Source organism: Rutilus rutilus, assembly GCF_951802725.1.
Source record: "Rutilus rutilus genome assembly, chromosome: 25".
Classification (NCBI taxonomy): Eukaryota; Metazoa; Chordata; class Actinopteri; order Cypriniformes; family Leuciscidae; genus Rutilus; species Rutilus rutilus.
In genome coordinates this window covers 19,578,160-19,650,248 of record NC_140229.1, presented here as the reverse complement: position 1 = coordinate 19,650,248, position 72,089 = coordinate 19,578,160, and the positions used below count along the sequence as shown (strand labels likewise).

At 37.7% G+C, this 72,089-nt stretch overlaps 2 protein-coding genes and 1 long non-coding RNA gene across 6 annotated transcripts; all 3 read left to right on the top strand.

The window, feature by feature from the left end:
- Positions 1-12,693: 12,693 nt before the first annotated feature.
- Positions 12,694-51,301, top strand: phf24 (PHD finger protein 24). Of its 4 annotated transcripts, none has more exons than XR_014626309.1 (10): positions 12,694-12,785; positions 27,660-28,087; positions 35,079-35,264; positions 44,944-45,022; positions 45,207-45,409; positions 45,911-46,077; positions 47,284-47,319; positions 48,224-48,313; positions 50,392-50,550; positions 51,198-51,301. XR_014626309.1 is itself a non-coding variant. In XM_084400654.1 (10 exons), the coding sequence occupies exons 3-10, from the start codon at positions 27,662-27,664 to the stop codon at positions 50,486-50,488; spliced, it is 1,284 nt and encodes a 427-aa protein (XP_084256780.1). In that variant the 5' UTR covers positions 12,754-12,785; positions 23,530-23,605; positions 27,660-27,661; the 3' UTR covers positions 50,489-50,580. The 4 variants fall into 4 exon arrangements, 3 of the variants coding, with proteins under 3 accessions (XP_084256779.1, XP_084256781.1, XP_084256780.1); XM_084400654.1 differs by lacking the exon at positions 51,198-51,301 and adding an exon at positions 23,530-23,605 and having other exon boundaries at positions 12,754-12,785; positions 50,392-50,580; XM_084400653.1 differs by lacking the exon at positions 51,198-51,301 and having other exon boundaries at positions 50,392-50,580.
- Positions 51,302-57,704: 6,403 nt separating this feature from the next.
- Positions 57,705-58,631, top strand: LOC311285164. Its single transcript, XR_014626310.1, has 3 exons — positions 57,705-57,910; positions 58,329-58,441; positions 58,548-58,631. It is a non-coding gene; the product is annotated as an uncharacterized lncRNA (long non-coding RNA).
- A 128-nt stretch (positions 58,632-58,759) lies between these two features.
- Positions 58,760-63,671, top strand: prkab1a (protein kinase, AMP-activated, beta 1 non-catalytic subunit, a). The gene is made up of 8 exons (XM_084400661.1): positions 58,760-58,924; positions 60,097-60,302; positions 60,393-60,562; positions 60,906-60,999; positions 61,086-61,200; positions 61,313-61,446; positions 62,793-62,861; positions 62,952-63,671. The coding sequence occupies exons 2-8, from the start codon at positions 60,156-60,158 to the stop codon at positions 63,027-63,029; spliced, it is 807 nt and encodes a 268-aa protein (XP_084256787.1). The 5' UTR covers positions 58,760-58,924; positions 60,097-60,155; the 3' UTR covers positions 63,030-63,671.
- Positions 63,672-72,089: the final 8,418 nt, after the last annotated feature.

Below are 72,089 nucleotides of genomic sequence, written 5' to 3'. Positions count from 1 at the left end.
CATGAATCAAGGTGATTTACTTAGGTTTGCAGTAGTCAATATACTGGCATTTGTGCCATTATTTACCGCCCCAAAAAAGCATGTCTTAAACTCTTGCTCTTGATAGATTGCGTTGGTCATTATGGAAATGATCCGGCTGCGTCTGTGTTCTTTAATTTCAGAATCGGTGGTTTTGTGGAATTGTACCCTCACACTAATTTGTCCGGTATAGTAAATCTGGTCCGAAGGCCTCAGAAAAAGTGGACAAGCGCTATTGCACTCTCTTGTAAATTCATCAACACAGGATAAAACAGCACACAAAAGGGTTTTCACAGGGTCTTCAAGATTCCACCAAATGTACACCTCCATGTTTAGTTTAGCTACTTGAGCTTCTTCCCCTCAAAGTCATTCTCATTATATTATTCCCTAATTTTTTTACGTTTGTCGGGGGTGTAATTGGCTGCCATAATTGGCCAAACTCAATAGAAATGCACCCAAGTCTCATTTATGAACAAGACTAATGAATAATATATACAGTCATTCCAACTGAAGTGCACCACAGGTTTGCTGTCTCACTATTTATTATATGTGTTGTTTCAGCACGTCTCAAGCACTAAAGTGTGTCTGATTACCTCCATCACAACATATCTGCCTCCAGTGCTGTTATAATGTGCCGTTAAACCTCAATCCGTTCAGTGTTTTCCAGCTTCCCGTCAATTTGCCACAGTGAAGTATATGATGACTGCCGTAGCGTGGAGTCATCTCCGGGGACATCCGCTGTGGAGCCTAATTGTTGAGGATGTGCGGAGGTGGAAATCAGATCAGCTTAATTGTGTATTTTCCGCTCGTTCGGTCCAGTAGTGTAGCTGCAGTTTTCACCGACCGAGCACCTTCAGGTATTTTCCACTTTTATATGTAAAACAGAGGAAGTTTCTCAGTGACCTTTTGAAAAGCATGATTTATAATTGGATGGATATGTAATAACACATCTTTATTGTTACTATGATGTATGTAGGCGTATATGCAAAGTCATCAGTCATTGCGATGCTTATAAAGACTAAGCATAGTTGGGTAGTGCTGGTCTCTTGTTTTAAAGTATGGCTATGCTGTGTGTTAGGTAAGTAGTCTAATAGGGTTGAAAGGAAGCTCTTAATATGAGTATTACAGATTTGCTTTTAGTCGAAGTATGATAGGGATGTGTCTTACAGTAAACTGTATGAGGTATTGACGTCAGCTTATGATTGTTGATGTCTCTCCTCATTTCTCTTTCCCTTCTCCCTCCCTCCCCTCTTGCATTTCACTCCATTATGCACTTAAAGTTTTAAGAGCACCTCCTGTTATAAATCTGTAAACTTTGTGAAGTGCTGTCATGATAAATTAAAGATGTACTGTAGATGGCATCATTTTATGCAAAATACCTAAAAGGATGAGAAAGGCACCTTAGCATTATTGAGGGGTGTTTTACAATTCATATTTCCCTGAGATTAAAATGTTGATTGAGTTTTGATTTATGTACAAGCCTCATTTCCATTCAGGCACAGAAAAGGCTAGAGCCCTTCCTCAGGCCTCCATGAAGGAGAGTGGATTTGTCTTCGTTGTCAGTTCATTTCTAATTAATCAGCTCATGCACGTCTTCAGAGGCCCGGGCTGCACAAGTAGGTTATGACAGTGTCTGGTTTTCAGTCTCCTCGTCCTGTGCTGCTAAGAGACACCTTTCAGAGCATGCTGGTTGAAACCACCTTCAGCTCGCTTTAAAGTGCCCATATATTATGCTATTTTAAAGGTTCCTAATTTTGTTTTGTGGTCTACTATAAATACTGTAGGTTTACATTAATCCATTGTAAATCACCTCATTTCTCAAATAGTCTTAAAACAGTTTGTTCAAAGATTAGGTCTCTCTCGAAACTCCTTCTTTCTGAGAGCCTACTCTGTCTGTTGTGATTGGTCTATTCTGTTCTTATTGGTCAGAAGGTCAAGTCTGTTGTGATTGGTCTACTCTGCTCTTATTGGTCAGAAGGTCCAGTCTGTTGTGATTGGTCTACTCTGTTCTTATTGGTCAGAAGGTCCAGTCTGTTGTGATTTGTCTACTCTGCCCTTATTGGTCAGAAGGTCCAGTCTGTTGTGATTGGTCTACTCTGCTCTTATTGGTCAGAAGGTCCAGTCTGTTGTGATTTGTCTAATCTGCTCTGAATGGTCAGAAGGTCCAGTCTGTTGTGATTGGTCTACTCTGCTCTTATTGGTCAGAAGGTCCAGTCTGTTGTGATTGGTCTACTCTGCTCTTATTGGTCAGAAGGTCCAGCCTGTTGTGATTGGTCTACTCTGCCCTTATTGGTCAGAAGGTCCAGTCTGTTGTGATTGGTCTACTCTGCTCTTATTGGTCAGAAGGTCCAGTCTGTTGTGATTTGTCTACTCTGCTCTGATTGGTCAGAAGGTCCAGTCTGTTGTGATTGGTCTACTCTGCTCTTATTGGTCAGAAGGTCCAGCCTGTTGTGATTTGTCTACTCTGCTCTTATTGGTCAGAAGGTCCAGTCTGTTGTGATTGGTCTACTCTGCTCTGATTGGTCAGAGGGTCCAGTCTGTTGTGATTGGTCTACTCTGCTCTGATTGGTCAGAAGGTCCAGTCTGTTGTGATTGGTCTACTCTGCTCTGATTGGTCAGAGGGTCCAGTCTGTTGTGATTGGTCTACTCTGCTCTGATTGGTCAGAAGGTCCAGTCTGTTGTGATTGGTCTACTCTGCTCTGATTGGTCAGAGGGTCCAGCCTGTTGTGATTGGTCTACTCTGCTCTGATTGGTCAGAAGGTCCAGTCTGTTGTGATTGGTCAACTCTGCCCTGATTGGTTAGAAGGTCCAGTCTGTTGTGATTGGTCTACTGTGCTCTGATTGGTCAGATGGACTACCAATTACAACGCGTGTCAGAAATGCGTAAAATATTTCACGTTTATATAACAAAAGTATGAATTATTTCAAAGATTTAATATTTTAATTTAGTTCATGTGGTCTTTACAAATAAGATTTGGACTAATTAGCTATTTGAGCCAATGACACAGTTTACCCAAAGTCATCTGACTTGATTTATCCCATATGCTTTAATATTTCATGGCCAATCTTCAGCAATGTAATTCATGGTTTTATAGATAGCGAAAAAAAAAAGAAAAAAAAAATGGTGATGTGACAAAAATTATGCAGTTTGCAACATTAAGTGGGCCGACACAGCTGGCACGTCTTACCCACTGCCCACTCTCACATATCTGATTTCAGAGGCAGTGAGGGAAACCAAAAATACATTTAAAAGCCCATGGATTTAAATATGAGCCGAAAACCACATATCTGCCTCTAGGTATGGATTGTGAAAACATCCAGAGCATGACTATTTTTGAAGTAGTGTGAGCCCGAGGCATTAATCTAAAATCCTGCACAAATGCTTTGATACACCCCCCCAACACCACCAAGACCATCTTTTCCATCTGAAAATGTGGAGACATCCAAGACTTGTTTGGACCATTCATTATTTTTGTGTAATATATACCAATATATATCAAATCTGCATCATTAGATCCTTTTGAATCCATCTTAAATAAAAACATTCTGGCTGTTCTGCTTTCAAATTTGCTGTCTCTAATGATTAGAATCAATTTGCAGAGAACACCGACATTGAACAATTATATTTCCATATTCGCTTTTATTGATTCTGTCATAAATAGCCTTGCAAATGCTTTGGAGAGGCTTGGTAATGTTAACTGTGTCATGCAAACTGTATTTTGCTAGCTGTAAATTTGTCCATTATTTTTAACCCAGTTATATTATTTCTTTTGCTTTTATTGTATTTAAATCCTAATTTAACTCCTAGTTTAATATATATACTGTATGTATATCTTAATTATGAATATTTTTTCTATGTATCTGACTAATATAAATTTTTTTTTTTTTTTTTTTTAATACCTTGTATGGTTTTTGTGTCTTTTTGTTTTAAACTAAAATAAATATAATGCTTTGTGTTCTAGCACTGTGACTGTAAGGCCATCACATTTAATTAAAGAAGGGAACTGACTGGACTGCTGTCAGAGACTCAACCTGCCATCCTTTCTAACACCTCTAATGGATATCTGCGCTCCACACTGGCTGAATGTCAGGTCATCTTGCCAAACTGTCTTGCATTTAAGCTCTGCATAAAATTCTGTCAAGGTCATACATTCCCAAATCCAGCTTATGTCACCATTCCAATCAAATCACTGCAGACAGATCCATTGGGTTTGATCTATAGCGGACGGTCGGGGAGAGGCAGATGGAGGCAGTTGTGCCGGAGAGTTTATAAACAGCTTTCCACCTCCAGAGGTGCAAATAAAACACTTTGCCAGATTGAACTGAGGGGGAAACACACATGGAGTAGTCTAGCAGCTCAAGGAAATGGGTCAACGATGATATTTGTTGTCATTTTACACCGTTTTGAATGAATCAGTACCATGAAGTCTTATAATTATAAACCTTATGGGAAGGTCTTAATTAGAGACTGGACTCATAGCTGATATATAACCATCTGCCCCCAATTACTCTGAGGAAAATAAATGAGCCACACAATTCCTTGTAAACATGAACTCAACAGCATTTTTAAATAAATAAATAAATCTTAAAGGTTTTCTGGTTGTTATCTGTGCAATGAGTCACTGACAAACGCCCACTCACGGAACAACTTTGGTTTTTGATTCCCAAGACAGTCTTTGAATTATCTGTTGGAAAACTTCCTTGAGTAACATGATAGTATAATGTGTTGCCATGATATTAGAGACTAAAAAGGCTGGTGGCAAGTGACGGCAAGGTTTTCTCAGACAGTAGAGCATCTTATAATTGAAACACAATTTTTAATATTCGTTTTTGGCTTAGGAATTAATCACCATATTACTACATCATATTAATCGTCATTTGATTGTTTTGTTCATATTTAAATTCTTAATCATACTGATAAAGGGTTATTGTCACTTATCGGTCTCCTATATCTGTGGTTATTAAAACAAATGTTATCTTGCCCTGCCTAGTGGAAATATCTGCTGATAATAACAAGCGCATAATCATAATCTAATATTCATCTGATTAAGTCTTAATGTCTTTGGTGAAAACAGTGTACCTCTGAATTATGTGGCCTCAAAGCCTCTCCTCACAAGAGGTTTTTGCACTACTGGACTGCTGTTGCAGGAATCAGGATGAAGAGGAAAAGGAGGAAATATTGCCATTGACTATATCAAATTTCAGCATTGCTGCAGTAATATAATTACGAAGCCATTCGATTAGGCCAAGCAGGAAGGCATATCCAGCTTCTGAAAATGCTGGGAAACTACACTGCCCATTACATCTTTAAAACACATTATATTATTGTTATATTTTGAGTTTTACTTACTCCCAAAAGTTGAGATAACTTTTTTTTTTTTTTCTATTTTGTCAGTTCAAATATTCATTTGGATAAACACAGCAAATTAAGTTTAGTTTACTCCAAAACATATGGCATTTTGAGCGTTTTAATTGGACTTGTTTTGGTAGAAGCCACACACTGAGGATGCGGTGAGTTGAATATTAAAGGAACACTTTAACTAAGACGAGTTGATACATATCTCTCGTCTCAGTGCGTGCAAATCAATCGCTCTGGCGCGCGGCAACACTTTGATTAGCCCAGTTCATTCATTAGGGACCAAAGAGAGATGAAGTTAGAAGCGACCAAACACCTCCACGTTTTCCCTATTTAAATACAGTTACACGAGTAGTTACACGACCAAGTATGGTGACAAAATAAAACGTGGCGCTTTTCTAAGCGGGTAAAAAGGATAACTATAATGTATGGCGGAATAGCACTTGGGAGCACTTCGACTCGGCGCAGTAAAAAGTCACGTTGGTTCTAATGACAGAAGTGAGAGGGAGAGGATTTTTCAGCCGTGACTTTTTACTGCGCCGAGTCGAAGTGCTCCCAAGTGCTATTGAGGATCCAAATGCAATTTTATTAGGGCAATCCAGAATCATAATCCATAAAACAGGCATAGCCCAAAACACAGGGCAGATAATCCAAAAAGGCAACACAGAAAAAGACAGGCAGGGAAATCCAGGAAACCAGGCAGAAAGTCATTACACAGAAAACCAGAGAGCGAGCACTTAGAAATGCAGTAACACTTACAAGACTTCGCAATGAATGAGTGAATACAAATATAGGCCAGACAACAACTGTAATGAGAAACAGCTGAAAGTTATCAAGAATAATGAGTCCTGGAAATATGGGAAATGCAGTCCATGGTGAGATAAAGGCGGAAGTAGTGCCCTCTGTTGGCTATAACAGGCACTCCGGCTGGCAGACGTGACAACGACAACTGTTTTTTGGGGGACTGAAAACGAAAACATTTGAAAACGGATTTCAAAGTGCAAGTTTTTGCAAACAATACTGTTATCATCTCTGTGTAATCTACAAAAATGTGAATTTGGCATCAATGGAATGCATATTACGTGTTCAGTCTGCAGGTAGTAGTTTCTTTACAAAGTGACATCGCCAACTACTGGCCTGGCATTAATAATACAGCGTTTTTAGTCATTAGATCTGTGTGAACGGGGGTCGTTTCGGACAATGTTGTCATCTGTATGCGAATAACGCAAGAAAACGTTCCCGTTTTTAGCACATCATTGACGTATAAGTATTACCTAGATGGGAATTTCTAGGTAAAACTGTTTGATTCTATTTTATTTTCACAAATGGGACAGAATTAAACTGAGAGAGAGAGAGAGAGAGAGAGAGAGAGAGAGAGAGAGCGAGAGCGAGAGAGAGAGTTGCTAGGCAACAAACTTGGCATCAAAATCATGCTCTTTTTTCAGCAGTGCCTCACAGTGTGCCAGATCTGAATTCATTCATTTTTCGTTACAGTTTGCCCTGCTTCGCTTGTGGCGGTAGACTAAAACCATTACAGCAGGAGATAAATTAATGCAAGGGAAATTTGGGGGCAAAAATAGGCAAAAATAGGATACATAAAGGCAAATGATAAAAATATTTAAATGAACATAGAGGTGGTGAATTTTTCAGATGCTAAACGCATATTGTATTTTGTTTTGGTTGTTTCTCAAAACTGTGCTGTTGTCTGTTACTTTAACTCTGCCAAAGCTTTGTGTTAGTCACAATTCACCATAATCACAGACAGCATCCATGACGACACTTCTTGAAATCAATAAATGCATGGAGCGGTGAACTGAAATAGCCTTAACCCATTCATTCTCTTGGTGTTAGGTGTTCAGAAAGAGGTTTTGGCCTGTACTTTCAGTATTTAAAACTGAAAACAAATTCCCTTATGTAGTAATTCTAGAATTTCAGGATGGATCACCTGTAGTCTATTAGTAGAGCCCGAAGGTCTAGAAGTGATAACTGCACAAATATACTATACAAGATTATGAATGCATAATGTGGTATTTTGTCTGAAAATATTGATGTTTCGTGGTATTGTGTAGGGCAGAATTAAACATCAGTATCTTAATTTTGCATACAGTGAAAACTGAAATTGAATTCAAATGAGGAAAATGGTAAAACTTCACTTTCCTTCATATTGTGCTGCAGATGGCACACATACATAAAAAGAATCACAGTCTTCAGTGTCACATGATCCTTCAGAAATAATTCTAATACAAATGTCTTTACTGACAATTTTGATCAATTTAATGCATCCATGCTAAATAGAAGTATTTATTTAAAAATTTTAAGTATAGATCATGAAGTCACATCATGAATTTGACACGAAATTTTGATCAAAAATGACATTTAAATTTAGGGTTTATGTCATACTGGTTGTTTTTAAAGTTGATAGAACATGATGGAGATTTATTCTGCATTAAAGAGAGAGAGAGAGAGAGAGAGAGAGAGAAAAAAGCTTTTACAGACATATATTTTCATAGTGATGCAAATGAATGTTTATAACAGTGGCTAGAACACCGCAGTGTGTCACATTTATCTTTTGGGTCAGAACCATGGCATATACAGTCCACAACAAATGGCAACAAAAGAGAAGTCTCCATTACTAGTATCTGTTGGCGCTGCATTCTCATTCATCTGGTTGTTAGCAGAGAGCCTGATGGCGAGCTCCTCCCCAGAGTCCCGCCAAATGAACACTAATGGCCGAGAGATCACGCTGTGGATGGGCTGCTAATGGTGATGGAGGTAGTGCAAATGCTGTCTTCCCTGAGATTTGTTGTGAAAGCACCGCGTCTGGCTCCACTGTGCCTGTGTTTTTGTCAGGAACATTTGTCTATATTAAAGGGCCCATGAAGCACTTGTTGAAAGACTGAAGTTTGGCTGCCCTTGCAGCATTTATGACATGTTTTCACCTTATATGAACTTGACAAAGATGTAGCATTTTGCCACCTGACAAAACAAAAACATAACCTGAACTATAACCAGCTGTTGATCGTGTGTCATGTTTTAAAATGAAGCAAATACAAAGACAAAATGATCACATGATACACTTTCCATGACAAAAAACAACAACTTTCGACTAAAATATACAAGCTGTGTGCTATCATAGATGCTGATGAATATTTTAATGCAACATTCTGGGTTCAGTGCAAGTTTTAAGACCAATCAATAACACTTTTGTCATAATGTTGATGACAGCAAAAATTAATTCCCACTTTTCCTTCCTTTTCTTTAAAAAAAGCTCAAATCTGGGTTACAGTGAGGCACTCATAATGGAAATAAATGGGGTAAATTTGTAAAATGTGTGTTAAGATCAGTGTTGGAGAATGTTACGTTATACTGCGTTTCTCCATAAAAAAGATTATTTGGTAAATCAGTCAATGTTTCGGCGCAGGCTTTGCAAACAGACTTTTACGATATGAACTTGACAGTAATGCGACAACATATAAGTAACTGTGCTAATTCTAATGCCTGATCCGTGACCAGTGATTTCTGATATGTAATGATCCATAAAATGTTCTTTGTCTCAAAATCGTGTAGCCCAGTTGTTCTCAAACCTGTCCTGGAGTACCACCAGCCCTGCGCATTTTGTATGTCTCCCTATATCTGACACCCATTTCAGGTCGTGCAGTCTCTACTAATAAGCTCATGAGCTGAATCAGGTGTGATAGATGAGGGAGACATACAAAATGTGCAGGTCTGGTGGTACTCCAGGATTGGCTTGAGAACCACTGGACTGTAGCCTAGTGCTGTTTATGCAGTAAATCAAATCAGTGACTTAACAGTCAACTCAAATTCACATTGTTTCTCTTAGTAGGATGAAAATAATCTGTTATTTAAACTGTGATTAAATTATATAGAAAGCAATCAAGAATGCTCCCTTTACAATCGCTGGAGCTGTCAATCAAACAGCGCAAGTTTATAAGTGACTGAGTTCTGGACTCTCGCCAAAACTCCCGTTTTAATCAACAAATCTCCTATTTACATAGTGTTTGCACTGTTAGTTACGATGAAAGCATTCATGAGAGTGCAGAAATCGAGTTGAAATGATGAGATTACTGCATTCACGCGCTCAACATGTCTGTGATCGGCTACAATGCACCGCAACCTTGCATATATCTAAAACATAATGCTATAGATCTAAATATAAAGCCATAATCAACACGATTAGTTAACCTTGAGAGCTGTTACTGTATAGTAAAAAGTAAAACGTGTTAAAAGTTTTCGAGAAAGTTCCACATGTAATACTAGCTGTTTCATATCCAAAGCTGTCAGCCAATCACAGCAGTGGGCGTTTACACTGAAGTCTCTCAGCAGACACGCCCCTTCAAACAGAGCATTCAAATCAGAGGGATAAAATCAGGGTATAGGAAAAATGTAGACTGGGTAAACCCAGCCCGATCTGATTTCGTCCTGCAGCTCAGGCTGGAAACCTTTACATTTTTCTATCCTGCTTCCGTTACAAATCTGCGTGGACCAATCACAAACTGGCTTATCCACCTGGCACACTATTGGTGGGTTTAACACGATGACGATAGAGAAGCGTCTCTCGCACGACCGTCAATCCAATTCCTTTTAACCTCTCGACGATGCTCTATGGCTTCTTTAGTTTAGCAAACAAATTGGTGATAGCCAGACCAAATTCCTTTTTATGTCTAAATTATGACAATTTCTGATGTAAAAATCAAGAGCACCCCATGAAACATTATAAAACAATAAAACAATGCAGTTCATGACCCTTTTCATAACAAAAGTTATGTTTTTGGCAAATGTAAATGCCCTTTCAAACCAAAAGTGAGATGAGTAAATGCCTGCTCACATTTAGTCTGGAACTACATTAACCATCATGTTTACACAGCACACACAACACCTCTGCACGTACTCCCAATCTCTCTCAACATGGGGACAAGAGAGGAGTCAATCAATAAATGTGAAAACAAAGTCACTTGCATTACTTCTTTGAAAAAGTAACTCAGATGTTGTAAATTTAAAAGCATTACTTTACTAGTTAATTGAAAAAGTTACTTAATGCGTCACCCCCAACACTAATTAAGATTATTTTAGTTTAAAAAATATTTTCAGTGTAAAGTTTTATCCAATTGTACAATTCCATTGCCATGACAATGTACCTCGTAAAACCCTTAAACAACCGTAAAAATGACGAGAACAACTTTATATCTCGAATAATGCACATTTTATGAGAACATTTAATGTAAGTGCTTAAAATTATTATAAATTTCACATTTCGGCTTTTAAAAGCTTTAAAAATGGGCCCCATTCACTTCCATTCTAAGTGACCTCAGTTTTTACTTTAAAAAATGAGTGATGAGCTCAACTTACAACATTATGCCACACATGCTGCTGATTGAGCTTAACTTGTTTTGAACCCAGAATAATCCTTCAATTAAAACCACCCAGCAACTGACCTCAGATGCCATGTAATTTTCGTCTGAAATGCCCCCACACAAAGCATCATTAGCATCATTAGCCTCAACATATCAATAAAGTAATATTCATTTGAACAGGAGTTTGGGCTTGTTACAGGGACTAATTTATGAGCTCACAATCTTCTCTTTGATTTCCTTTTTGACAGTAAGGTATAGTGTTCCCTAGGGCATCCATTGCTCAATGTGCATTTACCTCAGCATTAATTATGTATGTGTCTTCATTTGAACCAGCATGCACTGGGACCACATACTGGGAAGTGTTGGATATAACTGCCTACGCAGGATTAAAATGAGATGCCCATTGGTATTTGAGATCTGCATGAAGGTGCATGCAAACATTTATCGATTCAAAAGTAACCCACAAACATTTGGTGGTCATAATTATTACTTGTACAAACAAGAACAAAATGTGACAAATTAGAGGTGTTAGGGTAATTTACTATTCAAATCATGTGTGATAACCCCTCAACCTGATTTTGTTCAAGATAATTATATAAAGATTGTATGACCTCATATTATTAACAAAGACATGTATTACTTATCAAAATTAAACTGTCATATTGAAAGACTATTAAACTGCAAAACTATAAAAAGGCAATTCAAATGAAAATGTAACCAGTTACAGCTCATGAATTACACCCTTGCCTTATACGTACATTTGTATATAAAATCTTGATTATTTTTTTTATTATCATCATAACATTAACTGTGCCCCACTGGCCCATAAACAAAAGTTTAAACATCAGACAATTCATTTTGTAAATGTTTTGTAAAATAAACATTACATTTAATACAATCTTATGAATTTTGAGCTCTCTGGAATTCTGTACCGTTCTGGTGGTTGTTGAAAGCAGAAACAACCACATCAAACATCAACGAGAACCGACAAGGGTCTGAACAGAACAGGGAGAATAAATACACAGGATGAAATGAGAGAACTAACTAGACACAGGTCTCTAGATGAAGATGAACTAATCAGGGACTTATGAGAACAGGTGCAGACCAGACAGAACATAACAGTGACAACTGGATTCTGATTGGTCAGTCGAGGAATTCTGAGAACTTTGGTGCATTAAAATCTGCATTAATAGATGATATAAAAATAAAAATATGCCACACCTTTATTTGTTATATAATTTAATTTAATTCATATTTTACAATGTCTGTTTACCAAAACAATGTTTTGATGTTTTTGTATGCCTACTTTCACCCTTTTATTTTAGCCCTGAATTTTGTTTTACATAATTGTTATACTAGCTGAATAACCTATATTTAAGACAAATTGATGGGCACTATTGGGTGTGTTAAATTAACCGACCATGGTTATTAAATTAATTGGCTTGTACTCCCTGTTATCTAGGTATTTGGTATTGACTATTTTTAATATAGCTAGTAATGTAATGATTACAACCACAAAATCAACAAGGTAATATATGCTAATCTCTAATTAAAGCAGTTTTTGCATCCATATTCCGTGCATTGGCCCCTCTCATCTCCCAGTGCCAACGTCATTTGAACAGACCAATGAAACGTCTCCTTTCGTAGGCTGAAAACAAGTTCCATAAGAGGCTCGAAGAACATTGGACCGTGGTAAATCCGGTTCGTCAGCTGAAGCAGAAGACAACTTTTAGCAGGACTGTGTTTATTTACAAGAGCTGTAGGTTTTCCAGAGCAAAGTTGCTCTCCAGAATTCAGCACTGGAGCTGTCCAGCTTCCGCGCCTTCAGCTCGCGCTTCACAAACAAAGCGGTTTCCTCGGCTGCGGGATATTTGTTTGACTGGGTCACACACACACAACAGTAGGCTGTGGTACAGTGCCCGTCGCGATTACACACGCATAGCCTTCACTGACGAAAGCAACGCTTGAAATGAGCGCGTGAGGAGAGGAGCAGAAGAAATCCAGTCCCAAGTACCGGAGCACCATCCAATTTCCTCCAGGTTAGTCTTAGTTCCTTTCTAACTATAGGTAGGCTACTAAGTAGATCTAGACTCATATGATTTTCACAGTCCCACATTTAACGCCAAACAGTAAATCTTGCAGAACGTGCATTGTATGCAACAGAATATTACCATGCATTCAAACTGTTGGTTATGAACGCACGCAACTTATTGTGCCATAGATGTAGCTAAATATCACGAGACGGATCATTCATGCATCAGTTTTGTGTGGGTGTAGAAAAATACCCAGTGTATACCACTCGATCTAGGTCAGTGCTGTTAGACGGGTGTGGATGAGAGAGCCATGCATTATATTTTATGATTTTCCACTGTGAAATGTAAGATGAGGATGTTTATATCGCCAGACTTTACGCAATAACTTTTGCTGCACTGACACGTTACGTATTTGCTGCACTGTGATGGATGCAGTGACATTTTCCTAAGATTTCACTACACATGATAAGTTGTGCGTGAATGAAGTATGCTCCTTTGAGCAGCACTGCAGAGGTAAGTTTTGCTGGATCATTTGCAGTCTCTTTGTAAGACCTTGTGCATCACCTCTGACGTCACAGTCCGGAGTGATCAGGGTGTTATGTAGTCATTGAGGCGATGGACTGAGGAGCTCAGATTTAGGGAAGAATCGGAAGAGCATGTAGATCTTACAGAATTTCAAGGTCAAACATTCATTCATTCATTCATTCATTCATTCATTCATTCATTCATTCATTCATTTTTAATGCTGTTTATTTGTTTTAGATAACAATATTTTGAACCATTATAGTATTAATAATTAGTATAAGCAATATTAGTATTACATGGAAAATATATGTTTATATTTAACTTTTACAAGAATGTAAAGGTTTTTTTCCCAATTACAAAACACCAACGGTAATGGTTATTATCGTCGATAACAATATATTCTCGATAACGATAACAATAGAATCTCATATGAACATAAAGTTGATTTAAACAGAACTTGATGATGATGGAAATAAAATAAAATAACAATAATAATGATGATGATTTTTATTTATTTTTGTTCATATAAGAAATTATATTATTGAAAGTAATATTAATGCTTTTATTAAAAACAGAGAACATTAAAAAAAGTAAGTTGATCTAAACCAAATGAAAGGGTTAACAGGAGTGTTCTGAATTTGAACTCTTGTGTACATTTTTAATAATCATTTAATATAATTTAATACATATTGTAAGCAGTATTATTTCAGAATTAAGGAGCAATTTTATAGCACTTGCATAATAATAATAATAATAATAATAATAATCATCATAATAATAATTGGTATTTTTATTACTCCTACTTCTACTATCAATTAATATAACAACAACAAACAACAACAACACCACAACCATAATGATTATTATCATCAATATAATAATAGATTATTATCTGAACATAAAGTTGATTTGAACAGAACTTGATGATGCTGAAAATAATAATAATAAAAATTATATATATATATATATTCTATTCTATTATTTTAGAATATATATATATATACTATTTTTTATTATATTATTACTTTTTGTTTATAAGAAACTATATATTTGAGAATAATATAATGTTATTATTATTAACAACAGAGAACATAAAAAAATAAAGTTGATCTAAACCAAATGAAGGGTTAATAGGAGTGTTCTGAATTTGAACTCTTGTGTACATTTTTAATAATCATTTAATATAATTTAATACATATTGTAAGCAGTATTATTTCAGAATTAAAGAGCAATTTTATAGTACTTGCATAATAATAATAATAACAATAATAATCATAATCATAATAATAATTGATATTTTTATTACTCCTACTTCAACTATCAATAAATATAACAACAACAATTAACAACAACACCACAACCATAATGATTATTATAATCAATATAATAATAGATTATTATATGAACATAAAGTTGATTTAAACTTGATGATGATGAAAATAATGGGTAATGAAAGGGTTAATTGGAGTGTACTGAATTTGAACTCTTGTGTATATTTTACCTTGTTAACATTTTCCAAATCAGATTGATTTTTGATAACCCCTGAACACATGTGCATGTTTGTGACTAAATGTTAGCTAACATTTGATATATTCCATTATTTCCGTCCTTTCTAGTTATGTGTTTACTATTAGTAATGGTTCAGCTTTAGCAGTGGTTCAGCTGATCTGACACAAACACCCTCTATTAGCTCTTCAGGACTGTCCTCCACCTTTTGGTATACTCGGTTCTCTCCTTTCTGCCCTTCTACCCACAATGCACCACGAGTGTCAGCTTTGGAACCCTGCAGACACTCTAGGTTCCCTCGTCTCTCTCACAGCGCTCATTGTCAACTCCTCTCAGAAGATTGCCTGGCACAGACTCTGTGCCTGACAGCAACTGAATGCCAACGTGGGGGCTCCTCTCTCTAGAGGCATTTACATTCAAATTCCTCCACATTGCGCCGCCTCCGTGCCCATAGGCCAGCGTGCGTGTGGAATTTCAACTCCCAGCACTCTTAGTTTGGCCAGCGTACTTTGCTTTTGGGCTACTGAGTGTCCAAGGTCAGGCATTATGAGCGTATATGCGCTCATCCATTTTCACAAGCCCACATTGCATAGAAAGACGTGATTAAGTGTTTTATCACTTTATTACTCATTAGCCTTTACAGAGAGCGTTGGCGATTTTATTTTTGAATTTTGGCTGCTATTTTTTTTTTTTTTTTTTGGTGGGTGTTTGTGATTCCAATCACTGGCAGAAGGTGGCCTTAGTGAACTCGTTAGTGTGATTAGTTCCAGGCCTTTGGGGATGGGATATTCACATCAATGGGAAGCATTCCCATGGAAAAAAAGAAAAGAAAGCTTTGTCGCCATCCTATTCACAGAACGGTTCCTCACAGGAGTAACACATGAAAGGCAGGGATTGTTGGGATTCAAGTCAGCGACAACTTGACAGTGCGAAGCCGATTTGTGAAACATGGTATTACAATAATATTAGAGGGGAAAACAAAGGCTGATGAACATGTAGGTGCAATGCATCTGAAGCAGGAATATTCACACAAACTCAGATGTTTTTCTGCAGAGAACAAGAGTAGCTTCAGCTCAACACACTAAAAGGTACTCATAATTTAAAGGGATAGTTCAACCAAAAACGTCTTCACTTAGTCACCCTTGTGTTGCCATTTGAATGTTATTCTGCAAAAAATAGATCTTTTCAAGAAATACTTACTGTTTTTATCCATGCAGGCTATTTTTCAATTGTTTGGAGACTAGCACTTCTGAATTCATTTATGGATCATGAGAGGATGCTGATCAGAGAACCGGATCATTTCGATTCATGAATGATTCATTCAGACAGACTGTCTTTCTGAACCGAACTGTTCAACACAAATCGGCATCTGTACTTCGCTCACTATCATTTTGAAAAAATATATAGTTTGCAAGCTACTAATAAAAGGCTAACTGTATTGAAGCTATTATTAAGGGTTCAAGCTTGTAGCGCTGAAACCCTATTGTAATTGGTAAAATTTCCAAGGATCAGCATTCTCCCATAAAAGTAATCGGGCAGACTAAACCATAAGTTGTAGAGACTTAAAACTTTGAGGGCTGGTAGTACTCACACCGCTTACAAAGTCACCAAGACTCGCCCGATTGGCCTGACGGGGGCGCTACAATGGTGGAAAGTACGAAATCGCTCATAACTCCTAAACAGTTAGACGTACACTGTTAGAAAAATCTGTAGAAATTACAGTATTACTGGCAGCTACTTGCCAGTAACTTACTGTAGATTTAAATTGATGTTATTTACTGGCAACAATTTGTTCAAAATTAAATGAACATTAAACATTAACAAGTCTTTATCTTTACAGAATAAAACTAAAATAACAGCCTCATGCAAAGCATTCTGGGAACCAAAATCTGAAGGAAAAAAACTGAAAAAGGTTGATGAAGATTTCTGGTTCCCAGAATGCTTTGCATTAGATTGTTATTTTATCATTTTATTCTGTAAAGACAAAGACTTGTTAATGTTTAATGTTCATTTAACTTTGAACAAACTGTTGCCAGTAAATAACATAAATCTAAATCTACAGTAAGTTACTGGCAAACAGCTGCATAACTACAGCAAATTTTTTACAGTGTAGACTCAAGTGTCGTATATCGTCGGAATCCTAGGCTCAAGACGGACATGCATCTGAGTTTTCTGGTATTTTGGATTTTTTTTTAAAACCTACTTTTGCAAACTAGTCCTAGGTTTTTGGCGTGATCGGAACCTGCAGTGCAGCAAGATTCTCTGGAGTCTGATTGTCGATAATTATTAAAAAAAAGCTGAAGTTTAGATTCATGGTCTCTAAGGGCCGACAAAACATTTAAAGAGGGAGGAGCCACTTTTACTAAAATGTCTTTAACTCGTGAACGGGAACTCTGTATGTAAGAGCTCATTCTGTGGTCACTTGAAAAAGTATGCGGCGACTGGCCACTTGGTGGTGCTATAACATGGAAAAAACGTAAACATTGCCACAACTACGCAATCCTAAGTCTGATTGACTTGAAAATTGGCATGTGGTGTCTTCGTCCAAGGTGCCAAGACTGCCTTTGAAGACATTCGCGGATCTCAAAAAAAGCAGCTATCAGACAAGTTTAACGGAGGCCGATAGGAATGAAGCTCGCTGGGCCTGTTTGAATCATGGCCCTAGAGGCCTGTGAGAAATTCAAAAGAAAACGGCCACCAGGGGGCATCTTCGTGTTTTTCACATATGTAAAGAATTGTATACCACGCGATTTTTGGCACACGCCCACGTCATTCATACCGCAAGGGAGAACTCCTCATTCTGAGCAAATTTGCCTCTAGGACCGCTTTCAATCGAATCGTTCTTTAAATATTGGAGATAATTTCAAAAAACAACTTTTGCGAACCAGTCCTAGGTTTTTGGCTCAACCTCGATAAACCATTGAGGTACAATTCTTGGGACTCTCTAGGTCAATAATTAGCAAAATAATGTTTTACTTTGGCCTTTAGATAGCTATAACTGTGTCATTTAGAAAACAGGTGTGGCCAAGTCCACCTAAAAACCTATCATTCCTAAACGAAAACTCAGAACTTCGCATCAATAGGTGACCACATGCGGCACATGATCTTAAAGAAGCATGCACATTTGCACAAACAAGCATGCACAAGCAAGGAGATCGGCCCATAGGTGGCGCTATAACTGTTAAATGCTAGATTATAATACCATTAAATGGCTGAAATTGGCCCTCTTCCTGCCTGATTTGCGTAGAACTTCACAAAATGGAGTGTGCACATGCAGCACATGATCCTAAAGAAGCATGGAAACTTTTATGGACATCGGGCAATAGGTGTCACTTTAACTGTTTTATGCTTAAAGGCCTTAAAGCGCTTGAACCCCTGATAATCACTGCTCTCAGCTATATTTCTTTCTTTTTTTTATTAATTTTTTTTTTCAATATACATAGGCCATTTGGTATATTTGAAAAAGATGTACAATGCCATGCAAATGTCTGTGCAGGCCAGGGAATCAGCTGATCATTTTTTGAGCTGCTTTATTTAAATTAACTGATTCAATAAAATGAATCAAGTTTAATACATGAGAGAGAGAGAGAGTGAATATTTTAGTTTTTTAGTTGATCATCTTTTATTATTGCCTCAGTTCACTTGGTTGTAAAGCCACACTTTACATAGATAATAGAGAGAGAGAGAGAGAGAGAGAGAGAGAATAAGTATACAGAAAAATATAATTTAATTGTGAATTATGTGAATTAAATGTACTAACATAACCCCTTTTCTGCTGAACATCTGTGGAGACAGATGCCTCAAACAGAATAATAATTAGACGCCAAGGTGTCCCCGGTGCCCTCACATAAATTGGCTATAAACTCCAATTCACAGCCTCACTTTATGAGATATGATTTCACACAATACATGTATGTCAACATGAGACTGAAAGCAAGCGTTGATAGTAACCAATCCTTCTCAAGATGAATGTGATTTAATTATTCTATCTATCTATCTATCTATCTATCTATCTATCTATCTATCTATCTATCTATCTATCTATCTATCTATCTATCTATCTATCTATCTATCTATCTATCTATCTATCTATCTATCTATCTATCTATGTTAGTCTGTCTGTCTGTAAAAACAACAACAGCACTACTCCTTTTAAAATTCGTATATAACAGTTTTTCTCAATCACTTTGGCACATTTGTTTGAGTCCGTCGGTCATTCTCTAAACTGTTAGCTCAGTTGTCACAGCTGTTTGCTGGAACATCAGAACTCTATTGCATGTCTGCAAAATATAGTAACTCGCCCCAAAACATTGAATGCATGCTTCAAAACCCCAAGTACTGCATCAGTAAATTGGCCAATGCCACTAAAAAAAAAAAAAAAAAAAAATTGTCATCATGTCAGCCACACTGGTCAAACTGTTTTTCCACCATGGAAATATTTGTTATACTGTATACAAATGTCATGTTTGTTCAACATTTTTGTTGACACTGTCTGTTTTCTATACTTTGCAAGACTTTTTATGTACAGTAGGCAAACATTTACTGGGGAAATGACCTTATCAGTCAGTCACGTTCTAGGTTAATCGTCAGTGACCGACAATTTGGGATCCCTATGGCAGAAGCCACAACTACTGACTCCTTCCAGACAATTTAGACAATTGTACTTACTCTTTTGCACAACATGCAATTTGTTAAAATCAACAAGAAATTTTAATCTGATGTGAACAGGAAACTGTTCAGAGATCTGAACTTATTGTTTTGAGGAAGAAAAATCTAATTTGAGAATTGTGCCAAAGTGATTGAGAAAAACTGTAATATATAGAAATACTCAACCAATTAAGTCAGTCCTGAAGTGTCACAAATCGCAGATTAAGGTCAGGGCCTTATGTGTGCTGCAGTCTGTGTCAAATGTTGAGTAAAGAGAGACAGATATAGCAGAGCCGTGTACATATGGCTTTGCCTTTATGAATTTTCATATATGTCTCCCTACCGCCACCAACTTCATTTCTTTTTCAGTAGAGTCATATACATTTTTCAGGGAAGTCTATAGCTGGCTGTTAGTGAGCTGTGTTGGTGAGACAGCTGCCTTTGAGTTTATGGGAAAGTTATTGCTCTCTTTTTTCTCTCTATTTCTGTGAGATTGCTGACTTGGAGATTGACATCCTTTAGTGCAAAACTGCATCTCCAAATCTAAACATTCTCAGGGACCACCATTTTTTCAATTTTAGCAACAAAAATATTCTGTCTGGTGTATGAATTTTTGCTTGAGCAGGGATTTTATTAAAGAATCATTTATTCATTTATATAAGACCTTTTAAAACATATTAATGTGATATTTTAAACCATTAAGTGCTTTTTTTATTTATTTCTGACCTGCATCAGCTATAGTAATGCATCATTTATTATTAGTAAAACATCTTAATGGCAGACACATTTAAAATCTTTAGTATTGGATATTGGGCAACATTTAGGTCTATTTTGTAAAACCAATTTGCCGAATCACAAACGGAAGCCCATCTGTTACTGAAAAAGCACTTTCTCTGGTGTCAATCACCATAGACATTGAAGGGAAAAAACTCCATATTCAAATGAAAGTTCAAACAAGGTTTTTTGTTGTTGTTTTTTTTAAATAATTGATTCTCTAATTTTTACATTTCATCCTCCTCATTCCTGAATAAGTGATTACAGTGTCAACTCACCACAAAATGGAACATTAGCAAATCTTTCATAAGTGTGGCTCAGAATACAAATGGTGTCTTTTCCTTTTCATGTCCAGAGGCAAAATCCAGGCTGAGATTAAAGAATCTGATTGTTTACTGTCACAATATGCTGGTCAGTAAACAAGACGATGGAGAGTTCAATATAATATTCTTTAATAAACTGAGACTCGGGAGAATACAGGAACAGGAATGATAACCACTGACCAAACATGCAACGTTAACGCAAGAAAAAATACTGAGATCAGCTGAACAGAAACAGGTGCGTGAAACTAATTAACAACCATGGAAACTAATAAGCAAAGTGAACAATGAACACAGGCAAACCAGAACAGGAAACAGTGAAAAGTAACCGGCAGCTGTGGTTGCCAGAAATTTCCTGTAAAAAATACGGTAGCAACATTTTAGATTTTACAGACTTTACTTAAATTTACAGTAATAAACCGTATTTAATTATCTGACATAATGTTAATTTACTGACCTATTGAAGTATTTATATCTGTTTTGTACCATAGTAATACACTGACAACCACCAGCAGTGGAGATGAAAATCACATGATGAATTAAAGCTCGTCACAAGCAGCTCTTTCACAAGAAAGTTAATACTAATAGAAGCTGCACAGTGTCATTCACACAAACATTAAACACCATCATGGTAACACACGTGAAATTTTAAAAATGCAATAAACATTAATTTAACAACATTAAATGTAACATAAAACCCTAATGTCATAACTGATTAGAAAAAACTAAGAAAACTATGAAGAAACAGTTATTTCAACAAAAATACATCAAATGTGAAGTGTCACGCAGGGAATTGTGGGAATGTCAATTTACGTTTTTTCAATGTAAATTATACAATGACTTGTTCTTGTTCACTTCCAAAAACTGTACATTTAACGGTATTTTACAGTAAAATTACATTAAATGTACCGTTAGAGCTATCACAGTTGTTTACCATATATACCGTATATAATTCACTGTAGCGTTTTTACAGTCTTTGACCGTTAAAATCACGATATTTTTTTACAGTGTGGCCATTTAAACCTGATTTTGAGTGAAACGGTATATTTAATGAGTTAAAGGGCACCTATTATGCCCCTTTTCACAAGATGTAAAATAAGTCTCTGATGTCCCCAGAGTGTGTATGTTAAGTTTTAGCTCAAAATACCCAACCGATAATTTTTTACAGCATGTTTCAATTGTCATTTTTTAGGGCTCAGAAAAACGCCCCGTTTTAGTGTGTATCCCTTTAAATGCAAATTGACTGCTGCTGCCGGCCCAGGGGGCGGAGCCTCACGAGCTTGCGCTAAGAGCCAGGACAATCTCATCTGATAATATCAAAACAGAAACTCTCAGTAGTGGTGTTCATTTCGACTCGGAGTCGGACAATAATGCCCACATAGCCAGAGAATATATGCTGTATGGAGATAGAACAGGTATAGTTTAGTTTAATTACGGTTGTTTGTCATCTGCTTTTATCCACTATTAATACAAGCCTGCTGTAGTGGACCCCGTCCGAATGATGACCAAAATATACTGATGAGTTCAATTAAGTTTATTGTACCTCACACAAAAGATGAAGCCTTAGTTTTACTCCAGAAAATGACTGTAAGAGCCGAATAAACACAGTATATAAGTGCGCATTAAAGTCTTATCCATAAACTCTCTCTCCCTTTCATTATCATGGAACATACGCAGCGAAATACACAAAACATTCGTTAGAACTAACAGTAAACAAATATATACACACCTTTTCAGTGGGTGCTTAATCAACTGGTAAACTGTATATCCACGACTGGATGAGCTGTCATAAAGTGCGCGCTCTCACTTTAATTTCTGCCGTGGTCAGTAACGTTAGGCCTGTCGCTCCGGATACCGTAAGCTGAATCACGAACAGTACAGATCCATCCTCAAGTAACAACGAGAGTAAATGAAGACTAAGTTCATTCTTACATCCAACAACAAAACACCTCAATCGCTTAGGAGACATTCTTGTCTACAGCTGCTCAAGCGTTGAAACAATGGTAGACTCTGTGTCCAGCTCACTCAGGGCGGGTCTATGCTCAAACTGCAGTGTCAATCAACAGTCGTGGGAGGGGCCTGTGCAAAGTGACGTCACATTGCCCCGAATCTGAGAACAGCTCGTTCTGAGACAGTGCTTATGATTTATGGGGATTATAAAAAAAGCACTGGGTGGATTTGTATCATTATAGGGTGGTTGTGTACACACACTGCCAACACACATTTATGTTCAAACACCATGTAAAAGTGAATTTTGCATAATAGGTACCCTTTAAAATGTAGGGTCAGACTTAATTTTATCCATTGGGAATTGGATCTTTCCAAAAAGGAAAGATGTCTCAAATGTGGAGCAAATTATTACCTTTCTAAAGATTCTGAAGAATCGTTTTTTCTTTTAAATAACATGCACTTATGAAACGTGCATAATATTACCAGTAACTTATTAAAGAGGTATATATTAACATTATTTTGATTCTAATAAAAAGGTATATTAGCTTGGTATAGCTTTATTTGGATTTCTTGTCTGTTGAGTGTGACGTATACGTTTATGCTCATGATCATTTATTTAACCTAATATAGCACTTTTAATAGACAATGCTAAATTAAAGTTCTTTACATTAGATTTATAAAGAGAGAGAGAAAAATAAAAACATGTAAAATCCATTTTTAAATAATTTATGTATAAAAAAAAGAAATTAAAAAGACGAAAAAAAATAAAAAAGGAAAAATTTGCCATTTGTAAATATAGCTAAAATCCTGTCTGGTCAATTATCTTCCTTCAGTAATTTCAGCAGTAATTGCTTCTCCTGCATCTGAAAGCACCAGTCATCGCTGAAATGAACATTTTAATCTGTGCTGAGAGTTCGGATGCAGTGGGAATTCTTGCCAGAAGTCATTTTCATAAGGGTTTCACAAAGGGATTGACGTTATAACAGAGGCTCTGTAGCCTGAGAGATTCTCATCTTTTATTCTCCTAGAGGCGGCCAGCAGTGACCCGTTTCTTCCTCTGCCTCCTGTCTCTGAGGACTTTTCATCTGTCACTGCAGTCATAGAGTAAGTCTAGCCTCAGACCATTCATGCACTTCTGCATGTCTGATGCATACTGCCGGCTGAAATCATCAGGTCCATGAACTGATTGTCTTGCTTCTATGCAACATCCGCCCGTCGGGCTGTGCAGGTCTGCTGGGAAACAACATTTTGTTGCATTTACACTTTCCCAGACTGATGCAATGAGTGCTTCTGAAAAAGATTTTCAGATGCATGCACCTAAGCGTCACTAAAAATAAGCTGACATTGGTTTTGTTACATAAGAAGCCAAAGAGGACTAGGCTTCATGCAGAGGTGTTGGGGAAAGTTACTTTTAAATGTAATGCATTACAATATTGCGTTACTCCCTAAAAAAGTAACTAATTGTGTTATTTTTCATGGAAAGTAATGAGACAACTCGTAATTTTTTCACTATTTTTTTGTAACATCAAACATTGCAATTTTGGTAACATTATTTGAATGCACAGACTTTCTAAAACGCCCACATATAAAGTTTTGTGAAGTCTGATTCTAAATGAACCATTTAACAAACATTACTAAACAAATACTGTTAGGGGGTAACAGTCAAAGATCCAGAACCAGATATGATGAATGAAGACCCAGAGTCAGAATTATAATAAATTGAAGAAAAGTTTTACTGAAGATAGTTTGCAGTTTCATCAGCAGAAGTCGGCTTCAAGACTCACAAGGAGTTTGTAGGACGCCCCGCTTCAGCAGTTATACCCTTCACCAAGGTCTAAGCTACGTCCTTGCTTCAGGTTGCAGTCTCTGATTGGCTAAGAAATAGATAAACATAGTAATTTTCCACACAGATACAGATAGACAGACGCATATCTCCATCGATTATGCAGCTGACGCTCTGACCCTGAAGTTAGGCACGTCGTGACCTTCCAGGTCGCAGAGCGCCAGCATGTCCAGAACAACAACTCAGTCAATCTCCAATAATGCCAGTGGTTCTTTAACCTGTAACCAAGAAGACTAACACGCACACCGACACATAGCTTTTCCAAGGCTGGATTTGGCCAGGCTCTAACTATAAACAGGAGAGGAGAGTCCTCTCAAAACATCAAGATAATGCGTTCTTTCTTTCAAGGAGAGCTACACTTTAGTCTAACTGGAAAGTAAGGCTTTAACAAAGAAATGGTCCCTTAAACTATTGGCTTCACACTGAAGACCTTCCGAAGCCCAACATTGAAGCCGGGCTGAATGAGCAAGCACTGTTACTGCATTCAGATATCAAATACAGACATTAAAGAATACATGAAAAGAACATTTCAGTAATCACACTGGTAACTTCTATAACAAAGTAAAATCTCCAGAGAAGTTATTCAACTCATTTGATATTTAGAAGGAAAAATATTGATTAATACCTTGATTATAATCACTCATTACATATACATTGAAGCAGGAATGGATTCCAATCCACCCCCTTCAATACAAACATTTGACACACTCATTCATTAGCCTACATTTTCTTTATTGTAGCAGTGTACCAAATATTTATTCATCAAGATATTTAATCATCAATTCTGTTTTTTAAATAAGTTAAATGCCAACTAAATGACCGTGTTTGTTTTATTGGTGGTTTTTCATGTAAATAATCAGTTTAATTCTGTCACCCTAATTAGAATCTTGATTGTTTTCTGAAAGAAAAACTGTAATTTACCCACTGAAAAATAATAGTTTGTTTGGTAATATACCGTTTTAAAGTAGCTTCCTCCACATGGGTAGACAGAGTGCAATTTGTTATCGACTTAAGAGAAAAATAATGTTATTCTTAGACAGTAATATATGCTGCTTGTTGGCAGCTTTGAAAGTGTGCCTAAAAGATACACATAAATTAATTCAGTGACAAACCATTAAACCACATCTCCCTCAGCCAGCTAATGTGGCATCTATCAACCGGAGTGCAAGAACACACTGAGCTTTAACAGGGTAAAATACATCATACTGCCACGGGTAATTTCTGGAAAAAACTCTCTGTCACTCCCAAGCCTTCGATGAGATGAGGCTCAGGAATGCCTCCTTGATTTCACTCATAATTAAAGTTCATTCTCGGAACGGTGCAGAGGGACAACAGCGATATTACAGTGTGTTTTTTTAGGTGGGTATTGAGAGAGAAGAACGCGATGGGTCAAAGCTTGGGTTGATAGTTAAGAATAACGAGAGAAGGAAATATCTATTGAAATTCACAAGCATGCTGTGCTTTGCGTTTAGAAGGCGAGAGAATGCCAACTGAAGCAGTTTCACACCATTACCCTGATTAAAGGCTGAATAGATGGAGCTAGCGTTCAAGATTATGTGATGTCTGCCTCGGACAAGCTAAATCAGCTCAATCGGCTCCGTACACAAGGATGGAACAGACCAAAGCAAAACACAAGATTTGGCTCGCTTGCAATTAACGTGTGTGAATTTGAGTTGAAATAGACACAGGAAGTTGAATTGGATTTTGGAAGAAAAGTCTTTTACATTGTATGCAAAAAAAAATCAATTTCAAATAAATGCTGTTCTTTTGCACTTTCTGCTCATCAAAGAATTCTGAAAAAAAGTATCACGATTTCCACAAAAATATTAAGCAGCACAACTGTTTACAACATTTATCATAATGATAAATGTTTCTTGATCAGCATATTAAAGAATGATTACTGAAGGATCATGTGACACTGAAGACTGGAGTAAAGATGCTGAAAATTCAGCTTTGATCACAGGAATAAAATACATTTTAAAATATATTCAAATAGATTTTTTTTTATTTTTTGTTGTAATAATATCTTACAATATTACAATGTTTCCTGTAATTTTGCTCACAAACATGCAGCCTTGGTGAGCATAAGAGACTTATTTTTTGACAGTGAATAATATAATTGTATTTATATATTATAATTATTATATTAAATGTGTGTGTGTGTGTATATATATATATATATATATGACCATGGACCACTACTAGTCACATGGGTAAATTTTTTTGCAATTGAGATTTATACATCATCTGAAAGCTGAATAAATATACTTTCCATTGGTGTATGGATTGTTAGGATATGACAATATTTGGCCGAGATACAACTATTTGAAAATCTGGAATCTGAGGGTGCAAAAAAATCGAAACATTGAGAAAATTGTCCATTTATGTTCGCGATTGTGCTGCATTCACTCACAAACATTTACGGTAGGAAATTTCCAAAATATCTTCATGGAACATGATCTTTACTTAATATCCTAATGATTTTTGGCATAAAATAAAAATCTATCATTTTGACCCATACAATGTATTGTTGGCCATTGCCACAAACATACCTGTGCGACCGGTTTTGTGATCCAGGGTCACATATACAATGATTAATAATATAATATAATCATGTAATCTGTTCTAATATAGGCCATATGTTCTTTATAACAACCTATTTATTGTTCATTCATTTTAAAATGATTTTTCGTTTTATTTTTTAAAAACTACCATTATAGTTATTATAATATATATTTTTTAAATTCATTCCATTTTAATTCTGCTTTCTTAAAATCAAATTAATATTCTGTATTCTTCAGGAATTCATTGTAATATTCTTCCTGTCTGAATAACTACTTCAATTATTATTTAAAGGCTTTCTCAGCTCCTGATTCTGAATCAGAAAACCTTGCGAATGAACAACTCTGCTTTGGTCAGGTCCCTGTTCACACTGCAATCGCCAAATTAGTGAAGATGATGAACTGTGATGGCAGCACGCCAATACAAAGAAAATCTTTCCAGTGTCAATTATATGAGAGATCTGTGTGAGGAAAGCGTTTGCAACACATTCGCCGTGGATCACAAAAATCTGCTTGATCCAGCATGTGGGCGTAAATTGCCACAGCAATGGTTTAGAGACAAAGTCGATAGAACATTGTCTTGTTTTCAACCTTAATATTTGTTATGCAACAGGGTGCTAACACCGACGCAGCAAGCATGAGGACAGTCTCTCTTTACTATATTAATATAATGAAGGATTTGAAGCTGAAAAGATCAGCATAGGTGATTGCATGGCCTGATATGCTATAATAATGTTGTGTCACTATATTGCAGCCATGGGTGTGCTGATGTCCAAGAAGCAGCAGGTGGAGAAGGTGCAGAAGTGCAGTGTGGTGGTGTCGGCGTTTAAAGAGGGTCTGAAGGATCGGGCGGCCCCAGCAGATGCGGCCCAGACTGAAGAGGTCATAGTGGAGAACGGGGATGAATCTGCTGAAGGATCCCACCACGCTAACAAAGACCACACTGAGCAGAAAGACAAGGACAGTAAACCAGGGTCATTACCAAATCAGCAGGCGTCAGCTTCATCCAGAGAGGAACACAGGGCCAATCAGGAGGCTTGGGGGCGTCTCCGTGATGGGAAGGGGGTGGAGCCTGAGGATCTAAAGAAGGCACATCAGCTCACTCCTCCGACGTTTGTGCGGCCGAAGAGAGAGGTCAACGACGACCAACCGCTAGATGTCTCGCTTGGGCAAACCGAGCAGGTAAAATGGCTCCACATTTGTAAATAATGATGATATAATAATTACAAAAAAATTATCATTTTGTTTCTTTTTGGTGCTGCCCGCTTTTCGCAAGTTTCAAGTTTGTTTTTATTTATATAGCACATTTAAAAACAGCAAACATGGCTGACCAAAGTGCTGAACAAAACACAAGATAAAGAGACGAGGGCAAACCACACATTCATGACAGAAGCTCACAATGAGTTAGTGATGGGGACGAAACCGACCTATGCCGAGTCCGAGTCAAGACCGAGTCTTTGAAGGGTCAAGTCCGAGTCGAGACCAAGTCCGTTGGTTTTCAAATACAGTCGAGTCCGAGTCAAGACCGAGTCTTTGAAGGGTCGAGTCCGAGTCGAGACCGAGTCTTTGAGGAAGCAAGTCCGAGTCGAGACCGAGTCTTTAGGAGTCGAGACCAAGACCATAAAAACATGTCAGTTTTCATATTCATGATTTAATATCACCCCAGTTAATAATCAACAGTTAGGCCTACAGACTAAGCTAGATTGGGAATTGTTTAGAGGAGCAGTCTTAACGTCTTAATATGGACTATGCTTTTACTATCATTAAAAAAATCCCTACCACATGCATCATCTTCTGCCTATTTTTCTAAACTGCTTCAACAGTGCTGCTCTGTCATCATCAACATGTTAAAGGGATAGTTCACCCAAAAATGAAAATTCTATCATTGTTTACTCACCCTCAAGTTGTTCCAAACCTGTATGAGTTTCTTTGTTCTGCTGAACACAAAGGAAGATATTTGGAAGAATGTTTGTAACCAAACAGATCTCGGTCCCCATTGCCTACCATAGTATATTTTTTTCCTACTATGGAAGTCAATGGGGACCGAGATCTGTTTGATTAAAACGTTCTTCCAAATATCTTCCTTTGTGTTCAGCAGAACAAAGAAACTCATACAGGTTTGGAACAACTTGAGGGTGAGTAAATGATGCCAGAATTTTCATTTTTGGGTGAACTATCCCTTTAAGCCCACACTGACTTTTTTAATCATAGTAAGGAAAATGCAGATCAAATAAAAAATTTCTAGTGGTATGTATTCTAGTGGACTAGTGATGGGGACGAGACCGCCTATGGCGAGTCCGAGTCAAGACCGAGTCTTTGAAGGGTCGAGTCCGAGTCAAGACCGAGTCTTTGAAGGAACAAGTCCGAGTCGAGTCCGAGAAAGCAGAAATCGGTCTCGAGACCGGACTCGAGTACTACATCACTAGTTAAAGCTAAAGAAAAAAAGTAGGTTTTAAGAGAAGATTTAAAACCAGTTAAAGACTGTTCTGATGTAAACCCGAAGGCTGTTCCACAGCCTAGGGCCGGCAATGGCAAAGGCTCTATCTCCTCTATGCTTTAATCGTGATCTGGGGACAGACAAAAGTCACTTATCACCAGACCTCGGATTTCGTGTGGGATTGGACGGAGAAGCTCAGACAAATAGCTCGGTGCCAGATTATTTAAGGATTTAAAACCAAAGAGAAGAATTCTAAACTCAATTCTAAGATGCACAGGTAGCCAATGCAGCGATTTCAAAATTGGAGAAACGTGATCAAATTGAAAGTTTTTGAGGAACTTTGCAGCGGCATTTTGTACTAATTGGAGACGAGCAATAGAGTATTTGGACATGCCGTAGTAAAGAGAGTTGCAATAATCCAAACGAGATGTAATGAGCGCATGGATTGCAATCTCTAAGGTTTTCTCAGAGAGAGAGGATTTAATCTTAGAGAGAAGACGTAGCTTTTCTCTTTATCTGTCATTAGAAGTGTGTTCACTGTAAAAGTTTTTATCTTTTGTTAAAATACAATACATTTGTTACAGTATTTATTCATCTTTGTTAATGTTAGGTGATAAAATACACCTGTTCTTTGTTAGTTCACGTGAGCTCCATTAAATAATGTTAACAGATGCAACTTTTGATTTTAATAATGAACTAAGAAATGTTGAAATGAACATGCCATGTTGGCGCTTCTTCTCCTCAGTTCAGCCCACTCATCTTCTATAGGGTTCAGGTCAGGGACTGGGATGGCCATTGCAGATGCTTGGTTTTGTGCTCATGTGACTCATTTTTGTTTTGATTTTGATGTTTGTTTTTGGATCACTGTCCTGTTGGAAGATCCAAACATGGCCCGTTATAAGATTTCTAGCAGAGGTTGTCAGGTTTCGATTTGGTATTTGATCTGAACAAGATGTCCAGGACCTCTGGCAGAAAATTAGGCCCACAGCATTAAAGATACAGCAGAGCATTTCATTTTACACAAGTGTTTGCTGCCAAAAAAGCAATTTTTTTTGTTTCATCTGACCATAGAACCTGTCCCGTTTGAAGTTCCAGTAGTGTCTTTGTTACTTTTCAAAGCTTTTCAGAGCTTTTTGGCAGCAAACAATTAATATGGGTTTGGTTCATGACTCAACATTCATAGTGGAGGGGTGTTGGTGGAGGTTATCCTTTCATTCGGAGCTGAAAGCTGCTCTGTGACGCACATACGTGAGGAAATGTCAAGATTGTTAGTTAGGTAAGCTGATCCCAGCTCGGCCTAAATGGCAGCCCAGTTTTTGTTGACAGTACGTGGGCAGTGGGTAACGGCTGTGCTGGAAAAACCTGGCTGTGTGAGCTGCAGTGGCGTCTGAGATCAGTCCGAAATTAATTGGGGTCACCGAAGCTTGTGGTGATGGGGCCAGGCCTCACAGCGAGCCAGAGAAGAGCCACTCCACACAACTCCACTCAACAGAATGCTTTTGATTACCTCCGGTCTCTCTCTCAGCAGATATAAAAGACATAAGAGCAGGCAGAATGAGATGCAATTGGGCTTGTCTTTGTGAGTTATGTCTAGATGCATTTGCTGATGTTCAAATTTGGTTCAGGAAAATGAATAAAAAACAGACAGAACTGCCATGAAAGAAAAACAGAACAGCTGGTGAATGTAATTGTGATAAAGGGAAAAAAAATCACTTTCACTTCGGCAAAGGGGAATAAACTTTATCCTAGATCACCTTAGGATAAATAAAAATAGACACATACAATAACTTTTCTTTGTCACATAGTACAGAACTACAATAGCATCAGATTATTTGAATTTGGAAAAATTTGATGAGACATGTTTGAGTCCATAGTGAAATCATCTCTAATGTTTGATTGCAGATTTGGTATCTTGGCAAATCTGAGCACAGTTTCAGACAATGCTGAGATCTCTGCGGTGATACTTGTGAGATTATGAGGGTCTTTTTTTATCAGAAGAGAAATCTGAGAAGCAGGAGGATGTTAGGCAGTTGCTAAGAGTTTTGAATTGGTTGCTAGGGTGTCACTAACTGGTCACTAATGGCCTCAGAGTGGTTAACTATGTGTTCTGGGAGATAGATAGGGTGTTCTGAGTGGTTGTTCGGGTGTTACTAGGCATTTGGTAAGAGTTCTGGAGTGGTTGCTGGAGTGTTGCTAGCTGACATTTAAGGGCTTCAGAGTGGTTGTTCTGAATGGTTGCTATGGTGTTGCTAGGGTGTTCTTGTGATTGCTATGGCATCGATAGGTTGTTACAAGAACAGAGCAAACTTATGTGTGTTTATATTTAAATAGTTTGATGGTTGGAGTGTGAATTTCTGAACATTTCATGACGCTCATTCACAAGTCAATTTTTGAATAATTTATCTATTCAACTCTATAATCTATATATAAATAATAATAATAATAATAAAAAATGTTTTTTAATACATTTAAATTTTTAATTTTATCGTTTTAAAAAAAAATGTTATGCTACGTCATTTGGTGGTTATATTTCCAGTCTCAATGTTTTAATGTGGGATATTTTATTGTTAGCTACACCAAGCAGTGTTTTAAATTTTTTTGTTTATTTATTAGTAATTTTTTCGTTTGTATTAGTTTTTGTTATTTTTTTAAATATTACTATTTCGGTCATTTTTATTTATTTATTCAGTTTTAGTTTTAGTTTTTATTTATTTCTAGTTAGTTATTTAATTAAAACTTTTTTCAGTAAGTTGCCTTATTTCAGTAGAAATGCAACATGTCTAATTTTCATTTGGTTAAAGTTTTCATCTAATAAACAGTATATATTATTTTATTTCAGTTTTATTTCAATTAACATGTTTTTAAACAGTTTTAGTTTTAGTTAACGATGATACCACTGCCTATAAATAACCAGGGCGATAATGATAACCCTACAAAATGCCCAGATTTAATCATTCATGGAGTACACCACCTTTCCAATATTAAACACCATTCAGATGCTCAGAGTACTGATGCAGCGCTGGAGTCAGATTCAGAGGCACACTGCCAAGGTGACGTCCTTTGGCTCTTCTGATCTAAATACAGCACCTCTCCCCAGCGCTCATATCACAGTCCTCACTCTCCTCTGAGACACATGTCACAATCTGAAGAGCGAGAGTGTCTGGTGCCTACACACGAAGGCACCAGTAAATTTTGCATCTGGAATGTCTGACAATTTGATTCCTGGTTTCCCAGAGCCACAATATACTTAAAAAGTGTGTAATGCTCCAATTTAATAAGCAAAGGAATTAATTACTTAAGCCGATTAGTTAGCCATGGTTCTGGAGGAGTGGTTCTAGAAAAGCTAACTTTGCGTGTGCTGTTTTAAGGCTTGGTTTGGTTATGAACAAGAGATTAGTTCCCCTCCTTCCAGGTCTCTTTTCACTTTGTAATATTTAGCTCTGATTTTACATTTGCATCATACCAACTCGGAGCGCCGGCAGAAATTTTGGGCCCTATGAAAGATTATGAGGTTGGGTATTTCCGCACCCATTAATAAAATCGATCTCTGGGGGCCCCAAAAGTGCGTGGGCCCTTAGAATCATCCAAACTCCCCAACCCCCCCTCAGTGGAGCCCCAACTCCATATCTAGCGGTAGTGCTGTAACCGGGTAGTGACTCATCATAAAAACAGCTCTCAAACCAACTAAACTCCTCTGGAGACACTTGGGTCTGCATCAAAAGTCCTTAAAAAGGTTTGTCTCCACACGTTTCCAAGGCTTTAAAATGTCTGACCCTGAGTTGCATTAATGTGACAGGTTGTCAATAATGTCCAGTCTCCACAGTCTGTCTCTAGATGGGCGACACTATACAGCAAAGACGAGCAGCACGAAATAAGACGATGCAAGATGCAGTTCATGAGACGTACAGTAGATTCCATCAGTGATTGACCACCTTTAACGTCAAACACTCATAATTAAGATTAAGCCTTTTCTATCCTGGAAAGATCTGGAAAAGGTTATTCATGCATTTATCTTCTAGAGATTAGACTCTTGCAACTCACTCTATTATGGTGTTCAAACTAAAATCTTGGACAGATTACAGATGGTCAAGAATGCGTCCGCAAGACTGTTGACAAGCACTCGCAAATTTGATCATATTACCCCCGTATTAAGATCGCTGCATCGGTTAACAGTTTCTTTTAGGATTCATTTTAAGATTTTATTTGTTTTTAAATCTTTACATGGTACAGCCCCTCCGTATATTGTGGACCTGATTCAGTCACAGAATCTTTTAGTTGTTTCAAGGACGAATCTGAACACAAGAGGAGCGTGCCTTTGCAGCTGCCGCCCCAAGGTTATGGAACAATTTACCACAATTTATTGGATTATCATCAACTCTTAGTGACTTTAAAAATTTTTTTTTTTCATGTTAGCTTTTGATAGCTTTTAGGTACTGTTGTCACAGGAATCAGTTTTTTAAGTCTGAAGATGTTTTAGGTGTATTTAAGACTCTTAAGAGTCTGTGGGTATGATAATCTGAGAGTAGATATTTTGCATATTCTTTATTTATAGTAATTTGTGTTTCTTATATTTTAATGTTTTATTGTTTGTGCAGCACTATGGTCAGCATTGTTGTATTATTATATGCTTTATAAATAAATTGGAAATATAATTGGAATTATATACCTGTTGGAAAGTAACTAACAATGCTAGTTACTAACAACTAACAAGTAACAATGCTACTTACTTTTATTACATTTTTAGAAGTGCTGCTTTGCTATATTAAACATTGCTAAGCTATGTTCTTAAACTGCCATCTTGCCCGCTATTATTGTATTTATTAATCAATTAATTATTATTAATTAATAGCTGTTATTTTTTCATTTTGATTTTTAGTTAATGTTTTGTGATTTTTTTTCTTCCATTTTGTCCTTATTTCTTTTTTTAGCTTTAATTTGATTTAAATTTATTTATGTTTTCGTAAATTTAGAACTTTAACTTTAACCTATTTTTTTTTCAGTTAATTGCCAAGACCATTTCAAATTTTTGTTTAGCTTATTTAATTTTAATTTTTCAAAATTTTATTTAAGATTTATAAACAAAGATATTTAATAGTTTTAGTTTTTAGTTTTAGTTTTTAATAACAACACTGGTTTGAGCAAGCTGCAGTTTCAATACTGCGGTAGTTAAAGCAGTAAAGATAAAGGGCCAACCGTTTTAAAAGTGCAAAATTCTTCTATTCTATTCTATTCTATTCTATTCTATTCTATTCTATTCTATTCTATTCTATTCTATTCTATTCTATTCTATTCTATTCTATTCTATTCTATTCTATATCACAGTTTAGTATTCATAACACTTTAAAAAAATTAAATTCCTGGGATCAGTAAAACGTTATCTTGTGCTGCATTCATCTAACCAGCATGACGTCCTCATATCACGAGATGAAAGCAAACCACATGCAGATTCAGATGCTGTAGCCCAGTGCACCACAGGAGACTTTAAATGAGCAGTGAATGTCAAGTAAGATTATTTCTATATTTGGTGACCTTTAATGGAAAGCAACTAATGCAGGGAGGTATAGAAGTTTGATCACAGAAGTGTTCGCATTTTGATGAGTCACTACACATCCTTTCATGTGCAATTATGCATTTTTCAATGCGCTCTTGGGCCTTTTTCTCAGTGGATCAATAACAGTCTCATTGCTAAGTAAGGAATGATTTGATCTGTCTTGTCTCTCATTGTTTTGCGGTCAGCCCATCAATGATGAGATGTGCGAGGTGTGTGAGGTTTGGACGGCGGACGATCTGTTCCCCTGCGGGACGTGCACGCGGGTCTTCCACGACGGCTGTCTGCGGGAGATGGGTTACCTTAGCGCTGAAGCCCTGCAGGAAATGAGAGAGACGGCCCACACCACCACCGGCTGGAGCTGCTATTACTGCGTGAGTTCTCTCAACACTCTCTCATGAAAACATATGCACAGAATCACATACAAACATATTTACAAGCACATTTGACGTCACTGGCTGTTTGAAGTTGTTTCAGAGCTGTTACTGTAAAGTACATGTCATTCAGTGGCATATTCAGCCTATCATTTTCTTTGCGGCTGTCTTAAAGGAACAGTTTACTCAGAAATTACAACAACATGATTGTGACATATTCGTGGTCACTATGAACTGGCATTGTATGGGAAAGATTCATATAGATTCTTTAGAAACTTTTCAGTGACCCTGTAAAAAAACACAAAAAAACCATCGCTGAATAAAAGATGGCTGAATACATTTTGCCGTGAGTGACCTGTCCCTTTAAATAGCATTATGAAATAGCATTTACAAAGCATATCACTTCTGTAACATGACATATTTCCAATTGAAATATTCAGTGTGAGGTAATGAATATACTGTATCTTTTGGGATTTGATTGGATCGTGTCATTTACACGGACAGACAGACGGATGAAAAGATGATAGATAGATAGATAGATAGATAGATTAGATAGATAGATAGATAGATAGATAGATAGATAGAAAGATAGATTTTTTTATTGTAATATCACACGTACTGTTTTTAATTTCAAATGGGTCCTTGTACAAAAAAAAGCCCTTCCTTGGTGTGGAAAAGTTCTACAATATATTTGTCTATATATGTTTTTTCCTTCAGCCTTAAAGGTGCAATGTGTGATATTTCTGAGGATCTATTGACAGAAATGCAATATAAGATCCATAACTATGTTTTCAGTGGTGTATAAAGACCTTACTTAATGAACCGTTATGTTTTTATTACCTTAGAATGAGTCATTTATATGTACATAACCGCGGCCACCCCTTCTATGAAGGTCGCCATATCGTGACGTCATGTTTCTACCGTAGCCGACAGCGAACAGACAGCGCTACAGAGCGCGTTTCATCACTAACTTGAATGAGAAGCAGCAGGAAAAGACGCGGCTTCCTACGTCGGCCACCGTAGCCTCTCATTCGAGTTTGAAATTTCAAGGAAAGGCCGCGAATTATTGACCGATTGCAATTCGCAAATCTCACCACTAGATGCCGCTAAAAATCACACACTGCACCTTTAAGATGCAGTCACATTAGTGTAATTTCAGCTAAATTTAGTGGACAAGAAAGGTCAATAGTGTGCTGATCTCTGAAGCTCACACAAAAGTCACTTTCAAACCAAGCAGATTTATGTTGGTCAAATTATAGATATGTCAACAGAAGAGGAAAGTTGAGAGGGACAATAATGACATTTATTGTTGACCATTTATAAGGACCAGGGACAAACTAGGGCTTCTTTAAAATATCCTTATTCTTTAAAGGAACACTCCACCGTTTTTTGAAATAGGGCTTATTCACCTTCTTTCCTACATTTAGAGAGGTGGGTCAATACATTTTTGTCTCAGTGCATGCATTGTTTTAGTTTGACAGGGTCGGCGCGAGCTTAGCTTAGCATAATGAATGGAATCCTTTGTTGCCAGCTAGCATGTCCTGAGTAAAAGTGATAAAAAAAACACCTAATTACTTCTTGTGGCCTACGTATTCACAACGAGTACAAATAGCGATGCAGATTAACACTAGGCGATTTCCTAGGCAGATATTGACTTGGGACTATATTAGGGGGAAGCACAGGTGAAGGACTGCTACTTGGGCGCAGAGATATCACGCAACACATGAAATCCCACGACTTCCGTCAACATACCGGCGTGAATAGTAGCCGGCTATTTTTCCTACAGTACATGAATGGCGATGAACATGGCTGATTTTGTGAGAGACGAAGAGGGTGACTTCTCAGACAGTCAAGAGCCAGAACCATATCTCTATGAAACAGAGTTTTCAGAAGATGAGCTGAACACGCTCAACAGCCTGAGGACGTGAGGATGAGAGCCAACACGAACTGGTGTTGTGAATGTGGGGGAATATGCCAATCTATGCCGACTGAAATAGAGTGTCTGTGCTGTGGCGAGTGGGACAAGTTACTGCCATCGATGACCAGGCTCAACGCATCAGATCAAGATGAGCGTGCCCGCAGTTGTTTCACAGCTACCGAGGATTTCACGGCGTTGATCCATCCTGCAGTACTAAAAATTTTTTCCCGGTGTGATAAAGTGAACTGGAAAAAACGCCCCACGCCGAATGGACCAAATGGACAGCTGTCCACAGAGTAAGTGATTATTTTAAACATGACGCATGTATAGATCGACCCATATTATACCTGTATTCACAAGTTGTGGGATTTCATGTGTTGTGTGATATCTCTGCGCCCAAGTAGCAGTGCTTCGCCTGTGCTTCCCCCTAATATAGTCCCAAGTCAATATCTGCCTAGGAAATCGCCTAGTCTTAATCTGCATCGCTATTTGTACTCGTTGTGAATACGCAGGCCACAAGAAGTAATTAGGTGTTTTTGTTGTTGTTTTTTTTAATCACTTTTACTCAGGACATGCTAGCTGGCAACAAAGGATTCCATTCATTATGCTAAGCTAAGCTCGCGCCGACCCTGTCAAACTAAAACAATCCATGCACTGAGACAAAAATGCATTTGCCCACCTCTCTAAATGTAGGAAAGAAGGTGAATAAGCCCTATTTTAAAAAACGGTGGAGCGTTCCTTTAAGAAGTGCTGATAAAGTGATCAAGCATATAAACCACCTGTTGCCCAGCATATATTCACAGATCCTTACCCTGTGCAGCTCCTCGCAAAGGTCAGCGTGGTGAGCGTATCAAGATGATGGTGTAATGCTAGAGAGTCTGGGCTTTGTTCAAAGTGCTCTTTCTTCCAGCGTTCGAGGAGTCTGGCTATGAAATTAAAAAGTGGGCTGCCAAAGCGTGCAAGCGTCCTTCAGCGTGAAGTAGAGCGCTTATCTTGGTCGCACAGGCTGCTGATGCTTAAATCATTTGTTGAGCGAGTAAGACATTTTTGTAGCACTCTTGAGGATGCTGCTACACACTCCAGATGCACTCGCTGCTTTCCAGTAGACTCACACCATCAAATGGGATGTATCCCATGCTGCATTGCAAACATTAACAGCTGTGGACACATCCCTCAAAACAATATGTGAAGCGGCTTGTTGTTGGCGAAATGTCTGGCGTGCATTTCCTTGGAGGGCTAATTCACAGCTTATGTGTCTGGTTTTCTCACTCTGCCCTCGCTACAACCTAATCCACATGTGTCTGTGTATGTGTGTGTGTGTGTGTGTGTGTGTGTCGAGGACAAGAGATGTTGAGACTAGGGATTACGCTGTCATATAGCTTTCAAGGGACACATGCGTTTTACTTCATGTAATACCATTACATATCTTCAAGCAGGCCCTGCTTCAAAGGGGGGCCAGGATGGGCCTGGCCCACTCAATCAGGAGCTTGGCCCACTCTGGCTCCACGCCAAAAAAAGTCCAATTGGAAAATTGGTGCTATGTTCAGTTCAGCTCCAGATGCTTTTCGGCCACTTGGTAAAAATCCACTTGTTATTTAGAAACTAGAAAGCAGTACGTGACCACGGTCTTCACAAACATTAAAAAATTCTAACAATTTTAAACCATTCAAGCGCAAAAAGACGCGAAAGAAATTCAATTCATACACACAAACCACACACACCAAGAGCTGCATCTCAGAAAGTGCGCCATTGAGTTCTCTTTTGCGTCTTACCATGATTAAACAGACGAATACACACAAAGTTATGTTAAAATGCCCGTTTTGATGAGTATCCTCGAAAGCACAGTCTTAACTGAGTTAAAATAAAAACTTTTAATGAACGTAAACAGTTGGGAGAAAATCGAATGTGTTTCAGATCCGTGGATTAGGTCTTAAAGGGATACTCCACTTTTTTCGGAAATATGCTCATTTTACATCTCCCCCAGAGTTAAACAGATGAGTTTTACCGTTTTAGAATCCATTCAGCCGAACTCCGGGTCTGACGGTACCACTTTTAGCATAGCTTAGCACAGATCATTGATTCTGATGAGTCCAGTAGCATTTCTTTCAAAATGACCAAAGAGTTTCAATATTTTTCCTATTTAAAACTTGACTCTTCTGTAGTTAAACCGTGTACTAAGATCGACGGAAAATGAAAAGTTGCGATTTTCTAAGCCTATATGGCTAGGAACTACTCTCATTCCGGCGTAATAATCAAGGAACTGTGCGGCCGTAACATGGGTGCAGCAGGCGTAGTGATATGACGCAGCGCCTAAAAATAGTCCCCAGCTCGGTAACTTCTTCCAACGTGACCGGGACTAAAGTGACAGTAGCTTAATACCTGCTGCTGTCTTGTGTCATTAATGTTAGTTAAAGAACAAAAGCTAATTTAAAAACTTTACTCAAATCTACTCTTGACTGAATGACCTCTTTAGCTTTAATTGAAATAATATGTATTTAATTTATACATTATAGTATTTTGTACCTGAATACCCTACCTGACCTAACCGAAATCTGTTTATTTCATTTGTAAATTTTTTTTATTTATTTGTGCTATTGCTTGTAATTTTTTCATTTGCTCTTATTTTATTACGGACTGTTTACTTCACTTTATTTAACATTATTTCTTAAAATAGTTTTAGTTTTTTAGTTTTTTGTGGGGCCAGTGAAAATTTTGACAGGGCAAGTAACCAGTAATCTCCTTCGCATTGAGCTCTGTGTGTTTATTGTCCCTTTTAAGACCTTCCCCTTTTTGTTATAAAACAAAGTTACGAAATCTGTTATGGGTATAAAATAAAATTATGTATGAACTCCGTCCTACCAGGAATGTCACTTGGTCCACCTTACATCTTAAAGCTAGAGAACATAGAAAAACTAAGCTGGTCTGTCTTCAGTAGTATTTCAGTGCAGTGGGACAAACTAGGGCTTAATGTGAAATTAGAGCGGGATGGGGAACTCTGAGCATGAAATTTAGCATCAGTAAGTGTTAACAAGAAGACCGTGGTGGAAAATTAATTAAGAGTCCAGGCTTGGTTGTCAAACTGATTTTGGCACTTGGCGTCAAATGTGGGATTTGCCATTCAATAGAATAAGCACTGTGATTAGTCGTGTGACAATTTAGATAATTACAGCCCTTTCTTGCTCAGAAACAGCAATAAAATCTCGAACTGATATGACATGAACCTGGTGTGGAGATATGCTTATAAGAGCTTCAAAAGTCATTGATGATGGGGAACGTCAACAAAGAAAACTTTGAGCTGAAGCAACATATGCACATATGCAACATATTATCGTGCTAGCTAGCTTTTCCCCTTTGCGAGTGTCACGGGTGGTTGCTGGCAGACAGATGAGGAAGACGCATACGATTCAATTCAAAAGGTTTATTGTCTAAAGATCTAACAGGAAGGCAAACGGATAGCAACACACTGAACATAGACAATACCGGACACTGAACTGACACAGAACTGAACATATATACTGGTGTTAATGATGGTGACTGATGAGTGCACAGCTGAATGTGATTAGTGTCCGTGACAACAAATGAGTGACAAAGGCAGGTGATGACAAAACATAACGAGTCCAAACTAACGTGAATGTGACAGAACGCCCCCTCCCGGTAGGCTCAGATCATTTAGGATCACATCAGCTAGAAATACCAAGGGTTCACTCTAAGCATGGTGAGTCCGCTTTTAGCTATTATGCCAGCCGCAGCTGAAACCATCTTCCAGAAGAGATCAGATGTGCTCCTACAGTAGTCAGGATGAGGGGATGGCGAAGGGGTGGCACAGACAGGCAGATGAAGGTTCAGGGGGTGGACGGACGACTGGGAGGAGGACGAACAACAAAGTCCAGGGTGGTGATGAAGGTGGAGTGAGCCAAGGGGTGGCATTGAGCAGGGGATGATGGCTGTTCATCCAGGCCACAGCCAGAGTGGTGCCCCACGGCGGCGTTGACGGAGGGAGGAGCCAAGGAGGAATACTGATGAGGGCCGCCATGAGGCTGATCGGAGACGACGACGGCGAGGATGGAGCCCACCGCGCAGCCGATGAGCTGAGGTAGTGGAGAGATGGTGAAGATCTTGGAGGCCGCGACGGAACCGCAGCGACGACCTCCCGAGAGCGAGGTGGGGATCAGGAGGTCAGAGGGCGAGTTGGAGCTCACTTATGATTCTCGACATCCACCAGCACTCCCTTGGCAATGGATGGCTCGGCCGGCTCACACACCTGGTCAGGCGCTGGTCAGGTCCTCGGTCGTTCTTGTGGGCGCGGGCTCATTCATCACAGCGGTCTCCGTCGTGCTACCTGCAGTGGGCTCAGGTCGACGATCCTCGCCGTCTGGGTGGTTCTGGCTGGGCACTGGATGGGGAGTGAGGCTGGCGGCATCCTCGACGGTGAACGCAGATCCGCAGGATCCCTGCACCGACTCCACATTTGTTGCGAAGCTCCCTCGAGGAACCTCCCCGGATAACTGTGCACATGTGGCGGCGTTGAGTCCGACATCCAGGAAGGTGCACAGACAGTTATCCGGGAAGGTGGTCTGATGGGCGAGATCCAGAAATTTTTCTAAATGTTCCTCGAGAGAGCATTCTTCCTGCTCAAGGCACATGAGTTTAACTGCCGGAAAGTCCATGGTGCAAGCAGGGGTGAAAACGGAACAAAATAACTGAACACCGAAAATGGAAAAGAAAAAATCTTACAAACGCATTCACTTGTTTGGTCCGGTGTTCTGTCACGGGTGGTTGCTGGCAGACAGATGAGGAAGACGTATACAATTCAATTCAAAAGGTTTATTCTCTAAAGATCTAACAGGAAGGCAAACGGATAGCAACACACAAGGTGCGTTCCATTTGACCATAAGTGGACTGCGAAGTGCACTTCACAGGGTATTCCGCCATCTTAAGTGAGATTCCAATCCGAAGGGAGCGAACATGTTCAGTTCGAAGGGCACTGCGCACGGCATAGGGAATAAGGGAACATCGATACATCACTTCACAGGAAGTGGAGAGCGATGATCACCCAACTGTCATTTCGCGCACCACGTCATCACCAGTCAGAACGGTCAGAACTAACGTGTGTGTAAGTATTCATACATTTCGCCATTGTTAAATGACAGTATTTTTAACGGTTATTGTTGTGAATATTACATACTATTTTTGATGATTATAATTTACCTCAGTGAATGCAGCCAGCTTAGCTAGTTTGTGAAGTAAAGTGATTTTATTTTAGGTAGTTGTAAAATAGTGCAATCTAATTGTAAATATATAATATAATAATTAAACCCCGTCGTTGACTTTCTTTGATGACGTTTGCAGGGCGTTTCAAATGAGCGGGTATTGTCAGTGAAGTCCACTTCAACTGATATACCGTGCTCAGGGAGTAGGGGAGCAGTGAACACTGCGTATGGACCCTGTCGAATGGAACGCACCTACACTGAACATAGACAATACCGGACACTGAACTTTTTCTTCTTCTTTTTGAAATTTTATTGGCGGGTGACAAACAACGAAATGGTGTATTACCGCCACCGACTGGTATGGAGTGTGGATCGAAATGACATACTCTCACCCTTTTTACAAATAATAAATAAATAAATAAATAATAAATAAATAATATCCTCTCCCACAAATTATTTATTTTAAGATATTGAAAAATAAAACTATAACATTAATTTCCCGAGTTATTTTGTAAAATATCTCCTAGTCTAAATTGCATTTTCATTTTTGCTAGATTTTGCATTTCGAATCCTCCTTTCAGCCTTGTATTTCTACGGTATAGCATAACATGTTCCACAGTTTCTTCTTGTCCACTTGGTTGAACACGTCTTGTTCAAGTGTTTTAGTAATGAAAGTGCTGGAGTGGGTTTCTTAAGCAGTGGGGTTACCCGAGCCTGCTTAAATGCTGTGGCAATGGTACCAGTATGAAGAGAGGTGTTGATCATGTGTGTGAGTGCAGGTACAACTGAAGAAGAAATGGCTTGAAGGAGATGAGTGGGGATAGGATCAAGCAGACAGGTAGTAGGATGATTGGAAAGGATGAGTTTGGAGACTTCTTGTCTCCGAGGGCAGAGAGAAGGAGGGGAGTGTGTGTGTGTTTGCTATTAAGATGTGTTTGTCAGTTTGTGTTGTGGAGAATTGGCCGCTGGGTAGTCACTGGTGACTTGGAACTGCATGTTCTTGCGGTGCCATCAGCCAATCAGTGTTCTCATGATGTAAACTTCCCGCAGATCCATAGTCACATGGCATTTATTGGTTACAAAAAAATGCCCATAACTAATGGGAAAATTTGCTCACCCATGAGCAAAGATGGCAGATTTCAAATCACATACTTCCAGAGGGTCAGAGAATTTACCACTGAGATATGAACAACAGACTGCAAACATTCTCATCTGTGTACCTGCTCAGAGTATGTATGTGGCCTTCGAGACCATGGTAAATCCCACCTCTCGCTAAGCATTGTTTATAACATCTGTTCTTCATTTTGGGGTCTCTGACCCCTGTCTGTTGAGAATGGGACATAGAAAACACAATAGACATGAAATCCAATCTCATTTCAATGATCATCCTCAGAAAAGGAGTGAATCTCACAGTCACCGCTGACAGGAAATGGAGGAACCTCTGAGAATTACCCTCCCCATCTGCTCTAGTGCCATTGTTCAGATGAGTTCTCATCAGGCTGAGAAAAGCTGATTGAACATACAGCTACTCCCAGTGCTACTGGGCTCTGACAGCATTTGTTTGAAGGCAGAGCTTCAGCCAGGAAAGAAATCTCGCTCTGAATTTGATATGAAAGGACAAGCTGTCATTTGATCACTGAGAGCTTTTTCCTGCACCTCTTACACCTCAAACTCATTAGGTTTCCTTAAGAGCCGAGTTAGTCAGGCCGTTCATTACCCTTCGTTCAGAGATTTTTAGCCTTTTTAGAAAGATAAAGGGAGAGAGAAAGATTGAATCACCTGCTGCTGAAGATAATTAATGTAACAGTGTTTTAAGGCTCAGTCTGAAGGGCCCAGAGGCTTTATGTAAGATGTTTTTCTCATTAAGTCATTTAAAAAAAAAGAAAAACCTTTTTACAAGAGTTGTCAATTTAATGTGTTAATTTAGAATTCTTATCAACAAATAAACCACTTTTTGTAATATCCATTCCACGGTTTACTAATCTGCCACATCACAGGCTTTTTGCAGCAAATATTGATGTACAGTATGTGATTGGTATTATTAATCAGTAAATATTGTGTAGTGTATATTAGTATAATTGAGATACTTTTGAATTTAGTTTTTATTTTTATATTTTCCATTTTCATTTTTTTATGAGTTTTTGTCATTATAAAAAAAGTTATGTCTATTTTTTTTATTCATTTTTATTTCAGTTTGAGTTATTTTAGTACATCAAGTTAAACTAGATCTTACTTATCTTACCTTTTCACGATTTAAAATGTGCTCTCACTAAATTAGCAAATTTTTCCATTTATTCCACTTTGTAAATATATTGGATTATGCATCATCATCCTGTACATGCTAAAATCATCTCTAAATATCTTACAATTTAGCAGTGAAAGCACAATGTTCTCATCTTATTGTTTTACTAGTATTAAAAATACATTTCCTGTTGAAACAGTTGTTTCAACAATTAGTCCACAAGCAAGGAAGCAGTGTAATGTATTATTCTCTTTAAAGTGAACTCCCTGCTCTATCATAACTGAAAGACTCTTCCTCTTCATCCCTCAGGATAATGTGAACTTGTTGCTTACTGAAGAAGAGATGTACAGTCTGATGGAGACCTTCAAGCAGTGCAAGATCATTCCAGGTGTTTCTCTCAGTCCCATTTTAACAGCCTCTTCTAGAGTCATGCTTTAAATATGTGACTTTGTGGAGTAAACTAAGGAAGCTAATTAAAGGTTTACTCATTTATCACATCAGTACTGTAATTAGCCCTGAACTGTTTCCATTGATTGATGCTGTAACTTTCCTCTCACCCACTTTCTGCTCAGAGTCGTGCCTGGTGTCAGATGAACTCCTTCAGTACAGGCACTTTGTGACCAAGCAGCTCTTTGAGCGAGACTTGACCGATGAAGAGGAAGAGGAGGTTCTGGCTCAGTTTGCAGCTCTGGATCCAGAGAAGAAGGGTCAGATTGAGTGGTCTGACTTCCTCTACCACGAGTCACTCTCAGTGCTGCAGAAGTTCCGGACTGAGGTAGGGCTTTCAAAATGGCTGAAAAACGAAATTAGAACTTTTTACTTGAATATAATATTTTATATATTTTAATTTAAAAGGTATAATTTCAGTTAGGGGAAAAAATGCTTTTGACTTGTCTCCTGAGGCCAAAAGAGGCCACAGTGAGTAAAATATGAATGCACTGCATTAAAATTGTTTATTCAAAGCATTGAAATAATATGATATGCTAAATGTTTAAACTAATGTTTATCAATCAAATATAATTTAATAATAAATACAGTAAAAACAGTAATATTGTGACATATTATTACAGTTTGGACATTACATATTATAACATAGGTGTGCGTTTATATGAATAAACAGCTTCAAACGTGGCTAAACCAATCAGAGTTTACAAGCGTAATCTGTTTTATAAGCATTTTTTAATGTTCAATACTTTCAAAATGCTAAATTATACCAAAAATCAAGCAATCAACCAAAAGCATTATGGAAATTTTTCTGTGTTTATTTTCAATCCAGAATTCGCTGGTGAGAATCCTCACAGCGAAGGAGAGGGATCGGGCACGGGCCGTTTTCCAGAGTCTAGACCAGGACAAAGATGGGATCATTACTGCCGGCGAAGCCAGGAGAGCCCAAACCTCCTGGTTCCACAAGATTAACAAAGAATCACAGTCCTGCAGTGTCAGGTGAGCCAATTATATGAGAGACGTTGAGGCTAATCACAGTTAGCGAGACATTTCTAAACGGTTCTTAATCACAGCCTCCTACATAATCAACAATAAACTTCAGAAAAACACTTCAAAATCATTTCAGGGACTCGTCCAATTTGCCTGTCCTCTGGGAGCAACAAATCGGATCAAGCTCGGCAGTTTTTATAGCCATGTCAAGCTGCCAATGCCTCCACGAGCTGCTAGCCAATGCTAACTGCTCTCACTTTATTAGCATGTATCCCCCATCTCTACTCATGAATTACTGGCTAACTTTGAGTTCAGTAACTCTACCGGGGGAATATGAATCATTTAAGCAGCGCATTTGCTGACAGTTCTGACTTTGGGATTAATGCATAACGTAAATTAGATGATATAACCGGTTGGATAAGTCATCTGTGGAAAGGAGAAAGATTTTCAATGACAGGCTAAATCCAAGGACAAGGACTTACTTTGACAGATCGCATTTTGCCAGTCATATCATAATTCAAACCTCGCTCGAAGAGCCCAAAAGTCAGAATGATGCATTTTTGCTGAGATTTGTGGGCGAAAATGGAGCCAGGTACCTCAAATATAGAAATTGTCCTCCTGAATCCTTCATTCCTCAAGCGTCATCACCCAGATTCATTATGAATTTGTGGAGAAATATCTGAGACATGGTTGATACTTAAATAAGATGTTTTCCTTGTTGTAACCTGGCTGTATTTAATCAAAAATACAGAAAAACAATAATATTGTAATAGAAATAATTAATTTTTTTATTTTTATTTTATTTTAATGTAATGTATTCCTGTGATCAAAGCTGAATTTTCTGCATCATTGATGTCACATGATCCTCCAGAAATAATTCTGATATTCTGATTTGCTGATGAAAAATTATTATTGTTATTATTATTATCAATAGTGAAACAAGTTGTGATCCTTAATATGTTGGAAACTGATACGATTTTATTCAGGATTCTGTGATAAATAGAAATTTCAAAAGAACTGCATTTATTTGAAATAAAATCTTTTGTAAAAGTATAAATGTCTTTACAGCCAATTGAATTTTGATTAACTTATCAACATATCTGTGGATTCAGTATTTGGACAGTCTGGTTTGACATCATTTTCCATGCTTTATTTTATTTTTTCACCAACCATCCCATCCTTTTCACCACTGCTGAACGTCCATTTGCCCTGCAGACTCATGGGATTGTGTTCCCCTTTGTTCAGTATGGGGTAAGTCACTCGATATGCATGGGCCTCCCCTGGAAACATCTTACGTTCCCTGCCATCACCATCATTATTCTCATTATAATCATTATCACCTCAATTACTAAATATTCCATGATGGAGGCCAAGGAATCAGTGGCTAAAAATATCAAAGCTAAACTGACTGTAATGGTTGTTCACTATGGCTGTATTAAATGAGATCTTGTCCTCCCATTATCAAGATCAAAAGAGGAGCTTTTGTTCCCCTCAGAGAAAACCTTATATTTTTCATCAGTTTGAAGGGGAACGGCAGGTTAAATGAGCGCCTGAGTGTGCGGGTGCATGGGGTTGTGGGTGTTTGGCTTGTTCATGGCATGACTAAGCTTGCATCCTAATTTACGCTCATTAAAATCAACTGAGAGCTTGAGATCAAAGCAGACCGTCTCGACTCTGAGCGGTCCCAGTTCTGCAGGAGATGTTTGGGTCGATGTTCAATGCACTGGTCATGGTGGCACTCTGTTTTGCTTCACACATCATTGAACTTAATTACAAGAAGTTCATATTTCAAATGAATTTATTTCACTCAATGAAGTTTGTCAGATCCTTTCAGTGTACTGAATGGCATGCAAAGTCTGCAGTTTGTGAGACTACTGTATACAAGGATTGTGAGCCATTCAGAGTTGAATTGAGAATGCATTTTGAATTCCAATTCAAGTCCTGAATGCATGAATGAACTAGTTTTGTCTTGCCGGTGGTTAGGTATCGTCTCCCCGGGCTCTGAGGTGTCATGAGAACAACAAATGAGACTGTGAAAACTCAGAGCCGGTAGAAGTGATGCCTGCTGTGAGCTGTCCAGTAGTGTGTGTGTGTGTCTGTGTGGGTGTGACTGAATCAAACAGCGTGTGTTTCAGCTTGCTTTCTTCATCTGCAGTATCAGCCATGTTGGTCCAATATCTGAGAGCAGTCCTGCCAGTTCCAGCAGCGAGAGAAGCAGAGATAAAGCCATGGAGAATGACAACAGGTTGGTGTGTGTGTGTGTATTCACTTACAATGCAGATGGTCTATCACCCAAGATGCACTGCATGCTCCCATAATGATCAAATCCCATTTTCCATGATTCTCATTCAAATCTGTTGAAAAAAGTCATAGACTAATATAGGAAGAATCTGAACCATGTAAGAACATCCTAAGCACCGCCTAGTAACACCCTAGCAACCACTTAGAAACGCCCAAGGGACAACCCAAAACACCCTATCAACTGCCTAGCAACAACATAGCAACTGCCTAGCGACAGTATAGAAACTACCCAAAACACTCTAGCAACCACCTAGAAATGCCAAAGCAATCAACCAGAACTCTTTAGTAACTCCCTATCAGTGCTTTAGCAATCACCTGGAAACGCCCTACCAACCATCCAGAACAGCCTAGCAAATACTTAGCAACCACCTAGCAACAGCATAAAAACCGACCAGAACACCCTAGCAACAACATGGAAATGCCAAGTCAATCAACCAGAACTCGTTAGTAACTCCCTATCAATGCTCTAGCAACTACCTGGAAACGCCCTACCAACCATCCAGAACACCCTAGCAACTGCTAAACAACCACCTAGCAACAGCATAAAAACCAGCCAGAACACCCTAGCAACCACTTGGAAATGCCAAGTCAATCAACCAGAACTTGTTAGTTCTACTACGCCCTACCAACCATCCAGAACATCCTAGCAACTGCTTAGCAACCACCTAGAAACAGTATAGAAGCCGGACAGAATACCATAGAAATCACCTGGAAATGCCCAGACCCAGACAAACCCAGCCGTTGGGTTACATTTATAAATAAAACATTTTACCCAACGTTTGGGTTTGTCCATATTTGACCCAAAATTGGGTTGAAACAACCCAGCATTTTTTAGAGTGTATCAATGCATTAGCAACCACCTGAAAAGTCCCTACCAACTATCCAGAACACCATATAAACTGCTTAGCAACAACCTAGCAACAGCAAAGAAACTGACCAAAACACCCTAGCAACCACCTCAATCAACCGGAATTCGTAATAACCCCTATCAATGCTCTAGCAACCGATCAGAACAGTGTAGAAATGCCCTAACAACCATCTAGAACACCCTAGCAACTGCTTAGCAATGCTATGTCGATCAACCATCCAGTAACTACCTAGCAATGTCCTAGAGAACCATTCAGAACACCCTAGTAACCAACTAGAACATAAGCCCCACATAGAAATGTTCTTGCAACCATACAGAACACCCATCAACTGCTTAGCAACCATCTAGAAACAACATAGAAACCACCCAGATCACCATAGCAACCACTTAACAATGCTGTCAATCAACCTCTAGTTAGCACCTAGAACAGACCTAGACCTAATGTGAACTAAGAGTTTGTAAACGCATGGTACTTGCTTATACTGAAGCCGTCAGCCCACATTATATTAAAATAATTGTGTTTAACAGCAGAATTCTTGGTGAAAAACTACATTACCCATGATGCTGTGCAGATACTGTGCACCAATTATAGTCGAAAAAGCAACACGCTCCAAAAAAAGCTCTTTGGCTCTGCCCACTCCCACGAAGCAATGCGAATTACATAATCAAGTCGATCTCGCTACACTCTCAGAATTCTGAAATGTTTGAATATATATGCATATTTAGCAATATACTTAAAATATATTTATCAACATTTGTAAATGAGCAGTTTTATATTTCTCCATCGTTTTTTATTTGATTATTCTGTACACAATGCTTCATGGGATTGTAGTTCTTTACCTCACTAAAACTGTTAAGTACAGTCTTGTACTTTTATCTTTTTGTCCGATTATCAAAAACTTTTCTGCTTCAAATCACAGTTTGTGTTGTGATTCACCTCGTGGCTGATTAGCTTGTTTCATGGCTTATAAGACTTTAACAAAAGATTATCATGTCTCTGTCAGAAGGAGAATTGGGGGCGGACACATAGTTTCCTAAAAATTTTGTCAGAAAAGGAAGGTTTGAAATAGGTCTATAATTATCACAAGTGTAAGATTTGGCTTTCATAAGTGGTTTAATAGCTTTCTCAGTAATTGTACCATCATGTTTTCCAGACCGTTTACCTGGGATAACTTCCTGAGGGAGAGCGCCATCTACATCCTGGCCTCCAGGCCCAACAGCTCAGCCATGCACATCCGTTTGCCACTCTAACCGCGGCCACATAGCCTGAGACTTCCAGAGGGGCTTCCTGGGTCCAGATTCACGAGCAAGAGGTATACAGAGGACTAAAGCGAGAGTTACACGAGAGTCAAAAGCAAATGAGTGCGCCACCACACTCAAAGACTGTACAAGCCATCGATGGATTTTTCCTCTAAAAACCCAATCTAGCGACACACTGACAAATTCAACGCTCTTGAACAATAGCACATCTGTCAGCACTTCAGAATTGAGCTTTCACGAGCTTGTTTGGTTTTTGATTTTTGTGACCAAGTAACTGTTTCGATCAGAGAACCTGTCACACGTTTGCAAAATTACAGCACCACAGTGTTTGCGTAGTGTTTTTGATGTTGACGTGTTATACCATTTTACAGTTGTGGCTCTAGCCGAATGAGTTGTGGGATCAATGTGTGAGCAGTAGTCGGATCATTGCTGATCTAATTTCAGTCACCATAAAATATGAATATACAGAGAATATGGTGGGCACATGAATCAAAGTGAGATGCTATATATTGATACTATAGTATATACAGTATACATAAACATACATATATATATATATATATATATATATATGTATGTATGTATACTGTATATATATATATATATATATGTATACTGTATATATATATATATATATATATATATATATATATATATATTATACGAAATATTGTATCTGTATTTATTCCCATACATTCAGGGATGGATCATGGACCAGGCCAAGGAGCTTCCAGACTGCCAGGGGCCTTAAGCTGAGTCAAGTGAAAACAAAGGAAACATAAAAATTGTTATTGACAGACAAACGCTACTTTTAAACATTACTATTAAGATAATAGTAAGAAGATTTTCAGTCACTTGACAAGTCGCATTATGAGTTGTGATTCTTAATTTTCTGCTTCCATATTATATTTCTGAGTGAAAGAGGATATGTAATGTGGAAAAAGTAGGGCAGAACTTGATTTCTATCTATGGGGAATTGATTGGATTGTGAAATAAGGTCTTTTTGATTCGTTTCTAAAACTTAGTGAGCTGCCACCTTAATCTATTTGAATCTTATTTTACCCAGTATTTGTTTGTGAATATTTATGGTTATTAGAGTATTTCTTAGTTTAGCTACCAAAAACTTAATTATGAAGCTTTCTAAGATACCTAATTTTGACAAAAATCATATAATTCAATATTAAAGAACACAAATTAAAAGTTCCAATTAAAGATCTATTTATTGTACCCAATATCTGTGTTCTATGTATTTTTATAGTTTTAAGAATAGTATGTCATTAGCTGAGCAACATGCTAATTTCAAACTCCATTGAAATCAGTCAAAGTCCCTTTAAGTCAAGTCATTTCACTCGGCGGCCATCTTTGAAACTCCTCTCGGTCATGCAAGTGCATATCTATTTGAATGGGAAAACATACATTTTTTCAAAACTGTTCGCCAAGCTTACGATTAAATTTAATATTTGAAATCACCAATGAAATTTGACAACAACTGTCTCATACATTGTGTTTCTAAATGCTCAAATCATGACGATGATTTTACCAATCGGCAATTGGCTCTTATTTAGAAGGCGGGACTTATTCCACCATATGGAGCGTTAGACTTTTCCCCATTCAAAACAATACGAGTGACACATCTTGTGTAATTCAATAGTCTTTGAATCAGTCAAGTCTTAGCATGCTTCTTTCTAAGGTTCCAACCTACTTATTCTTTTTTTTATTTTTTTATTAAAATAGGTATGATTATTTCAATAATAAAATACTTATGAATTCTATTTAAAGATCTAATTGAAATCAACTATTTTACCCAATATTTTTTATAGTAGGTATAGTTAGCTTAGCAACATGCTAATGCCAGACTCTGTTGAAATCAGTTGTCAGTCAAGTCTATCCTGTGTGTTTCATCCAGTCATCATAGTTGCTTTGAAAATCAGTTCAAATTGTTCACTTTTAAGGTTTCATTTCAGGATTCTGTCCTACCTATATGTATAGGTCTATAGCAAAGCAGCTCACTAGGTTGATAAAAAGTCTAAAACAATGACTTTTTTTTAAATAGCAATTGTGGAATGCAAAGTCGCAATTAAAAAGTATTATAAGATTTAATTTTATAATTTGTTTCATCCCTGGGGAAAAAGCAATAACACGGGGCCTCGTAAGACCATAATCCTTCCTTGCATTCTTTGTGTCATCATGACCTGTTGTTTTACTTTTCATTTGATGTTTCTTTAACTCACTACTTTCAGAATTATTATATTTTACTGGGTCTGTAAAAAATGTAACACCTGTTGAGGTGACTTTACTCAGTGTTTACCTAAAATAGCTGATGCAAATGTACAATCTTCCAAAAGATTAAAATGCTAATTTAAAGGAAAGAGCCCTGAAAGGATTAGAACTTACTGCCTAAACAAAACGACTCAGATCTTTCTTCCTTCCTTCCAGTATGATCATGTTGAAGATGAAAACACTTTATAATTTCTAAAATCTTTTTTATTAGGCGTAAATCATGTAAAATGGCACGTGGGTTAAAACACTCATTATATCGAACTGTTTAAGGGGGGTATATATGAAACATATCCGCTCTTGTTTATATGGTCATATCCACTGTATTTGCTTATAGAAGGTTTGTATTGGATTGTGCTAGGCAGTTATTTCAAGGGACTGTGCAATACTCTTGAGTTTTGCTGGTAGTGTTGAAAATAAATGCATGACGTTAACTCCAAAAATTACTCTTCAGCTGTGTGGGTCTGAGTCATTTATACACTGTAAAAACATTACTGTTGGTTTTACTTGAAAAAGTGAGTAACCTGGTTGCCTTAAAGAATTAAAAATTCTCATTAGTATTGTAAGAAAACACTCATTTTCCCTGGTCAAAAACAGCTCTGTTTTCAGCACGCCGTTTAAGTGCATGTGTCTTTAAATGATAATGAGCTTTGCTCACCCCGCCCCTCTGTTCTGTGCGTACACCGTTTGTAACACAATAACACAATAACCATAACACGTTCATTATAAACGTGGGATTATGAATTATATTGAGAACGTCGTACATAGAAAACATGCCGTAATGTACCCTGAGTGTAAACCTTAGCCGCATTCATCGTGACGCGTGCTAGCGATTTGCAAAGATTAATATAAAGGTTAATAAAACGTTACACTCACTTCTTCTTCTGGAGGTGCAGCAGGAACACGAATAGTTGGTACCGATCCTTTTTTCAGGAGCAGCTTCTTAGCAAAACCAGCTTTGTACTGACCTCGTTTATAAAGCAGTCTGGTGTGTGAAATGATTCGCGCAAACATGAAAGCATTGACGTTGATTGTGGGGAATATTCCCTTTGAAAACAAACTCAGCCACTGCGTCTTCAGCGGTTCGGATTTAGGAACATCAAAATGACTGCTGTGTTCCTTATTACACCCAAGAACAGAACACCACAATCGCTTAGACGCCATTCTGCTCCAGTGTATCAACAATGACACGCGGACTATGATGACAGACAGCTCGCTCAGGGCGGGTCTGTGTTGAAACGCTGCTGTCAATCAACAATCGTGGGGGGGGGGGGGGGGGGGGTATGACGTCACTAGGTCGAACAGCTTGATTTGAGATGGGGGGAAAACATATAAAAGAAGATAAAAAAAAAAACACTGGATGGATTTTTATCATTTTATGATGGTTGTGTACAGGCACTGCCAACACACATTTCAGTACAATCAACTTGTAAAAGTGCATATACCATTATATGACCCCTTTAAAATATTAAGTTAATTGAAATAAAATAAAAAATTAGTTTATACAATGAAGGAGATTGGATAAATCAACAGAAACACAAAATATCAAGTTATCTGAACCACATAAATGATCTAAGTTGATTTGACAAAAGATTGATTTTGTCTGCCTGCCTGCCAATTGGACTCTCTTTCTCTTTCTCTCTCTCTCTCTGTGTGTGTGTGTGTGTGTGTGTGTGTCTGCCTGCCTACCTGTCTGTCAGTCTGAGGACACTCATAGCACCCTAAACAGCTGAGCACCCTAAATAGAAAGACTGGTACACAAATTGCTCAACAAATTTCACTTACATCTATATGCTCTTTACTACAGAGAATTCAAAACAAATTCACAATTTCGATCATGTGAAATGCCATTAAAAATTGAGATGTGTTATGTCGGCCCTCATGATGATTATTTGTCGGAACGGAACAGCTGGAAACGGTGATGGCCGTAATAAAACTAATAAAAGTTGTGCTCAGAGGAGAGCACTAAGGGAAGTTGCAGTAGCAGATGTGACAGACATGGCCCCTGGCAGGGAGCTTTTTACACATCTGGTAATGCACAGCGTCACTGCCTCTGCGCTGTCCCATCGGGCCTGTCCTGCATCTGACATTCTCTTGGCAATATCAGACTGCCATTCGGAAAACAATATGTTGAAGGACTCTAAGTGAGTACTTAGCTTAGCTTGCGGTGCTTTTTTTTTTTCTTTTGCATTACCCTGAATCAGCTAAGATGCTCATTTGTCTAGATAGTCTGGATATGGAGTAATGGATAACTCGTACACATGATGATGTGTTACTGACAGCACCTTCCTTTGATTCTGAGGTAAGTTGTGTCTTGAGATCCACTGAAGCGAAGACGTTTCACAGCGCAGTAGAGATCACTCATCAGCTGGAGGACAGTCTGGCTGAAAGCCGAGTCTCATCACTCGGTGTCTCCTCAGCACTCATTCATGCTCTCTAGACCAGCTTGGAATGTCAGTAGGTGAATTAGATTAAAGAGCAGAATTCAATTTGTTGTTAGTGTAGCCTAAATGTAAAGAAGAAAAACTAAAGCAGCACACACTTGTCTTTTTCTGAAGGATTCGTTTAAAGATGTAAATAAAACTTGAACTTTCAACATAGCATCAACTACAAAATACCAGCAGGGTTCATAAAAAAAAAAAAAAAAAGATTTTGCATATATTTTTTAAAGGAAATTTGGCTTAATTTAGGTCCATTAAAATATTAGCATTTTCATGACAATAAGCTTACCCTTATTTAATGTTTACTGGGGTGCTTTGTATTGCTATAGTTTACACAAATACAGTATTTTTATCTTGTAAATATGCAAAATACATGTAATATATGCCAATTAATAAAGTTCAGCTTAACTTTGGAATGTTTAAGAATTTAAGATGTAATATATATATATATACAGGCTATATACGAGAGAGAGAGAGACATTTTCATATTTTCATGTTTATATAAGCTATAGCCTATATAAGGAAATAATATTAATAGAATTTTATGTGTTACAGAATACAGTATGTTGCACTGCCTTTATGTGTTTTTTGGGTTTTTTTTTGCATACGTATTGTAATGTAATACTCTTCATTTAGTTTTTGTGAAATTTTATTTCTTTTTTTCTTCTTTTGATTTTGGGGTGAAATATGAAAACAAAAATGCATAATTAAACCCCAGTTTCCTTTTTAATGCTACATTTAGTTTCACACACTAATCAGACAGAGCAGGAGACGCAGCTGACGGAGTCTTAGTCGTCTAGCCCCACATCTTTGTCTCTATTTTTAAAAGCACATTTCATTAATTATTCAACCCATTCTTTTAGCGTTTTCAGCTATAATGCACTCTCCTGACCTCTTTTTGTCTATATGACGCAGTCATCTTTAAAATAGGCTACTCCTCACCTTCACAGGCTGATCATAAATTCAGTGCCACAGATTTCTATCTATAGTTTCCTTCTTTACACAGAATCATTTGACACCTATTTCATAGTGGTTTTTTACTTCAAGAGATGCATTAGACCATTTACCAGACCAAAAGTAGACTATCTAGTCAGTCAAGTTCATTACATCTGTTTTGCTATTGTATGGCCAAAACAAAGAGACGTACAGTAATGTGTATACTGATGTAAAGCTAGGTTATCATCATAAATAACGTATTTAGCACTGAAGCTCCAGTAAAAGGAAGCGAGACAGAGAGTCTGTAATTTCAAAAGCAACCGTCTGCTTTTGCTGTATGTGAATTGTCAGGCGTTGAAGATTAATATGAAATGGAACTCTGGTTGAACTGCAATTTTCCGCCCTTAAAATGCTAGATTTCCTGACTTTGAAGCCATGGTTTGAGATCTACTTGTCTCTCTTTTCCTATAGTATTTTCTGGTGCGTGTAGCGTGTCTATGTGTGTGAGCAAAGCAGTGTCTAATAGGATGAAATTGAAGGGGATCACAAATGCAAATTCTGGTATTCAAATGTTGCCTTTTCTGATTGTAAGGCTCAACTCAGACTGCAAAAGCAGAAGATGTTATACATTCTTGTTTTTGCACAGCAATCTTCCTTTTTAATGCATAATTAAACAGCATTTTTTCACTGCATGTTTAAGTGGGAGGGTGAGAAAGAGGAGAAAGAATGTGTGTGTGTGTGTGTGTGTGTGTGTGTAGTGGTTGGTCTGCAACACTGGTTATGACAGAGGGAAAGCCAGTGGGGGAGTAATTGCACTTTGCATGACACACAGTGAATCTGATGACACACTGAGACTGAGGAAAAGCATTAACAGCGGATAACTCAGATACATGTGCCATGCACACAAGAGGATTGTTATCAAATAAGTTATACACATTCAATATAGCTATCTTTGGGATCTTAAAATGAAAGCAAAATCAATTTAATTTAATTCCCGAGACCATCATCTCGTCTGGTCTCTTCTCTATCTTGTGGTTAAATGTCTCCATCCAGTGGCGGTTAATGGACATTGCACATATTCCCATTATATACCTAGGCACTTTTCATTCCAAATGCCATGAAAACAAATAAAAAGACCTTTCATGTGGAAACAAATGTGAAAACTGCTGCACACTTCATTTCATGGGTGTTCTATTACTACGTTACATGGTTTAATAAAGATTTAGCTTCTAAGGAGTCCCCTATAGACCTTATTCACAGAGCGCCATCTTTGATTTTTAAAGGGATAGTTCACCCAAAAAAAGAAAATTTTGTCATCATTTACTCACCCTCAATTTGTCCCAAATCTGTATGAGTTTCTTTCTTCTTTTGAACACAAAATAAGACATTCTGAAGAATGTTATAACGAGAGAGTTGACGGTATAGGAAAAGAAAAATACCATGGAAGTCAATAGAGAACTGCAGCTGCAGGTATGACATCAATTTGTAGGCCAAAACGCGCAAGCGAGTTAGCATTTTAGCACTTCCGGTTCCATCGTCAGTGGGTTTTTTTGAATAGGGTTTTGGTTAAATGGCTGAAATAAGGTTTGTATTGAACACAAGCTCAAGACACATTTTATTCTACGACATAACATCAGTATATCCTCACTCGTGATTTTTTTAAAGCTGTTAAGTGTCTTGAAAAAGGCGGTCTAAGTGGCTAAATGGGACTAACGTTACAGAGGCTGTCGAGGAGATTAAACATCATCACGCTGAACAGGTAAACTCAGTCCACTTTTACAGCCTCGTTATACTTATAATTGTGCTAAACTACTCTAACTCAAATGTTCTGTGAAAATGTTTTTAGATAAAAACTTATAAGATAGAGAATTGTCGGAAGCTTAGTGATGGTGACGTTGAATTTGTGTGACCGTGGTGTAGATCGTTTATAGCCTACCTTTAGCTTTTTACTTCTGACGACTGCATTTAGGCTTCAAAATTCATAAAAGTTGTGTTTATCTGTGATAATTATCTTGATGGACAAAACGTTCAAGTATCCTAAACTTTTGTTGGCCACAGAGCTCGTTTTTAGCGATAATCCAAAACCCTATGGGAAATTCCTATTGGATTTTTGTTGAGGGAACCAGTGTGACGCTAACTGCCAGTTGGCCTACAAAGTGACCTCATATCTGCTCCAGTCTATTAATAGGCTAGCCTACTGTCAACTGTCTGGTTACCAACATTCTTCAAAATATCGTCTTTTGTGTTCAGCAAAAGAAAGAAACTCATACAGGTTTGGAACAACATGAGGGTGAGTAAATGATGACAGAATTTTCATTTTTGGGTGAACTATCCCTTTAACACGAATGAAAGCAAGGCTGTGAAAGCATCTCTTCAGTGGGTTATTTATTCAGCAGACAAAAAAAACCCCTGAAAACACGAGCTGTGGCAAACTATAAGTGATCTAGGAGCTTTCTACAGCGGACGCTATTGAAAACACAGTAAGTCTGACCCTCAAAGTCTCCCTTTCATACTGCTGTGTGCTGTTCCCCTAGTTTGTTATAAGAAACGCGCATGCGCAGAGAAACAGCTGCATCTCTCCCCCTAGCGGGCGTAGTTGAAGTCGCGCATGCGTAGTGGAGTTAAAGTCCGCGGTGGGCGGAGTGGTTGCGAGGATGTACAGTTTGTGACGATAAGCAATGTGAATGAAAAAATGACGAAATAACTGTGATCGAGGGCTAGTAGCGGTCGCGACTCGTGAATACAATTCATACAGTACTGCGCAAAAGGGAATGTAAGTCCTGTCACATTAAAAATGTGCAACCGTAATTAAATTATTTCGAAAAATGAAAAATGTGTGGCAATCTTGCAGTCGGTAAGAATGCTCGATGCGGCTAACTATATAGCACTACTACAGTGTTGTTGCAGTGGCGCGCGACAGCGTAGGGTTGTTTATAATTTCAATATAACGGTATTTGCATAGCTTCACAGTCAAAGCGTTTGCATTATTTTCCCGTCACAGTGAAGATTGATATTGAAATTTAGATGAAGGCTGGCTGCCACTAAAGGCAAATCGACTGGATAATGCATTTAATATCAGGACGATACATCTTTCATACGTTTGAACCTTAAGCTGAAGTTACTGGCTCCTCTTTATCTTTTTTTGCCAGACTTCCTTTGAGAGCTTTGTGACCTTGCAGTAGAGTAACTTAAGGTTTTCTAAAAACATATGCAAAAAAAAAAAAAAAAAAAAAAAGTGCCTCGAGGTACGCAGTTAAATTAATGGGGCTGTCAGCGTTGTCAAAATGTTTTTTTTGTTGAGTAAGCAGTAAGAATCAGAAATGCCAGAGCTTGCAAGATGAATAACCTAAAACACATTCACACCAATTTGGACTTCGACCTCAGATGTTTGATTAAGACCAATCACTATTTAGTATGCTAAAATTACAATGACTTGACAGTCATCGATTTTTATCAAATTATCAGTTTAATTCAATGAAGATTTTAAACCTAGTCTTTAAATTCTTAAGTGTAAGTATTAAAATCCAAAAACCCTATGCACACCTAAAGACCCAATCAAAAATGAAATCAAAATGTTTAGTTTTTTTAGTTCTTTACCAAAAATGGCTTTTTAATGTACATGGAAAAATGGATATGAAACATTCATGATTTACTGCAAATTTGATGATGTTGAATGTCTTGGGCATATGCAAAATCTCAAAAATGTTCTTGAAGGATGTACAAATAACGTTTTGAGAGCGTAATGGCTTTGAACAATGTTATATTAATGTTACTGGAATAACGTTTGTTCGTAACCTTGAGAGAACCTTGCCAGAACGTTAGCCAAAGCTCTGATAGCGTTCCCTGTGAGCTGGGGGAAATCCATGTTTTGTATAGGATTAGTGATGCATTACATTAAGATCACCATGTTTCTTACACTATTGTGGTGTTTGTTTTGGGTTACAGATCATTTCTAGCCCAACCAGCTGGCTGCTTACTCTCTGTGACCTTTTTTTAAGAGCACTATGGGGAACACAAGCAGTGAGAGGGCAGGCATGGGCCAGGAAAAGGCCCACAGAAGGGACAGTCGAGGAACTAAGGAAGGAGACCGTCCCAAAATCCTAATGGACAGCCCAGAAGATGCCGATATTTTTCATGGGGAGGACATCAAAGTGTGTGCTGGCTCACATTATCTGTTCGCTTATGAAGATATCATAATTTAGATATGATGACCATGTGTTCTATCTTTAATTTTCTATTAGGCACCATTAGTAAAAGAGGAATTCATTGACTGGAGGTCAGACCTGGAGACCAGTGAAAAGGTTCTCACTTTAGATCGACCCACTGTGTTTCGGTGGACGGGAGCTGGAAGAGAGGTCTATATTTCTGGCTCTTTTAATAATTGGACCAATAAGATACCTTTGATTAGGAGGTAAGTAACATTTTACAATAAATAAAATTAAACCTAAATAGTTATATTAAAATAAAAAATAAGATAAATTATGAAGCAAAATTGCTAAAAATTAAACTAAAATCAAAATGAAAACTTTTTGCTAAGCTAATAAAAAATATAATAGTATATAAATATGAAACTCATGAAACTCTAGATGGCGCTGATAGGTCCTTGAATCACATCATTCTCTGTAGGGCACAGATGATTGGTTATGCTTACTTACAAATGGAGAAGTCTTCTGCTGAAAGCATTCTTCTGATATCTTTTAACTACAAATTCATTCATTTAACAACATAAATTTTTACCTCTGTGTCTTCAATAGTCAAAACAACTTTGTGGCGATTGTGGATTTGCCTGAGGGTGAACACCAGTATAAATTCTTCGTGGATGGACAGTGGACACATGACCCAACAGAGGTGACGGAGACATCCATCATCATCATCATCATCATTATCCTCCATAGTACTATAAAACCAGCAATATTGACCTTCTTTCTCTTCAGCCTGTGGTGACCAACCAGCTCGGCACGGTCAACAACATCATCCAGGTGAAGAAGACAGACTTTGAGGTGTTCGATGCACTCATGGTGGATTCACAGAAATGCTCTGACATGTCAGGTTTGAACACAACCATTTCCACATTTCCATTTCCAAACGATCTGCTACATGATTAATGGCCAAAAATGGTCAGTCGTGGGTTGTTATGACACACTGTATTTATTGATTATAGACCTGTCCAGCTCTCCTCCTGGGCCGTACCATCAGGACTCTTACGTCCCCAAACAGGAGGAGAAATTCAAATCCCCCCCCATCCTGCCCCCTCATCTCCTACAGGTCATCCTCAATAAGGACACGGGCATCTCAGTGAGTACCTTGCATTAGGCCTGTAAAAATGACAGTTAGGTAACCATCATAGTACCATTCTCTACTAAATGATTTGATGAAAGGCCCAATGATTTTTACTGGAATGTAAGGAATTTATATATCAAAAGTAGGGTTTTTACAATTAATCAAATTCAAATTGCGATATTTGGAATAGTGTCTTTGGTTATTAAATCACATTACTCATAAGTCACTATGCTCTGTGTTTTTGTCTACTGCACATACTCACAGAAACTCACTACAACCCGCCAAAATAAAAGTTTCGTTTAACTTGGAAGTTACGACAGAAATGGACTATTGTGTAGTAAAATGTACTTCTTAATAATAATAATAATAATAATAATACAATTTATTGAAAAATATTTTTAAGGAATATCTCACAATTAAAATGTTTTTTTTTTTTTTTCAGTCCTTGCTGTAATTTATACAATAAAAGCGCAGATGTGCAGTACTTTATTTGACAAAAAAGAAGTTGAATTACATTTTTAAAGATTTATAAAATTTTAAGTTTTATAAATTCATTTGTTATTAAATCCTAAAACACAGAATCCAGAAAATAAAATAAAACGGACAACAAAGAAATAAGAAAAAAAAGAAAGTTTAGGAAACTTTTTTTTTTTTTAATAGTTGTATCTCATAGCACTCAAGAAGTATCAATAATATCAAAAAGTAATTTTTATAAAATAAAATGTTCAGCTTAAATATACACAATTCTATCTATAACTTTAGAATCTATAACATTATGTGCACTTATAGCTCTTATCTGCAAATATTGCTCTTGTATAGAGTAAAGGTCCGTTCACACCAAGGATGATACCTATAACAATAAAGATATAGTTCTAATAATCATTCTTAATATAAAAGAACGCAGACCACACCACAACAATAACAGCACAGAAAAACACCATGGTTGGAACACTAATAAAGTTATCGTTGTAGTTAATGTTCTTGGTGTGAACTTGCTTGCCATAGTGATGTGAGTCATTCTTGTCTTTTTAGTGAATAGGTTGATCTGGTTCACAGTTGATCACAATCACATGATTAACTAGCAAATTGATTTGGATTTTAATTATTGAAAAAGCATGGGATATTTTTATGAAAAAAGTCATGTTATTTAATTGGTCAAAATAGACTCCCAATATAAATGATGTTCAGATGACCCTCTTTTGGGGATCGAGGCCCAGATTGGGAAACTCTGATGTAATTAGAGTAATTGTGTTAATTGTATTTCTACACTTTATTACTTAAAAAGTGTTTCATTTGCATAATTGCATTGAAAGGTCCAGTATAGATGCTGCTAATAGAAATGCGTTCTTGTTTTCCAACAGTGTGATCCAGCTTTGCTCCCTGAGCCCAATCACGTCATGCTTAATCACCTGTACGCTCTGTCCATTAAGGTAAAGCAACTTAAAGAGCTCTGTGAGATGAACCCACATTGATTTCAAGTCTGTTCTGATGACTCTGTATCTCGTTTGGCTCTCTGACAGGATGGCGTAATGGTTCTGAGTGCCACCCACCGGTATAAGAAGAAATATGTCACAACCCTGCTGTACAAGCCGATCTGAGGAACATGGCCGCTCAGTTTATACGACCTCTGATATATCTTATATCAGTAGTATGTATTATTGTAAATAGGGATGTACAGAGATGCACTTTAGAGAAAAATCCCACCGCACTGGGTATACACTAATCAGAACCTACAGGACATATCTGCTCTTTTAGAGGTTGGTACACTTGATAAAATTATTACTCAGTGGAGCTGGGCCAAATTGACTCAATCTAAACCAATATTTGGATAAGAGGAGGTGTTCTTGAATGTGAAAATGAGTGTAAATAGAGCTTGACATGTTCATTATTTTGTTTAGTTAAGTGTTAAAAAAAAATGATATAGCTGTGTAGATAAATATTAATATATTATTAGGAAGCATATTGATTATCGGCCAGAAAAAGGCCTGTCATCAGCAGTTTGTGTCTGAGACCCTAATATAGAAAAACTGAAGGGTTTAAGAAAATGTTTCACTCAAGAAACTAATTACATTTTTTTCAATTTCATGAAAAAGTTGATCTTTTTAAATCCATCTTTTAATCTTCTACATTTTTATTAGAACAGAGCAAAATAATTATTGCAAACATCTTGATTTAACTTTTAATCTGTGTTATGTTCAATTCTGAAGTTAAATATCACTTTTAATAAATGATTCCACCAATTTTGGCTCCGTTTCATTATCGCGTTTACAGTCGCATTAGGGTGGATTGAGTTGTGGAAATTTTATGCTCTCACTTTATGCTCTTGAAACCGTGAGTGCCCTTCATGCTCTTCATGCTGGCTTTGGACATTCTGGGTAAGTACAGCAGCAAATGGAAATCTTTCCAAAAAAATAAATAAAAAATATCCCCATAATAAGATCTTTATTGACTCATAAATGTTATGCTCATGGATCTGTCATTACTCTTTAAAATAAATGTTCTTTATAGTCATTGATGGTTCCTTGGAGAACTTTTAACATCTATGGAACATTTCCATTGCATAAAAGGTTCTTTATAGTGGAAAAGGGTTCTTCAGATTATCATCTATTACTGTGATGAACAACACCTGTGCTAAGTGACTTCATGAATCCACTAAAAAGCACCTTGAGACCAGTTGATAAGCCTGGATATTTGATTTTCTAATGTACTGAATGTCATGCATTAACTGAAGTGTCAGACTCTTGTAACATAAGTCTCTGGCTAACGTTAACTGGCTAATAAACATGCTAACATTTGATCAATTTCCTCTATAGATGCTGTCAAATTCATCTCAAGATTATGCAATGCATAAAATGCTAGTCCATCCAGGACCACCCATACAACATACCCTATGTCTACAGCTGTGACGGGCCAAGAAAGAAGGTCATCTGCAGTGAATAACAATGTTTTGCTCGGCCTACTTATCACATTGTTAGATAACAGAAAATATTTAGGTGAGAACAATCCATGTTATAGCACTCCTCAGTAGTTACTCATGCAATTACATGGTCATATAAAGGCTTAAGTAAATTACAATCCTAATGTGTTTTGGCACTTCTAGCAAACAAGATGGATATAATTGCTTATTTTTAGGTCACTCATGACGCAAGGTGCGCAGTACAAACAGGTCTGTCTGCAGTCTTTGGTGTATAAAAAACAAAAGACAATTACAGTTTATAGGAGTGCTGATGCAAAACATCCAACCAGGCCACATGAATGTTGCATTATGTGCGTGTGCACATGTGCATGGCTATTATACATACGATCATCAACATTATACAGCATATACACTCACCTAAAGGATTATTAGGAACACCATACTAATACTGTGTTTGACCCCCTTTCGCCTTCAGAACTGCCTTAATTCTACGTGGCATTGATTCAACAAGGTGCTGAAAGCATTCTTTAGAAATGTTGGCCCATATTGATAGGATAGCATCTTGCAGTTGATGGAGATTTGTGGGATGCACATCCAGGGCACGAAGCTCCCGTTCCACCACATCCCAAAGATGCTCTATTGGGTTGAGATCTGGTGACTGTGGGGGCCATTTTAGTACAGTGAACTCATTGTCATGTTCAAGAAACCAATTTGAAATGATTCGAGCTTTGTGACATGGTGCATTATCCTGCTGGAAGTAGCCATCAGAGGATGGGTACATGGTGGTCATAAAGGGATGGACATGGTCAGAAACAATGCTCAGGTAGGCCGTGGCATTTAAACGATGCCCAATTGGCACTAAGGGGCCTAAAGTGTGCCAAGAAAACATCCCCCACACCATTACACCACCACCACCAGCCTGCACAGTGGTAACAAGGCATGATGGATCCACGTTCTCATTCTGTTTACACCAAATTCTGACTCTACCATCTGAATGTCTCAACAGAAATCAAGACTCATCAGACCAGGCAACATTTTTCCAGTCTTCAACTGTCCAATTTTGGTGAGCTCGTGCAAATTGTAGCCTCTTTTTCCTATTTGTAGTGGAGATGAGTGGTACCCGGTGGGGTCTTCTGCTGTTGTAGCCCATCCGCCTCAAGGTTGTGCGTGTTGTGGCTTCACAAATGCTTTGCTGCATACCTCGGTTGTAACGAGTGGTTATTTCAGTCAAAGTTGCTCTTCTATCAGCTTGAATCAGTCGGCCCATTCTCCTCTGACCTCTAGCATCAACAAGGCATTTTCGCCCACAGGACTGCCGCATACTGGATGTTTTTCCCTTTTCACACCATTCTTTGTAAACCCTAGAAATGGTTGTGCGTGAAAATCCCAGTAACTGAGCAGATTGTGAAATACTCAGACCGGCCCGTCTGGCACCAACAACCATGCCACGCTCAAAATTGCTTAAATCACCTTTCTTTCCCATTCTGACATTCAGTTTGGAGTTCAGGAGATTGTCTTGACCAGGACCACACCCCTAAATGCATTGAAGCAACTGCCATGTGATTGGTTGATTAGATAATTGCATTAATGAGAAATTGAACAGGTGTTCCTAATAATCCTTTAGGTGAGTGTAAATCAAAACTGCCTAATGTTACTGAATGAAATGTCGACCCAGGACGAGCTACAGGACTGTGAAGCTTTGGGGGTGTTGATGGATCAGTCTATGAGCAATGGATCAAGTGTTGATCAGTCTACTGCATCTGTGTTTAGATCATCGTTCTGAATCCCATCTAGACAAAGTCTTTGACAAAAACATGATTTTCTCAGGTTTTTGCTCAAAATGTTGCTTAAAAAAATAAAATAAAGAAGAAACTTACCCATATTCATGTGTTGATAAAAAAAAGAATGCATGAAGCTAGAATAATATATATATATATATATATATATATATATATATATATATATATATATATATTTAAAGCAGAGGGTCTTATTCTTTCTTTTGCTAAATTGCATGTTCAGATATTCATACAACAAAATATTCTGGGGCCCATGACAATTTTGTGAAATTGCAGATCAAGCGCATGAGGCTGCATGTTTTTTCTTGTTATGAATTGTATCCTATTTTCTTTGTTTTCTCATTTAAATGCACAAAAACAGATTCTGTATTCCTCAAAATGAATAAAAACAGTGAAATGCAAATTCAGAATATTACACAAACCTGAAATAATTAAATCTGTTAAATAATACAAATACACTTTGGGCCCTATCTTGCACCCAGCGCAATTGACTTTGTACACCGACGCATGTATCATTCCTATTTTGCACCCGCACACAGCGGACCTTTCCCTCCACAGACGCACGTCGGTAAATTAGGAAATGCATTTGTGCTCCCGGGGGTGGTTCAGCGCAAAGAGGAAGTGTTCCGCAAGCGCAAGTGTTCCGGCGCAAACGTATTTTGCAGGTTTAGAAAACAATTCCGCCACTGACTTTAGACTAGGTTTTTCCTGGTCAGTGGTGGAATTGTTTTCGTGTTGCGCATGTTATTCATATGCTATTTTAAGGGCGCATGCTTGGCCATAACCAATGTAGAGTGTGCACAACGCGCATACACTTTGCTTATCTTATCTACACACAGATGCAGAAATGTTTAGAAAACCATACATTATTACAAGAAAAAAATATTAACACATGAGAGAAATCATTGTTGTGTCCATGAAGATGTGAAAAAATAGGCATAATTCTAGTTTACACATTTACCCAAATTATTATACGCCTGTTTAACCGAAGCTAATTTGGGTGGGTTTTACATGCCCATACAATGTCACTTCTCTGTGTTTTACGGCCCTGACGAGAACGGCTGTGAACCGCTCCTGACGTGCGCCTGGCAAAACCGCCGTTATAATAGCAAACCGCCATGGAACAAGCGCGCCTGCTCTTAAAGAGAATGTGAGATGTCGCTCTGATTGGTTTATTTCACGTTATGCCCAAACCACACCTATGAAGCTACTTCAGACCAACCCATTTTAGATTTGCGTCGGGCGCAAGAGTCATTTATCCCGCCGGTATAATAGCAAAAGCGCCCAAGACCCGCCCACAAAGTTACTTGCGTTTCGCGCTTGATACTTGCGTTTCAGATCGTTAAAATAGGGCCCTTTATGTATTTAATTCAACCATACCAATAAATAAAAAATTACTTTAGATAAACATCACATTTGTGTTTCATCTTTTTATTTGTCCTATTCAACGCCCTCTACATGTTTGGATTTGTGGAACTTTTGGCGTAAGTGGCCCTTCATATTTGCCAAAAATCCAACTTTCCAAGCCAAATCCAAGGTTCAAAAAGGTTGTTTTTGCAGCAATGACATATAGAACAATTTTTAGTTCCCCAAAGAAGAACAATTGAGTTAACAATGAACAATTGAACAGTGAACAATTTTTAAAAGAACCATTTTTTCTTAGTGTGAAGAGCATTTGAATAAGAAACTATACTATAGTACAACTATAGTACAAAGAACCTTTAGTGTGATGGAAAGGTTCCATGGATTTTAAAGGTTCATCTGGCTAAATAAATTGAAACCTGAACATTTGTCTACAAACTATTTACTTAGCGAGCCGCATATATGCATAACCTTTATATGAAAAGGTTGTTAAAATAATGAGAAATACTGTATAAATGTAGATATATACATACATACATATACATATATACATAGATATATACTGTAGGTGTCATTAAATAATGTATTTTGATTCATATATGCTGGTAAACTTTTCTTTGACAAGCAATCAATACTTTGTGCAGGTGCATGGCAAACAAAAAAGAAAATGAATACATTTCACATTGGATCTGTTGGCTGAAAGCATTCACTGATGAAATCACGTTTCAAATTTCGTTTATGTCAGTATGTTCCTCACCACTATACAGGATTTGGACCCATGTCCTCCTGACACCTGCTGAACAGCACAGACAGAGAATGACCTATGGACGTCCTTGTCCTCGATTTTCTGGGTTTTTTTTTTCCTCATTTTAATTTTTTCCTTCTAGGCCTAAGTATTAAATAAATAGGTAAATATGATCTGTTTGAAGGTTTAATCATGACAAGTTTGAACTCATAAGCCATTTTCTCATTATTAGCATAATGAGGCCACAAGCCTGGTAAGAGGCCAAGAGCTGGTAAAACTACATGTCAGAATCAGCAGGAATGTTTGAATTCCTGAACATTAAAACCTTTTGTTTTCAGATGTTTTTAAATGACAGTTCATTAAATGCTGCGCTGCAGGTCAATTTGGGAGAATTGAGTGTCTGCCAAGGACATAATGTGCTTGTAACCATTTATGACTCATTTAAAATTGAACGTTTGAGGTTGCACTCGAGGCTTCAGTGTAAAATCAGGGTAGTAAGTCTATGGAGGAACTGTATGTTGGTCAAACTCTGGATATCATGCATTGGTAAAGCCAACATTCATGGTTAGATTCCAGTTCTGAGGAAATATCTCGAGAAATATTTTGTGTACTTTTGTGAACAAGGTTAACAAGTTCTTAGGTTGTAATTTAACAGTTCACCACTAGAAGACACTACAATCAACTTTAAGGGTTTAAGGAAGGTTTACAATATACAATATTTAGGCCTAACTCAAAGAAAATATTCTTTGTCATGGAATAATTTACTACAAGCAATAATATGATAAAAATATTTAAATGCAAAAAATGGTCTGACAGTTGAAAAAAAGGATCTAATTTTAAACCAAACAAGATTACAAACTAAATGTAATTTCAAGAAGAGATGTGAGGCAGAAAGGCAATTTACCAGCTGATCATTCTGGGACTTTAAAATAATTTAAAATAATTTAAATATGTTGATTATATGTTATATCTATGCAACTTTTAACAGAACAGTTTAAAAATGAAGTGAATACCTTCTTGATTAATGCAAGTTTCTGCAAAAACATAGATAGCCTATTTGGTTGGTTTGTAAAAAAAAATCAAAGATGAAAATATCAAAGATGTACACTTTAACCCTAAACTTTTCAATAATTATTATCTGACATTCTGTTGATATTTTTCACTTGAGTATTATTTTAAACTTGGTTTGATAGTTTCAAGATTGCATACGTGTAGTGTCAGCCAGATTATATGCCATTTAGCCAGGTCTCATTGTATAACCATACTGTCCTGAAGTAAATGTCCTGACCTTATAAAGAATAAGAATTTATGAATAGCCTTTCTATCTGAGTCAGTGGCATTCTAAAGGAGGGTGAATGGTTTCTAACAGAAAAGGTGGAGAAGAGGCAGTTCTCTGGTGAGAGACAGAAAATAGAATTGATACCATCCCATAACAAAAAGAAAAGGTGAGGCGAAAATATCAGAGAGGAAAAATGTGTTCACATAGCAACAATCTCTGACTCATGTGACTTCAGTTTGGCCATAAGCAAGTATGACAAAGTCCTTGCTTTAAATACATATGTTTTATATTGATCAGTTTAACGTATCCTTGCATGCTGAATACAATTATTAATTTAATTATAATATTAATATAATGCGTTATAAAATAAAATTATTATAATTTTTTTATCGTATAATTTTTTTTATTTTTATAATTACCCCCCATCTATGTGTATGTGTGTGCATCATATATTTGTATATATGATTTTAATGATAAAATATAGTATTTTGATGTGTGTGTGTGTGTGTGTGTGTAAAATTTATATTTATTTTGACCGCATTACTGCGCAACTGCCGTTTGTGATTCTTTGTTGCTGCATGTGTTGCTTAGCAACCTCTTTGGAACTACATTGCTTGGCGGAGGAATAAATGTGTTATTATAACGTCATATTTTTGTTGCTGGTGTTTGTTTTATGAATAAAGGGGGTAATGGGGAAGGAAATGGGGGTTTTAGGCACTCGGATCTGCGCCGTGCCTAACAACGCCCCTTAGCTGTTCTAAATCCACTGTAAAACACGGCTTCGCGAAATAGATAGCGCTACAGGTGGAGGAAGATGAACTAATCAGGGACTAACGTTAACGAGAACAGGTCCAGACAAGACTGAACATAATAGTGACATAATATACGATACACACACACACACACACACACACACACACACACACATTGTATTTTATATTTTATTATAAAATGCTTGTTAGTTTGTATTATATGGCAGTATGCACTTACATTATGAATTGATGGTGCTAAAAACATTGCATGTGTCCTTGGTTAGATCATTGGGGTTTCAGTTAGTGTTACAACGTGACATTTTGTATAGGCAATATAATATACATTATGTCCTGCATCAAAGAACATGTGTATAGCCTACAGGACATACCAACAAAAAAAGCTTTTTTCACTGTTCCTTTCCCCTGCCCCTCTCCTTTGTCCATGACAACAAAGCCCTTAATTCCCTTGTGCTATCAGGTTACCGAGTCTGAACACGTGAGAGTGTCTCTTCTTTTCGTAGAAATTCCTAAAGCACAGAGAAGCCTCATTCGGGGAATCACGTTTGCCAAGAGCAAAAGAAGATATGGCACTACGCCAGAAGCCTTTGGGGAATTTGACTAAACTCAGGGAACATCAACATCCCAGCATGCACCAATGATCTTTCCAATACACCTGAGAATCATCAGCAATATTTCCTCCTCTCCTGAAGACATCATATATCATTCTGTCAGAATGAAGCCCTGTCTAAGAACGGTATTACACACAGAATCTGTGCTGTGCAGCTGGTGCTAGGACACCGCATATGATTGTGAGTCATATAATATTTAATAAGGCAGTTAATTCAGTCCACACATAGACTGAACATTAAAAAAATGCAAGCATGATTGGGAGGAGAAACACTATGAATTACATAAATCACCTCAGATGACAAGGGAGAGGTATGGATGTCAAACTGTCACAAAGAAGGACATTCCAGTCTGCTTGCTTCATTAAATTAAATCCCCAAAACTTGGTGAAATCATGTTCAGGGAGGCAGAGGAATGAGAGACTTTCCCTGACATGACTGCGGTATCTTGGGACTAGAAAAAAACATTGAGTGTAATGGTTGAATGAGAAACTAAGCTTTATAGAGTATGTCTCACAGATAGTATACACCCAGTTCATCTGTTTGCATGTAGCATTTCTCCATATCGTCCCTGCTGTGGGAAGACATATTTCATCATGCGGATGATGGCCCGTCGAAGAACTCAATTACACACAGACAGTGAGAGCAGACGAGATGTTCTCAGTCGTGAATCCAGATGCTGCTTATATATCATCATATGAATCATTTCAGACTTAGAGGTTTAGCATGAGAGGATGAGGTTACAGAGAGAGATTATACAGCGTCCAAATCCACAAATCTCTATGTGTCTCTGTTTAGCATTGAGCATTCTCTACCGTTCAAAAGTTTTTTGAAAGTCTCTTGCTCACCAAGGCTGCATTTATTTGATCAAAAATACAGTAACATTAATATTGAGAAATATTATCATAATGTAAAATAACAGTGACGAGAATACTTTTTGTGGCCAAAAAATGACTTTATTCAATTTCTTCTCTTCCATGACAGTCTCAGACACTGTTCACGTGAGCAGCAGAAAGCTCCTGTCCTATCAAATATGTATTTGTGATGAAAATGGTGATTATTTAATGTGATTAATTAACATCATTACGTCCATGATGTTTGATTGAAAAATGACAGAATTCTTCTGTACACTTTTAAACATTGTTTGTGGACAAATTAAATATTGAGACTGTAAAAAA

Excerpts from the sequence above, each read along its gene's own strand:
- phf24 (XM_084400653.1), top strand. The coding sequence starts at position 27,662 with ATGGGTGTGCTGATGTCCAAGAAGCAGCAGGTGGAGAAGGTGCAGAAG. Across the intron at positions 28,088-35,078 it reads CGCTTGGGCAAACCGAGCAG|CCCATCAATGATGAGATGTG; the intron begins GTAAAATGGCTC and ends TTTTGCGGTCAG. Across the intron at positions 46,078-47,283 it reads TCACAGTCCTGCAGTGTCAG|ACTCATGGGATTGTGTTCCC; the intron begins GTGAGCCAATTA and ends TTTGCCCTGCAG.
- prkab1a (XM_084400661.1), top strand. The coding sequence starts at position 60,156 with ATGGGGAACACAAGCAGTGAGAGGGCAGGCATGGGCCAGGAAAAGGCC. Across the intron at positions 60,303-60,392 it reads TTCATGGGGAGGACATCAAA|GCACCATTAGTAAAAGAGGA; the intron begins GTGTGTGCTGGC and ends ATTTTCTATTAG. Across the intron at positions 60,563-60,905 it reads AAGATACCTTTGATTAGGAG|TCAAAACAACTTTGTGGCGA; the intron begins GTAAGTAACATT and ends TGTCTTCAATAG.